The sequence below is a fragment of the Meriones unguiculatus genome, chromosome 7 (genome assembly GCF_030254825.1).
Source record: "Meriones unguiculatus strain TT.TT164.6M chromosome 7, Bangor_MerUng_6.1, whole genome shotgun sequence".
NCBI classification, from domain to species: domain Eukaryota; kingdom Metazoa; phylum Chordata; class Mammalia; order Rodentia; family Muridae; genus Meriones; species Meriones unguiculatus.
This window is the reverse complement of record NC_083355.1, coordinates 99595790-99667878: the sequence shown is the minus strand read 5'-3', so window position 1 is coordinate 99667878 and position 72089 is coordinate 99595790.

Here is a 72089-nt window from a genome sequence, read left to right as displayed (position 1 = left end):
CTTCCCTGACCAATCCACCATGCCATCCCTTCAACTTTCTATAAAAATAAATCTTCGATGCCATTTGTGTTGCCCCACATATGATTGAACTTATGGTGTGCTTGCATTACCTACACTCTCCAAGGAAACTGACCTTTACCTAGAAGTTAATAGCCAACAATCTCTCCATGCCTATGGATAGGGCTGTTGTCCAATACCACTATCTAGGTGCGATCTGATCTGGTTTAGCCTTGCACAGGTTTTGTACATGCTGTGACAAATGCTGCAAATTGATATGTGTGGCTTCCCTGCTGGGTCCAGAGGATGTTGCTTTCTAATCATTTACCACCTTGGCTCTTAGACTCTTTCATTCTCCTTTTCTGCAATGATTCCTAAGACTTAAGAGAATTATAATATATATTGAGGTGTGTGTGTGTGTGTGTGTGTGTGTGTGTGTGTTTGTGTGTATGTATAGTTGAACCCTGACAGAATACTGAATAAAAGTGGCAGGTGCACAACACTGTCAATGTGACAAATATAATAAATTTTAAATTATTCTAAGACAATTTAATTCTAAGATAAGTCATACATTTAAATTTTAAATTTCTAATTTAAAGTTTAAATAATTAAATTATATAGTGCTTATCAAATGCATTTATCATTTAAAAGGATTTTTTTGCTTTTTTAAATTTTTTAAATTGATTGCATTTTATTTACTTTGTATCCCAGCTGTAGCCCCCTCTCTCATTCCGTTCCAAACCCACCCTCCTTCGCTCATCTCCTCCCATTCCCCTCTCTAAGTCCACTGATAGGGGAGGACTTCCTCCCCTTTCATCTGACCCTAGCTTATCAGGTCTCATAAGGACTGGCTGCAATGTCCTCCTCTGTGGCCTGGCAAGGCTGCTCCTCCCTAGGGAGGAGGGGTGTCAAAGAGCCAGCCACTGAGTTCATGTCAGAGACACTCCCTGGAATACTACTCAGAAATTAAAAACAAGGAAGTTGTGGAATTTGCAGGCAAATGGTGGGATCTAGAAAAGATCATCCTGAGTGAGGTATCCCAGAAGCAGAAAGACACACACGGTATATACTCACTTATAAGTGGATACTAGACCCATAAGATGGGATAAACATACTAAAATCTATACACCTAAAGAAGCTAAACAAGGAGGAGCTAGGGTAAGATGATCAATCCTCATGTAGAAAGACAAATGGAATGGACATTGGATGTTGGAGAAAATAAGTAATAGGACAGGAGCCTACTGCAGAAGGCCTCTGAAAGACTCTACAAAGCAGTGTATCAAATCAGATGCTGAAACTCATAACCAAACCTTTGGCAGAGTGCAGGGAATCATATGAAAGAAGAGGGAGTTAGTAAGATCTGGAGAGGACAGGAACTCCACAAGGATCAAATATATATATATGGGTGTGTGTGTATCCTATATATGTATCCTTTTTATGGCTACACATCCTTCAGTTTGTTTGTTTATTTTTATGAGCCTTGGCCACTCTGGGTCTGTATTAATTACCATCTACTACAAACAAAAGCTTAAATGAAGGCAATAATCCTTTCCTAATTAAACTTGTGCTGATGTTTAATTTCTCTCCATCACTTCCCTTTTATTTTAGGATTCTTAAATTTCTCCTAGTTTACGCTATCTATACTGAAGTTAATTCCTACTGTCTATTATCTCCCCTACTTTCACACCTTTCTCAAATGAACATACTTTATTAGATTCACTTGTTTCCGTAATTACAGTGGGTATGAAAAGATAGTTGGAGAACATAAATCATCTTGCTTTTCTTGCGATCTTCATGATAGGTTTTAACATTTCTTGTCCTATGTGGAGACAAACTTATGTTATATTATTTTTCTCAAGTGAAATTAATCTAAATTCAAAACATTTGACTATTCATGGTTGAAAAAACTTTCAGCATCATGTAAATAATATGATAGATAATGATGGAACTCTGTGAACAGTGCATGTGGAAGAACTCAATTTACATTTAAACCAGAAGATATACACCAAAACAAACAAAATTAAAGCCTTCCAGGAATTGGAAAATGATAATGATGGACATGATTTCAAGCTGAATAAAATTTTTCTCAATTTATCCATAAGTGAGACATGAATGAGCTTGTTCTAAGTTGAGAGTGATGGTGCCTTTAGATTCCTTTGCAAAATAATCAATGTTTATCTTGTCTTCAGGAACTAGGGAGGGTTTAAAACAGAACTAAATTGTAGTGTGTGTGTGTGTGTGTGTGTGTGTGTGTGTGTGTTGGTGTGTACCTGTGTATCAGCGTATGTGTTTGTGTATATGTACATGTATATTACTTACTTTGACTAACATCATGAAATCTCAGCATGGAATGCTTATGTGACTGAGCACTTTTCGTTCACATTTAGAGGAACCAGTTGTAGAGATTGCAAATGACATCATCAGTCATTGAAACTGATGGAATGCTAAGATAACACTCTTCATCCCAATGTAAACAGTGATGGTTCCTTTGAGGGATGTCTTACATTGCAAGTCTGGGATTTAGTTTATAGGTCTGACAAGTGTGACCTTTAAAATAACGTATTTGCTATAAAAAAAGGAAAGAAAACTCTTTATAACTAAAATATATTGCCCACAAAATCAGTTTCAAGCAAGTAGTTTGATTACAATAAAAATAACACACCAAAATGAAACAGTTTACCTGTGATCAATTTAATGTGGTTGTAAAATGCTAATTATGAGAGAAAACACATTCAAGGTTGTAGTGCCGTCTATAAAACTTGGATAGAATCTAACGCTCAGTGATGTGTAGCACATATGTGCAAGCAGATGGCCAAAGTATTATTTTTAAAAACAGGACTTTTGCTGACAAAATACAGAATTGGAATGGTGTGACTGGAAAACTAAGAGGATGTTATTTATGAGGCAGTTAGCTTACACTCTAGCTGGATTTTAGCTAAATGGCAGCTAAAAAGGACTCAGTGCCTTAGAAAATAAAAAGATTGTAACTATAGAAGGGAATGAGAATTATTTCTGAAAATATTCTTATCTGAAATTTCCATCCCAGTTCATTGCTTTTCAGTTCATTCACTTTCTGGAAACTCTGAGAGGGTAGTGTCTTTATACAGATTTAGCATACATAAAATATTAACTTTGCCTTTTTGACACAAATTTGAAGGAAAGGAATATGTAACTGTACACTTGACCAAACACAAATATAGAATTGACCGTAATTCTCTGTGGAAATGAGATCATACAGCAAACATTAAATTTTCTGTATTTTATATTTAATATGCTTTGAATTGAAATAAATTACTCAATTTTCCCTCCATCATTTTCTCCCAATTTTTCTATAATTATTTTTGATGCTACTGTATGTTTACAAACTATTTTTACCTTTGTTATATAGTCCAAGCTTATTTTATTCAATTGATATTTAAGGGGATAGATATGTATAGGTCCCAAATTTAATATTAGGATGAAAAAAATCAGGAACTCTTTTGTACATATTTTATTCTTCTACTAAGTTTTACTAAATCAGTGGTAATGCCTAGGAATAAATCCTAAACAATCTGGAACAACAACCAAAAAAATTTAGGGCTGAGTACACTTTAATTACTCAAACAAAGTGACCATTTTAGGAAAATACGCAATAACAGTTCCATGAGAATGACCTCAAATAACACATTTTCTGCATATACTTGAAGATAGAACAATGATAACAATTCGAATATGAGGGTGTTTTTTTTTAGTTTTCTAAGGACTACATTCATAAATCAATACAAGATATTTCCAATATTTATAACTTTTGCTTATATTTTAAGAAATTTCTAAGGAAAGATGGCTCAGTGGTTAAGAGCACTGAGTGTTCTTGCAATGAGCCATGCTTCCCAGCACCTGTTTCTGGCAGCTAACAACATAACTGTGGCTCAATCTCTAGGGTAGCCAATGCTCTCTTTTTTACTTCTATGGGAACCCACACATGCAAGCCTATTCAGATATAAATATACATACAAATAAAATAAAAATAAATATTACTTAGAAGATATTTGTAACAATTTGTCTCAGTTTAATACACAGATATTATTGCTTAGTTTTTCTTTTGTTATATAGCATAATTAACTTTAAATATATATTCAGTAAGTATATATTCATTACAGAGTTAACAAATAAACCTAAACAATATATGTAAATATTAGAATACAACGAGCAATTCATGTATTAATTAATTTGAAAAATATTTGTTGATTGTTTTTGTACTTACTAAATTTTCAAGAATAAATAACCAGAATTGTACAATCTTGGAGACCTTGCATACCATTAGTTAATTCAGGAAGAAATGCTCTTGTATTTTTTTAAATTTATTCACTTTACATCCCTAGCATGGCCATCTCCCTCCTCACCTCCAGATCCCACACTCCCTCACTCTTCCCTCTTGGCCCCTCCCCTAGTCCTCTGAAAGGAAGAACCCTGGAGATCACCTAGGCCTGCTGCAATGAAACCATTAGGCAGCTCAGTCTCCATGGGGATTCCCTAGTAAGGGGAGCAGGGGCTGTCACTGACATGGACTATGTTGCCAGCTCTTTGATCAATTCCCCCTGGCGGGGAGGCCTTGCAGGCCACAGAAGAAAAAAAAAAAATATATATATATATATATATATACATTCTTTTTTTTATTAGTTTCTTTTTTATTTTATTTTTATATTAATCACAAGTTGTTTACAGTTGTTTACTTTGTATCCCAGCCATAGCCCCCTCCCTCATTCCCTCCCAATCCCACCCTCCTTCCCTTATCTCCTCCCTACCCCTTTCCAAGTCCACTGCTAGGGGAGGTCCTCCTCCCCTTCCATCTGACCCTAGCTTATCAGGTATCTCTAGGACTGGCTGCCATGTCCTCCTCTGTGGCCTAGCAAGCCTGTTCCTTTCTTAGGGCATGGGGTGGGGGGAGGTAAAGGAGCCAGTCGTTGAGTTCATGTCAGAAATAGTTCTTGTTCCTCTTACTAGGGAAACCCACTTGGTTTCTGAGCTACCATGGGCTACATCCAAGCAGGGGTTCTAGGTTATATTCATACATGGTCCTTGGTTGGAGAAACAGTCTCATAGAAGGCCTCCATGCTCTGATATATTTGGTCCTTGTGGAGCTCCTGGCCTCTCCAGGTCATACTAACTCCCCCCTTCTTTCATATGATTCTCTGCACTCTGCCCAAGGTTTGGTTATGAGTCTCAGCATCTGCTTTGATACACTGCTGGTAAAGTCTTTCAGAGGCCCTCTGTGGTAGGCTTCTGTCCTGTTACTTGTTTTCTCCTACTTCCAATGTCCATCCCATTTGTCTTTCTAAGTGAGGATTGATCATCTTACTCCGGGTCCTCTTTCTTGTTTATCTTCTTTAGGTGCATATATTTTAGTATGTTTATCCTATCTTATGGGTCGATATAGGTGAATATATACCTTGTGTGTCTTTCTGCTACTGGGATACTTCACTCACTAGGCTGGAGAGATGGCTCAGTGGTTAAAAGCACTGTTTGTTATTCTAGAGGTCCTGAGTTCAATTCCCAGCAACCACATGGTAGTTCACAATTATCAGTACTGAGATCTGATGCCCTCTTCTAGCATGCATGTATGCTTGCAGTCAGAGCACTCATATATATAAAATAAGTAAATAAATCTTTTTAAAAAGGGGATTTTAACATATGCATTCAAGGAAGATGATTACATGGGTTTCATTCATTTTGATTTATGTAAATTAGGAAAATTAAAAACTAGCTGTTTTCTAAACTTCTTTTTTTTTTCTGTCTGTCAATTCTTTTTTTTCTTTCTTTTTTTTTTGTTTTTTTTTTCAATGCAGTTTATTCAGGAACATTGAACAATCCTCGGACCCCGGGGAAAGCCAGCCCACAGCTTAAATAGCCTCTGGGTAGCCGACCCAGGCGTGCCACGGGGGCAATGCAGATTCTTAAGAACTTATTTTTGGCAGAAACTTCTGAGCTATAAAATCATCAGCATGAGAATAGTTTACCCTTTACTGGAAGCAGTGGCCCAAACATACTATCATTGGTTGATGAAAAACAAACAAACAAACAAACAAAAACAAACAGGGCTTAGTCATAGTTCAAATTCAGAATAGCTTGATACTTCAAGTAATAGTCCACAGTCATTAGAACACAGTCATTCCATGTGCAAAAACAGTCCCATTCTACCCTTTGCATATCACACTATAAAGCAATGAATTATTATTTTAAGCTCTTATGCACCAAGTGAATGGAAGCAATTAAATCAATGATATAAATGCATTTATAAAAGTTTTTCTAACCTGCAGGGTATCAGAGCAGATGCTGAGACTTATAGCCAAATTTTGGCCAGAGTGCAGGGAATCTTATGAAAGAAGAGGGAGATAGTAAGACCTGGAAAGGACAGGAGCTCCACAAGGTGAGCAACAGAAGCAAAAAATCTGGGCACAGGGGTCTTTTCTGAGACTCATACTCCAACCAAGGACTATGCATGGAGATAACCTAGAACCTCTGCACAGATGTAACCCATGTCAGTTCAGTGTCCAAGTGGGTTCCATAGTAATGGGAACAGGGGCTGTCTCTGACATAATCTGATTGGCCTGCTCTTTGATCACCTCCCTCTGAGGGGGGAGCAGCCTTGCTAGGCCACAGAGGAAGACAATGCAGGCACTCCTGATGAGACCTGATAAACTAGGATCAGAAGGAAGGAGAGGAGGACCTACCCCATCAGTGGACTTGGGAAGGGACATGGGTGGAGAAGGGGGAGGGAGAATGGAATTGGGAGGGGTGAGGAAGGAATCTACAGCAGGGATACAAAGTGAATAAAACATAATAAATAAAAATTAAAAAAAGAAAAAAGTTCTTCTAGAGTCTTATCGTAATTCCTTTTTAAAATTCTATTCTTCAAGAATGTGTGGCAATTGGAAATGATTTCAAGCACTTTTTAGATCATGTATGTATAAATAATGAAGGGAAAATAATACTCTTCTAGAAAAACAACATCTGGAATACTACGTAGGCTAACAAAATATTAATGTGGCTGGGAAAAAAACCTGTTCATCACATCTGAATGTAAACAAACAGAATATGTTCATATGTGTGTATGCAGCTATAATGAATTTTTCATATCTGTCCTATTACTTTAGCATGCAGCAACGCTAACAGTTTTTGTGGTTATAGAAAAGGTTTCCCTTTGAAAATGATAAAGCTGAGCAAAAACTGAATTCAGACAGATTTAACCATTTGTTCTCAGTAGAATTTTCCAAGAGTGCGAACATAGCGAAAAACTGACTGAAAATAAAATAAAATAAAATAAAATAAAATAAAATAAAACTTTAAACCTATATTCTGCTCAAATCATTTGTATAAGAAACAGTTTGAGGGCTGGAGACATGGCTCAGAGGTTAAGAGCACTGTTATTTTTGTTGTTGTTGTTTTTCTTTTTTTTTTTTTTTTCCAGAGGTCCTGAGTTCAATTCCCAGCAAACCCGTGGTGGCTCACAACCATCTATAATGAGATCTGGCGCCCTCTTCTGGACTATATGTAATAACAAACAAAGAAATGATTTGACAGCCCTCTCGTCTTGTGCATAATATGCTCTATCATTTTGGGAATTAACATTTGGGGAGGATGTTACAAAAATCTGAGTTTTTTATTAATGAATACATGCAGCATTCTTATACGTTTTTGACATTGGTTTTATGATGGAACCTTCATGTTGTCATCTCTTGCCAAAACTCTTTCTTTACTATTTACTACCAATATCACAGTTTTCCCAACAGTTTACAGAAAGCACTTCAGACTTCAGTTAGTGTTATAGATAAGAATGACATAGAGGCCCACAAATTACCTTGGGTATCATGAGCATTGCATGCAGGAAGAACACTCGTTAGCTGTGATTTTACTGTGGCAATAGTACAGAATATTTCAATGCATTTGAGACTACAAAACTTGGACAAGCTGACAGTGTAAGCTTTTAAGCACCTACAAATGATTTGCAAAATATCTTGTCAAAAAGACTATTTCTGCTACATGAGACTTGTAGACTTGAAATTGGCCACATTGAAATCCTCACAATAAAATTATTGTGGGTTTTTGGGATGTCTAGTTTTAGACTGACTTTTGCTGTTCAAATACTGGAGAAGGTGTAATGAATGTCTCTTGTGACTGTCTGATTAACCTCAATAAAAAGAATAAAGTTGAGATTAGGTAATTAGAATGGTTGACAGTGTTTCACAAATACCAACATTTTGCTTACAAATTGGTGAAGAGATAGCCACAAGTTAGCACAGCCAAGAAATATTAGAAATATGAGATAAAGCTGATGATGTTAAAGAGAGCATATGATTTATTTTCATAACAGTGACATCCTCAAAAACAAACCAAAAAAAAAAAAAAAGCAGGAGGAATGCATGCTAGGAGCCGATAGAATTATGGGTGCATATATTTCTCACGTTAGCATTATCTTCAACATAGTATAAAATGGGAGCATTTGTGGGCAGGCTTTTGTCAAAATCAGAGCATTTTTTAAGATAGAAATATTGACAGGAACATTTCAAGGTATGCTCAGTTTGTGACATAAATATGGTTCACTGGCATGTGTTTGTATGCACTGAGATTTCTCAAAGCATTTTTTAAACATTTGCTCAACCATGTTTGTAGCAGCTTTATTTGTAATAGCCAGAAGCTGGAAACAACCCAGATGCCCCTCAACTGAAGAATGGATGCAGAAATTGTGGTACATCTACACAATGGAATATTACTCAGCAATGAAAAATAAGGAAATCATGAAATTTGCAGGTAAATAGTGGGATCTGGAAAGGATCATCCTGAGTGAGTTGTCCCAGAAGCAAAAAGACACACATGGTATATACTCACTCATATAGACATACAATATAGGACAAACCCACTAAAACCTGTGCATCTAAAGAAACTAAGCAAGAGAGAGGACCCTAACTAAAATGTCCAATCCCTATCCGGAAAGGCAAAGAGGATGGACATCAGAAGAAGAAAACAGGAAACAAACTAGGAACCTATCACAGAGGGCCTCTGAAAGCCTCTGCCCTACAGACTATCAAAGCAGATGCTGAGCCTGATGGGCAACTGTTGGGCAGAGTGAATGGAATTTTGTGTAAGAACTGGGAAATAGTAAGAGCTGGAGAGGACAGGGTCTCCACAAGGAGAGCAACAGAACAAGAAAATTTGAACACAGAGAACTTCCCAGAGACTCATACTCCAACCAAGGACTATTCATAGAGATAACCCAGAACCCCTGCACAGATGTAGCCCATGGCAGTTCAGAGTCCAAGTGGGTTACATAGTAATGGGAAGAGGGACTGCCTATGACATAATCTGATTGGCCTGCTCTTTGATCACCTCACCCTGGGGGGGAGCAGCCTTACCAGGCCATAGTAGAGGACAATGCAGCCACTTTTGATGTGGACTGATAGACTAAGATCAGAAAGGAGAGGAGAACCTCCCCTATCAGTGGACTTGGGGAGTGGCATGAATGCAGAGGGAGGAGGGAGGGTGGGATTGGGAAAGGAGGAGGGAGGGGCTTATGGGGGGATGCAGAATGAATAAAGTGTAATTGATGAAAAATTAAAAAAAAACAAAAAAAAACTTTTTTAAACATTTTTAGCAAAGAATGCTATTGTAAAATATCTTTAAAATATATTATAAATGTACCCTAATAGGGAGATATTACAGTGCCAAAAATGGTCTTGATTCTAAGATTACACATATTTTTTTTTTAATTTTTGGCTATGTAAGGAGTTAATTATTTTGAGCTGTAATTCCAATTTCAAAAAACCAAATTTACTTAAATATTTAATGATATTTAAATAAATCATTTTAACATCATTGTAGAGCAAATACAATTCAAGTAATTTTTATCTTAATGAAGATTAATTTCTGACCTCCAAGTTCAATGATTAAGAACTATTTAAAACTTGAAAGTTTCTTAGAATACATTTTTAGTCAGGGATTTCCTAGAAGATTCTTTAGAATAAATAAACATAAAGGGAGAGATGCTTTCATTCAATGTGTTAATATCAAATGAAACATATTTAGAAGATGGCACTGGCAGGTTACTATCCGCAAGCTGTGTGTTTCCAGTAACATAAAAGAATTAGATGAACAAGCTTATGTGAAACCACACAACCTTGATATTTTTGCACTTGTGAAACTTTTTTTTTATTTTTTTATTTATTTATTTTTTTTTATAAGTTACATTTTATTAACTCTGTATCCCAGCCGTGTCCCGATCCCTCATTCCCTCCCAGTCCCTCCCTCCGTCCCTCCCTCCCTCCCTCATCTCCACCGTACCCCTTTCCAAGTCCCCTGATAGCGGGACCTCCTCCCCATTCATCTGATCCTGTTTTATCAGGTATCTTCAGGACTGGCTGCAAAGCCCTCCTCTGTGGCCTAACAGGACTGCTCCTCCCTTTGGGGGTGGGGAGACCAAAGAGCCAGTCATTGAGTTCCTGTTAGAAATAGTCCTTGTTCCCCTCACTTTGGGAAACCAATTGGTTACTGAGCTACCACAGGCTACATCTGAGTGGAGGTTCTAGGTTATATCCATACATGGTCCTTGGTTGAATGTCAGTCTCAGAAAAGACCCTGTACCCAGATATATTTGGTCCTTGTGGAGCTCCTATCCTTTCCCCATCAGACTAACTCCCCTTCTTTCTTATGATTCCCTGTACTCTGCCAAAGGTTTGGTCATGAGTCTTTGCTTTGAAAACACTGCTAGTTAGAGTCTTTCAGATGCGCTCAGTAGACTCCTGTCATACGTTCAATGCACATCCCATCTGTCTTTCTAAATGAGGATTGATCATCTTACCCCATGTCCGCTCAATTGATTATCTTTTTTAGGTGTATAGATTTCATTATGTTTATCATATCTTATAGGTCTATATAAGTGAGTATATCCCATGTTTGTCTTTCTCCTTCTGGGATATTTCACTCAGAATGATCTTTTCTAGATCCCACCATTTGCCTGCAAATTTCATGATTTCCTCCTTTTTGATTGCTGAGTAGTATTCCATTGTATAAAAATACCACAATTTCTGTACCCATTCCACCGTTGATGGACATCTGGGTTGTTTCCAGGTTCTGGCTATTACAAATAGAGCTGCTATAAACATGGTTGAGCAAGTGTCCTTTTTGTGTACTTGAACAAACTTTGGGTATATACCTAGCAGTGGTATAGCTGGGTCTGGAGGAAGCACTATTCCTATTTGTCTTAGAAAGTGCCAGATAGCTTTCCAGAGTGGTTGTACCAGTTTACATTCCCACCAGCAGTGGAGGAGGGTTCCCCTTTCTCCACAACCTCTCCAGCATGTGTTATCGCTTGAGTTTTTCATCTTGGCCATTCTGATGGGTGTAAGGTGATATCTCAGGGTCGTTTTGATTTGCATTTCCCTGATGGCTAATGAAGATGAGCATTTCTTTAAGTGTTTTTCTGCCATTTGATATTCCTCTGTCGAGAATTCTCTGTTTAGCTCTGTTCCCCATTTTTTAATTGGATTACTTGGATTGCTGCTTTTCAGCTTCTTTAGTTCTTTGTATATACTGGATATTAGACCCAGAAATAAATCCACACACCTATGAATACTCGATATTCGACAAAGAAGCCAATTCCATTCAATGGAAAAAAGACAGCATCTTCAACAAATGGTTCTGGACCAACTGGATGTCTACATGCAGAAAAATGAAAATAGATCCATATTTATCACCCTGCACAAAACTAAAGTCAAAATGGATCAAGGACCTCAACATAAAACCAGATACCCTAAATCAATTGGAAAAAAAAGTGGGGAACAGCCTAGAACTCATTGGCACAGGAGACAACTTCCTGAACAGAACACCAACAGCACAGGCTCTAAGAGCAACAATCAATAAATGGGACCTCATGAAACTGCAAAGTTTCTGTAAAGCAAAGGTTACCGTCATCAAAACAAAACGACTGCCTACAGATTGGGAAAGAATCTTCACTAACCCTTTATCTGACAGAGGACTAATATCCAGTATATACAAAGAACTTGTGAAACTTTTATTTATGTATTCTCAATACTATTTAATAAAAATGAAGAAATATATCTTTTCAGCTTTCTCAGGTAAAAGGATTTTTGTAAGTATTTACTAATATTGTAACAAATGTTTTGTCTTTGACAGCTTCATTGTTACAATTACTTATAAGTAAATTATTTTGAAACCATGGGAATGTTATTTCTGGATTTTCATTTTGGACCTTATCAATCATCTATGGAAAAATGAGTAGCTAAGGTGCTTTCTCATGGTCACCTAACCCAGGCACTGCGCTGGGTTGTTGAGGTATGTTTAATTATTTCACCTTTCAAAGCATAAGAACCTAAATATTATGCAACATCATCTTCCTGCTCTGAGAAAAAAAAAAAAAAAAGAACCAAAATCTGTTAGTTCCTTAGGTATTTCTGTGACAGTTAAGGGCCATATTCTAATGTTCAACCGTCAGTAAATTTTGTGCTCATGTTTACCACTTGCTTCATTTTTACATGACCGCTAATGTGGCCATCTCCCTGCTTACTACTGATTATTAAAACAAATATACATTGCTTTCTCTGGGGATCTTCTTCATTTTTACCTCTGAAACCACTGCTCACTTATGTGACAGTGGTGGACTATATCACAGTGGGTCCTAAGAGCACAGAGGATTTATAACACAGAGGTGTGGATTCTGAGTAAAAGGCAACAGTAACAATGGATGAGCAAAAAAGGCTCGTGTTAGAAACTCTTAAGGTTTATTTTCATTATTTAAAATTCTGTATCTCTCTGTATAGATGCATGAGTAGAGATGCCCTAAAAGACCAGAAACACTGGTCCCCCATGAAAGTGGAGTCCCAAATATTTCAGTTTGGTGCTTGAAATGCAGGTTGTACTCAGCTCTGATTGCCTATTGATGAACCATTTCTCCAGTTCTTCTTGTAGGAAACTTATTCTTCTCACAGTCTCACCTTCTTACCCTCTTCCTTCCTATTCCCTTCCCCTAGTGCACATAAAGGGGGAATTCTTTTCCTCTGCCATCTGTCAATAGCTTATCAAGTCGCATCAGGATTGCACGGAACCTCTTCCTCTGTGGCCTGGTAAGGCTGCATCTCCAGGAGCAAGTGATCAAAGAGCAAGCAACCAAGTTCATGAAAAAGGCAGCCCCTGCCGCTCTTACTTGGTGAACCACATGGAGACTGAACTGCCAATGGGCTACATCTGAGCAAGGAGTCTAGGTCCTCTGTGCATGGTCCTTGGTTGGACCATAAGTCTCTACAGGACCCCCTGCGTTCAGATATTTTAGCTTTGTTGGGCTCCTTGTGGGGCTCCTGTCCCATCCATATCCTCTTACCCACCTCCCCCCTTCTTCCATAAGACTCCGTTTGCTCTACCCAAAGTTTGCTTGAGTCTCAGCATCTGCTTTGATGCCCATTAGGGTGGAGCCTTTCAGAAGACCCTCAATAGTAGGCTCGCATCCCATTTCCTCTCTTCCACAGCTTCTAGAGTCTATCCTGTTTGCCATTCTGAAGGAGATTTAAGCATCCTCCCTTGGGTCCTCTTTAGTGTTTAGCTTTCTTAGGTCTGTAGATGTTAGTGTGGCTATCCTATATTATACTGCTAATATTAACTTATAAGTGAATGAAAAACATGACTGTCTTTCTTTATCTGGGTTACCTCACTCAGGATGATCTTTTTCAGTTCCATCAATTTACCTGCAAATGTCATGAGCTGTGCTTTCTCAATGTGCCTAACATGTGGCTTGCACTCTACATATCAAGATAAATGGGAAGATTCCAACCTCAGTTCTTTTTAGCTGTCATTATTGAAAGCTGTCTTTCTTCCCACTTCACTTTCCCATGTTTTTAGTGCATTTTGTGTTCTCTATCTCACTCTTTTGCTTATGTAAACAAATGCTTCAGTGTATAAAATGGCCTTAAAATCAAGTGTTTGACCAATAAATATGTTTTATTTTATTTTTATGTTCTTGTGTATGGGTATGTACAAATATAATTTTTACTCATCTCATTCCATTAAGCATCATTTAAAAGAAAAATTTTCATTAATACTAGATAAATATAAAAATTATTGCATTCTTAATATTATATGCTTTATTTATATGCTTTAATATTTTTAGAATTATCCATCTTAATAAAAGCCTTAATAACAACTCAATAGTATGAGAATAAGGCAAGATAACTTTGGCAGATGAATTAGAGATTATCATATATATTTTTTCTTCTCTAATACATATATTATACATATATATTACCTGTTACAGACTTTGATCAATTTCAAATTGTGTGTGTGTGTGTGTGTGTGTGTGTGTGTGTGGTGTATGTGCATGTAATATAAATCCTTACTAACCAGATTCTACATTATTGCTACACTGTTAAGCTACCAGCTTCCATTTCATCCCACATCATGCTACAGAAATTTATTTTCTCACAGACACTGATATCTTCATATGTACATTGAAAATACCACTGTGAGCCCTGTCTAACCCACTCCCCTGAGGTTAAAAAGTAATAATTATTCTAATTATTAAAATAATTCATTTAAGTTTATATATTACAATAAATGTAACATGGAAATGCAGTAGAAATAATTTATTTCAGTCATTAACAATGATATTAAGTGCTTCTTTGATTCACTTTAATAAAAGTGCACATTCTGCATGACAAGATCCCATATACCTTCTCAGCTTTCAACATGATTTTGTTAGGAATCTCTTAGCTTATTTCTCAAATATATTTCTTTTAAGAAGTTTAATCTTCTTAGTTTTGCTAAAGGTTTATCTTGTTGATTTTCTCAAAGAACCAGCTCTTGGTTTCATTGATGCTTTGAATAGTTTTATTTGTTTCTAATTGATTGATTTCAGCCCTGAGCTTGGTTATTTCCAGCCGTCTGTTCCTGTTGGGTGTATTTGCTTCTTTTTTCTCTAGGGCTTTCAGTTGGGCCATTAAGTTGCTTGTATGAGATGTCACAAATTTCTTCTTGAAGGCACTTAATGCTATGAATTTTCCTCTGAGCACTGCTTTCATTGTGTCCCATAAATTAGGGTAAATTGTACCTTCATTGAATTCTAGGAAGTCTTTAATTTCTTTCTTTATTTCTTCCTTAACCTAGCTATCATTGAGCAGCAAGTTGTTCAGTTTCCATGTGATTGTAGGATTAAATCAGTTAGAAGAAAAAAGGGGGACAGCCTAGAACTCATTGGCACAGGAGACAACTTCCTGAACAGAACACCAACAGCACAGGCTCTAAGAGCAACAATCAATAAATGGGACCTCATGAAACTGAAGAGCTTCTGTAAAGCAAAGGACACCATCATCAAAACAAAACAAATGCCTATAGATTGGGAAAGAATTTTCACCAACCCTTTATATGACAGAGGGCTAAAATCCAGTATATATAAAGAACTAAAAGAAGCTGAAAAGCAACAAACCAAGTAATCCAATTAAAAAATGGGGAACAGAGCTAAACAGAGAATTCTTGATAGAGGAATATCAAATGGCAGAGAAACACTTAAAAAAAAGCTCAGCCTCATTAGCCATTAGGGAAATGCAAATCAAAACAACCCTGAGATTTCACCTTACACCCATTAGAATGGCCAAGATGAAAAACTCAAGTGACAACACATGCTGGAGAGGTTGTGGAGAAAGGGGAACCCTCCTCCATTGCAGGTGGGAATGTAAACTGGTACAACCACTTTGGAAGTCAATCTGGCACTTTCTCAGACAATTAGGAATAATGCTTCCTCAAGACCCAGCTATACCACTGCTAGGTATATACCCAAAGTTTGCTCAAGTACACAACAAGGACATTTGCTCAACCATGTTTGTAGCAGCTTTATTTATAATAGCCAGAACCTGGAAACAACCCAGATGTCCATCAATGGAGGAATGGATACAGAAATTGTGGTATTTTTACACAATGGAATACTACTCAGCAATCAAAAATAAGGAAATCATGAAATTTGAAAGCAAATGGTGGGATCTAGAAAAGATCATTCTGAGTGAAGTATCCCAGAAGGAAAAAGACAAACATGGTATATACTCACTTATATAGACCTACAAGATATGATAAACATAATGAAATCTATACACTAAAGAAGATAAACAAGAAAGCTGACACGGGGTAAGATGATCAATCCTCATTTAGAAAGACAAATGGGATGTGCATTGGACGTATGACAGGAGTCAACTGCAGAATGCATCTGAAAGACTTTACCTAGCAGTGTTTCAAAGCAGATACTAAGACTCATAATCAGACCTTCGGCAGAGTGCAGGAAATCATATGAAAGAATGGGAGTTAGTATGACATGGAAAGGATAGGAGCTCCACAAAGACCAAATATATTTGGGCACAGGGGTCTTTTCTGAGACAGATACTCTACCAAGGACCATTTATGGATATAACCTAGAACCTACACTCAGATGTAGCCTGTGATAGCTCAGAAGCCAATTGGTTCCCCATAGTAAGGGTAACAGGGAGTATTTCTGACAGGAACACAATGGCAGGCTCTTTGACCTTCCCACTCCCTAACGAAGGAGAAGTCCTGCTAGGCCACAGAGGAGGACTTTGCAGCCAGTCCTGAAGCTACCTGATAAAACAAGATCAGATGAAAGGGGAGGAGGTCCTCCCCAATCAGTGGACTTGGAAAGGGGCAGGGAGGAGGTGAGGGAGGGAGGGTGGGATTGGGAGGGAATAAGGGATTGGGATACAGAGTTAATAAAATGAAACTCAATAATTAAAAAAATTAAATTAAATTAAAAAAATAAGTTTAATCTTAATTTCAAAAGTGTTTCCATGACAAACCATAACCATTTGATTCTACTTTGTCAATTGTAAATCCTGACACATGCCTACTTACAACATTAGCAGCAGTGACCTCTTGTCAGGAAATACACAGCAATTACAGAGCAGACATGTTTAAACACAGGAGTGGTTCTCCAACTAATTCAGTTTTATGACTCCTGTAAAGTTAAATGAGGAAGGAAAACAAACACATAAACGTCAGAAAAGTAAATTACAGTTGTTCCATTTATTTCCACTAAAATACAATTTATTCTACTAGAAGTACAGCCATATCATTAAAAAAAAAAAAGATTTGCAAAATCCTCAGATTTCGGTATTGCTCATCAGTTGTGAATCATTTTTCTTCACTTTGTTCTATACTTTCCTCAACAATGACTCATATACAACGTCTACTTTAAAAAAAATGGCAACTTTAAGTCACTGCATTTGCCTTCGTGTTTAAATGCAGAAGAAACCTAATTCTGATAGAAATATTTAGTGATTTTAAGAACTGTCCCATTGTCAGAAAAACTCACACGTCTGGGACAAAATCATTGTGCTGAAATAGTCTGACTATATATAACTGTTACTCAATTTTAATCTAATTAAATTATTTAATTATCTTATTCGATTTGACACACTCCAGATACTCTGGATATTCTAACTTGGAGTATGCATGATAAATAAGATTCAAGAAAAGAAAAAAATGCAATAATTACTATATTAATTTCATCTTTATTACTTTTAATTACAGTAGAATTTATCTATATATAAAAAGCTAATGATGCAAACTTAGCACACACAGAGATCTATGGTCCACAAACACATACAAAATAAATAAAGGTCTGGAAAATGCTAAGCCAGAAAATTAATTAACCATTCCATTTAAACTAAATCTCTGGGGAATACTAAAAAGGAAGGGAGAAGTGAAAATAGTAGATTGTGGTGAATAACCAATTACTTCTCCATTTGAGAAGTATCTGTGTAATTTCCAGTTAGTGTTGAAAGTCAACTCCCTTCTGTTTCAATCCATATAATTTTCCTTTCTCTCTAAGCTAGTTTAGTAAGCAGGACTGCTGGAATGGGAAAAGTCACTCCCCAACGACCAGCATTGATTTTTCACCTCCCAGTGGCTCATGATAGAAGCTTTCCATACTTGGCTGGAGAAAATGCTATGAAGTGTCCACTGGCCATTATCACATCCAAACATACTAGCTACTTTAACATTGTATTCTATTTGGAAATGCCAGTTGCTACTCTCCTGCTAGGGTCTGGGAGACAAAGAGCCCAAAAGCAGCTGCATAATCCAGGGAACAAAGTATTATGGATGCTGTATGCCAGGAAATAAAATCAATTACATTTTACAACTCCAAAGTTATACCAAAAAAAAAATAGTTTTTAAAAATGGAGGAGAGCAGTGATTTCAGAGCAAAGAATATCAGAGCTCTAGGTTACTAGAAAAAGTTGAAGTCTCCAAGCAAGAACTATTTAGGCATTTTTATTTTATGTTTTCCTTTCTTTATAACTTTCTTCCTTTCCTCCCTCCCTCCCTACCTCCCCCCCTTCCTCTCTCCATACTTCTCTCCCTCCTTTCCTTCCTTTCAACCTTCCTTCCTTTCCTTTGCTTTTATAAGACAGGGTCTCATGATAGAGCCATGGTTGTCTTGGAACTCACTATATGGTTTAGGCTGGCATTGAATCACAGAGTTCTGCCTGTCTCTGCCCCTCAGGTGCTGGGATTGAAGTTGTGTTCCACTATGCCCCATTTTCTAGATATTACTTTATAAAAAGGAACAATTAGAAACTCTTTTCACTTCAGCACGTTCATGCTCTCACTGTATGTAGCAGTTCTGAAAGCCCCTACAACAAAGATGGTTTCACAATTTCTTCAATTATACTAAGCTCTTCAAATCTTTGTATTGTGAGCATGCAATGGGAGCTGGCAGAACGAATAAATAGGTGAAGCAATGATTATGACTGTTTCTATCATGTTGTGTCATAACCTTTGTTATTCCGTATCATGTAAAACAGTGTCTTTTTAAAGTCTGTGACGTGTCCTGAAACTCCTTCTTACAAGCTGCTTAAGACTCCATTTTGAGCACTGAGGATATCTATGAACTTTGGTTGCCATGTGAACAGCTTCCTTTGTCCAACACTCCCCAGGGAACACAGACGGGTAAATGGTATTTTTTTTTTCTGGAATTAGAAAAGATACTTCCAGAATAAAAGATACCTTACAAGCTTATTATTGTGAATCAATACTAAAGTGACATATGGATATATTAAAATTCTATCAAGTAAGCCATTCCTAAGAGCATTGCTGATCCAGCAAACCAAAAGAGGTTGTCGCTTCCTTACCTAGAAACATGAAGATTTGAGCATTTCACTTTGTGATGCTTGAAGCCTCATGTCAACCTTCTTCTAAGTATTTATGCTTCAATAAGTATGCTTATGTTTCAATGAACTAACAGACAGAGACCTCCCAGTTGTTCTAGGAATTTTGACCTTTCCTGTGTATGGTTCATGAAGCCTGCTTGAACTACCCTCTCACAATCCTCCAGTTTGAACATCAGGACCTGTTGTCCATCCAACTACCTGTTAGTTCTTCTAGAACTGCTCTTTCACCTCAGAAGTTGGACTTAACTCTTCAACTCTCCTCCAAATTGTCACTTGGCCCCACCAACAGAAAGAACAGCACCAACTCTAGCCAGGGTTTCTATGGAGAGTGGGGACATCAGGTCATCAGGTCTATAAGTGACAATGAAAGCACTGTGCACTTTACGTTTATTGTTATTCAGTAAATCCTGACGTTGTAGAAAGGCTTAAGTGCATACTTCTTTGTTCTTATCCTCCATAATTTACTCTATGAATTTAGCCCTTTTCTTAAGGAAACAAACTTTCCTCATAACTCTTTTTGCTTTAAAGTTTTTGTATTTCTTTTGGTCTTAAATCCTCAAAAACAATTGTCAATGAACAGGGTTGGGTTTTTTTGGGGGGTGTCTGGTGTTGATTTATCAGTGTGCTGAGGTATGTGCTTATCGAACTGACTGGCGAAAGCCATCACTGTTTTGTATCGAGTACCTACACTTCAGTACCAACCATAGGGCAGCTCCAGAAGCACAAGTATTCTGGCCAAGTTTTACAGTATCAGGTATTGTGTCTTATGGATACAAAGACAACACATAGGAGGTAGAGGAAGAACTTTAAGTTTCAGCGTCAGTAAACGTAGTGAGATATTGTGTCAAGACATAAACATAATTAAAATAAAAATCAGCGTATTATATTGTTGAGGCAGAGGAATTAATGAGGGATGAAGAAAGGAAGGAGGAAAGCAAGAGCGGGAAAAAGGGAGGTAGGGGAAAACTGTTAAGAATGCTTTATTTAAAAGCTATAAATATGGAAGAAAATCTTGTTAGCCAAGTAAGGATAGATTGGATCATCACAGACTAGCCACAGCTGCCTGGAACTGGCTGTGGTTATTAACCCAGGTACAGAAGTACTCCAAAGTGTCATTTTTATGTAAAACATGCCCTTGAGTAAAAAGAGAGCAGAAGAAAGCTTGTACCATGCCAATAAGGCAATCATCACATAACCATTCCTGCCCTCTCTGCATCCACACCAGTTGTCCTATTATTTTTATTTTTATTTTTTTTATTCAGCTCATGGTTTGGTAAGCATACTTTTTTCCAATAAACGGTCTCTACTTCTTCCACTGTCCAGCTCCTTGTTTTGGGACACAACACTCAGGAAGCCTTCTGGGGTTCTCCACTGTAACATAATATCTCCTGGTATCACACTTATTAAAAAAAAATGTTCTCCCCCAATAACAAGTTTTATTCTACTTTGCGGACATTTGAGTTGAAACTATTATTACACAGCCTCTGGGCCATGTGATGACCAAAGTTTTGCTGTTGTGGCCTTTTTGTTGCTTCTTGTACCTTTTAGCCCTAATTCATGAAATAGCCTGGTACCAGAGATCAATAAGAGACAATCAGAAGCAAATTAACTTGCACCAAGAATTTCCTTCATTCCAGCTCTACTCATTTTCTGTAATATAACTCCAGGTTATTTCTTCCTGGTTCATAAAATCATCCCAAACCTTGAGAAAAGGATTTCTGATGGCCACATGCTTGATCTTCTTTGTTTTGAAATAAAGCACAAAAATTAAAAAGTAGCATAGGAAGCCTTGGATGACTCTTTATAAGTATACAAACAAATAAGCTTTATGTATATAAATACCTATACAGATGCACAGACATTACACAAGTGGTTTGGGTTGTTTTAATTTTACAAGCAACAAGCCAAATAGTATAAGACAGAATAGATTTGATCTTCTGTTTCATTGTTTAGGCTACCAATTCACTACGAAAAATGAATGTAATATTAATAATCACATTGAGTAATATTCTCATCTCAGTTGTTGGTGCTACATCTTAATAGAAAATAAAATTAGTTTAAGACTCAAATATACAACAACATCCTCCATATGGATACCACGTTTTTATATGAAAATTAAATGTTAAAAAATAAAAGCATTTTAAAACTCACAAAATAAAAAAAAAAAAAAAAGGCCTTGTCTACATACCTCTGTTTCAGTGTTCTTTTCATCATATATCTTTACTGGAGAAGTTTGTACTGACATACACAAAGATAAATAATTCTGCATTCCTTATGCTGATTAGTTATTATTCATTCACTCTGTCCATTAGCCATTGCAGTAAATGGGATGTTAATTCCAAAGTCAGCGCAATCCTAGATCAATTAAATCCTTTCTTGAAGCCAGAAGGCACTGTAAACTTTTGACACATTTTTCATTTTGCTTTCACTATAATTCAAATCCTAAGTCAATATTCTCCCATAACAACTGATTATGGAGAAAACAGCAACAGTTCAAGCTGGGCACGTCAGAGATTAAAAAAAAAAATTATCTTTATTTTGTGTCAGGTCCTGGATTGAGTCTCCAGCACCAAAACCAAACCAAACCACACAAACGAACAGCAGAAACAAAGATCACCTGATTACATCCTTGTGCCTGTACCCTCCTCCACCGATTCTGATCATCACATGAAAAACATCTGCAACTCTTGATATCATGTATAAAATCTACTTACTCTTCTTTAAGCCCAGACCTTGAAGGCTTCAGCTGCCAGCGTCCATCTGTTAACCTAGGACTAGTATGTTTTCAGCCTCTGAGACTTACTGCTGAAAAGCTCACCCTTTCCTTGCTATTTCTGAACTCTGACTAGCTGGTTCAACTCAGATGTTCTGCCTCAAATTCTTCTCCAAGCTGACTGATTCAAATTACCTTCTGAATTTCTCTGCTTGGAAAAACTGCCTCTGAACTCCATAAATTGAACTGCCCTGACTGCATGGACTACTGTATGAACTAAATGGAACTGCAGTAACTCAACTGCATTGCACTGAACTGCAATGAACTGCACTCCCTTCTCTCTCCTTGTGTTGTTCTTAAGTAGCCTCTTAAGTAGCCTCTCTGAGAGCTGGGCATATCTTATATCTGACGAATTCTGTCAAATCGTTCTCTAATTCGTCACTTTGTCTGCCCATCAATTCAACTTCATTTTTTGAGACTAAAGGTGTGTATTAAAGGCATGTCTGCATTTAGGCCAAAGGGGCTAAGGTTGTGTATTCCAACCAGAGGGGTTAAAGATGTGGGCTAAGGGATGTATGTATTCCAGTCAGATCACACAGACATAGGTCTTTGGATGTGATTCCTTGCCAGAGTAGCAATGTTGTTGGATTAAAATTCCTCTACACACACACACACACACACACACAAACACACATATAAATCTTTAAAAGAGACCATAATAGATTGTGTCATAAAGATTACGACATTTTCATTATCAGAATTCTACCTAAAAACACTACCTCATTTATTTATTTAGCATTTACTTTTAAACTACTAGTTTTACTAATGTTTGCACTTTTATTTTGGTGGACTATTATGCTATTTTTAGGATATTCTCACAAGCTCTTTGATCTTCTCTTGAGTATACTCTAGAGAACTTATAATTAATTTAACCAATAGAAGGAAGAAAAAGAATAAAATAGCCATTCAAAGCTAAGTGAAAAGCAGATACAGCATCAGCCCTTGGATATGTTTTGGTGTTTTCAACACCAATGTATCAATTATAGCCATACAGAAGACACCATGATGCCATGTTTTTCAACAGCCATCATTCACAAGACAACAATATACAAATAAGTAGAGGATGCAAGTTCACAAAGTAGATGCAGGTGCTATTGCTACTGTCAACTTAAAATGGTAGAGAAGAATGAGACAGGCAGCTGCTATTGAGTACCTGAAGTATGTAATCACTAGATTCAAGGTAGGATTATTATGTTCTAAATTTGGAAAAAAATAATGATACAGCAGCCGTAGATGACAGCAATGTATACATACTTAGAGTTTGCCCTTCACACATTTAAAACTTTGACCCCCAAATAGTTTGTACTTACCACACTAAGGCTGAAAATCAAAAGTATCATAATGAAGTAATTGGGCATACAATTGGAGAGAGGTCCCTACATTTTAGGGGGAAAGTAATGAAGTCATTACTCAATGAACCCATTAGAAGTACAATTACTTGCAGGCTAATTTCTGCCTGTATGGCTAATTGCAGACAGAAGAATTTGAATGAAAAATGGAATGCCTAGGAGAAACTCCTCAGGAATACATTTCTCTAATACTCTTTTCAGGTTTCTGCTGACCTATGGCCATTAGATATCACAAGACATTATTCAATATGACATATTCTTGATATTCTGAATTAATTTTGTATTTTTGATGGTTCATTTAACTATAATCTTTAATGTGTCTCAATCTTATTTTTTTTCCTCAACAACTTTACTAGTAACATGCCCTTAACTTCCTGCATGTGTCCATTATGAAAGCTCATTATGTCATAAACTATAAACCGGTGTATTTATAGACAAGCTAAAAATAGCCATCAACTATATCTATTAGAGTATGCATTAAATATAGATTATAGGTAATGGAAAATTTTAATTAGTATAACTTCAAAAAGATGTTATTATTATTACCACAAATCAAAACCACAAAATTTTAAAAATATCTCTATGTTTACTAAATTATTGCACGTTACATACACAGGTATTAATATTGGGAAAATGGGGGATCCAAGATGGTGGTGACTAGCACACACAGTTTCTGAGAGGCAGAGGAGGTGAAGTACCAGAGTTGGTGATTGAAGGGACAATTAAAGCCAGGGAAATGACAGTGAGGCTTTCTGAACAAGAATGAACATCACATGAGTTGAGACCTTTAGTCTAAGGTCACCCACAAACTTCTTCAGGGAAAGAGAGAAATGATCATTTGATCTCCCTGCACTCCCCTTTTTCGGGTCTCCCTCCTCCTTAGCACAGCCCACAGCTCACTGAGATTCTCAGCTCAGAACTCACTGCCTGGAGAATGCATGCCAACTTCACACGGTCTCCCAGCCACTGACTGTAAGGCCAGCTCAAACCCTCAGTGGCAGATAGAGGGCTATATAGCCACCAAAGTCCAGCAGACCTGCCAAACAAACTCGGCACACCAGGCACCTGGCCACTCAGGTCTGGAGAACACAGTGGCGGGACCCCAGGACTTCTCAGAAGGCATCTTGACCAGTGTCCCAGTCTAGAGCTGCAGCTGGACTTCTTAACCTGGCAGCTAGAGCAGCACTGACCTGGCAGAGCTCATCAGTCCTCCTGCATATGACTATTTGGATCCAGACCAGAGAGTGGAGAGCCCTGATGCCCCAATTATTGTCATGTGACCTGCTTGAGAGTGAGTGTGACCCTAGGTGCCTGCAGAGCCCCATATCCAGGTTCCTTCTAAACTAGCAGGCAGACATCAGACCCATCCCACCCACACACGCATTGTGGGAAAGGAGGGACTATTGAGAAATTTGGGGGCCCCTGTTCTGCAGGTCCAACAGTGGAGCTCAGACAGAGCTGAATACCAGTAGCTTATAGGCTACAGAGGTATTCAGGGAATTTGCATAAGGAAATTGCACTGTAATTATCACCAGTGCCTGCTACAGCACATGCACAAGTAACCACTTAGATGCCTGAAAGGCAGAGCCCCTCCTACACACTCAAGGGTTCAACACTCTCTATCACTCTGTTCCTCAAAGGCACACTTTCACGCACACTTACACACACACACACACACACACACACACACACACACACAAGCTCGCCCCCTTTTGTCTTTCTGTGCCCATGAACTTCCCTCCCACAGGTACAGCTGAAACACCAATGCACACGCTGAAACCACAGGACCACTCTCAGCTTCCTGAAGAATTCTGCAGACACCAGAGAAAGATGGTACCAGTCTGAACTGCAGCTTCCAGGAAAAAACAGGGAAGGTTATGGATAAGCAAATTGCCAGGGGTAGGCAAAAGAGAACATCTGACATAAATCAGGACATCATGGCTTCATCAGCAACCCCTAAAACTGATGGATACTCCAATTCATCAGAAACACAGGAAAATGACTTTAAACATATGCTTATCCAATTATTTGAGGCACATAAAGAGGAAACAAACAAATCTCTCATAGCAATAGTCATACAAATACAGACAGTTAAAGAGGAAAATGAAAAATCTCTCAAAAATTTGGTCAACCAAGGGAAGGCAAAGAAAGAGGAAATGAACAAAATTCTGAAAGAAACACAGGCAAATAAGGCCAAACAAATAAAGGCACAAGTAGAGATACACTTAGTGGCATATAGACAGGAAATGAACAAAAAAATAGAGAATATCATAGAACGACAGGAATCCATATTCAAACAGATGAAGGAAATGGTGCAAGGCATGAAAACAGAATTAGAATCAATAAAGAAAACACAAACTGAGAAAAAAAAAAAACTGAGAAAAACCTGGAGCTGGAGAACTTAGAGAAAAGGTGAAGAACAACAAAAGTAAGCATCGCCAACAGAATATAAGAGATGGAAGAGAAAATCTCTGGTGCTGAAGATATACTCTCAGAAATTGATACTTATCTCAAAGAAAAAGTAAAATAGGAAAAGTCAAAAACAAAAAACATCCAAGAAATCAAAGACACCATGAAAAGACAAAATCTAAGAATAATAGTAATTGATGAAAAGGAAGATTCCAGGCTCCAAGGTCCAGAAAATACCTTCAAAAAAATCATAGAAGAAAAATTTCCCAACTTAAAGAAAGAGATGGCCATAAACATACAAGAGGCCTACAGAACACCAAATAGACTAGAGCAGAAAAGAAACTCCTCTTGCCACATCATAGTCAAAACACTTAATCTACAGAACAAAGAAAAGATACTAAAAGAAGCAAGGGGAAAAGGCCAAGTAACATATAAAGGTAGACCAATCAGAATCACTCCGGACTTCTCATCAGAAAATATGAAAGCCAGAATGGCCTGGGCAGGTGTCATGAAGACTTTAAGAGAACACAGATGCCAACCCTGACTACTATACTCTGCAAAGCTTTCAATCAACATAGATAGAGAAAACAAATATTCCATGAAAAAGTTAAATTTAAGCAATATCTAAACAGTAAACCAGTCCTACAGAAGATACTAGAAGGAAAACTCCAATCCAACAAACACAACTACACCCAAGAAAACAGAGCATAGAGATAATTTCCCAACAAAAATTAAAAGAAAACAAGCAATGAATCACAATAAGACCACCAACTCCTCAATAAAATGAACTAATATTCATTGGTCACTGTTAACCATCAACATCAATGGACTCAACTCTCCAATAAAAAGACACAGAATAATAGATTGGGTGCAGAAACAGCATCCGAAATTCTGCTGCATTCAAAGAAATGCACCGCTGCAACAAAGATAAACACTACCTCAGAGTAAATGGCTGGAAAAATGTTTTCCAAGCGAATGGACCCAGAAAACAAGCTGGGGTAGCTATCCTAATTTCTAATAAAATAGACTTTCAACCAAAATTAATCAAAAAATATGAGGAGGGGCACTACATTTTCATCAAAGGAAAAATCTAGCAAGAAGACATCACAATTCTGAACATCTATGCCCCAAATACAAGAGCACCTACATTAGTAAATGAAACATTATTAAAATGTAAATCACACATTGATCCCAACACCTTAATAGTGGGAAACTTCAACACCCTACTCTCACCAAGGGACAGATCATCTAGACTAAGCCAAATAAGAAAGTAAAGGCAATTACATTGGCCCTAACTCAAATGGACCTAATAGATGTCTACATAACTTTTCACCTAAACTCAAAGGAGTTTATCTTCTTTTCAGCATCTCATGGAACCTACTCCAAAATAGACCATATAGGTGGTTACAAAGCAAGCCTCAACAGATATAAGAAGATTGAAATAATCCCTTGTATACTATCTGACCACCATGGACTAAAGCTGGACCTCAACAACAATGGAATTACAAAAAAGCCTACAAACACATGGAAATTGAATACCTTGCTGCTCAATGACAGCTGGTTTAAGGAAGAAATAAAGAAGGAAATTAAAGACTTCCTAGAATTCAATGAAAATGAAGGTACAACATACCCTAAATTATGGGACACAATGAAAGAAGTGCTCAGAGGAAAGTTCATAGTACTAAGTGCCTCCAAGAAGAAATTTGTAACATCTCATACAAGCAATTTAATGATCCAACAGAAAGCCCTAGGGGGAAAAAAAGAGCAAATACACCCCAAGAGCTGGTTCTTTGAGAAAATCAACAAGATAGACAAACCCTTAGCCAAAGTAACTAAAAGGCAGAGATAAACTATCCAAATCAGCAAAATCAGAAATGAAAAGGGGGACATATCTACAGACACTGAGGAAATCCAAACAATCATTAGATTTTACTACAAAAGCCTATATGCCACAAAATTCAAAAATCTAAACAATGGACAATTTTCTTGATAGATTTCATCCATCAAAATTAAGTCAAGATTAGGTAGAAAGACTGAATAGTCCTATATCCACCAAGGAAATAGAAGCAGTCATCAACAGTCTCCCTTCCAAAAAAATCCCTGGGCCAGATGGATTCAGTGCAGAATTCAACCAGACCTTCAAAGAAGTGCTAACTCCAATTCTCTTCAAACTATTCCATGAAATAGAAACAAAAGGAACATTACCAAACTCATTCTATGAAGCCACAGTCAACTTGATACCTACTACACAAAGACCCAACAAAAAAGGAGAACTTCAGACTTATCTTTCTTATGAACATTGATGCAAAAATACTCAATAAAATACTTGCAAACCGAATCCAAGAACACATCAAAGATATCATCCATCATAACCAAGTATGCTTCATCCCAGGCATGCAAGGGTGGTTCAACATACAGAAATCCATCAATGTAAACCACCATATAAACAAGCTGAAGGAGAAAAAACACATAATTATCTCCTTAGATGCTGAAAATGCATTTGACAAAATCCAACACCCATTCATGTTTAAAGTATTGGGGAGATCAGGGATACAAAGCACATACCAAAACCATAGTAAAGGCAATATACAGCAAGCCTATAGCCAACATCAAACTCAATGGAGAGAAACTTAAATCAATCCCACTGAAATCGGGGACAAGGCAAGGCTGCCCACTCTCTTCATATCTCTTCAACATATTACTTAAAGTCCTAGCTAAAGCAATAAGACAACTAAAGGAAATCAAAGGGATACAAATTGGAAAGGAAGAGTCAAAGTATCACTATTTGCAGATGATCTGATAGTATATGTGAGTGACCCCAAAAATTCAACCAGAGAACTCCTTCAGCTGATAAACACCTTCAGCAAAGTGGCGGGATACAAAATCAATTAAATAATACCAGAAGCCGTCGTGTATACCAAATACAAAAAGGCCAAGAAAGAAATCAGGGAAACAACAACTTTTACAATAGCCACTAATAAAATAAAGTACCGTGGGGTGACTCTAACCAAGCAAATGAAAGATTTGTTTGAAATATCCCAGAAGGAAAAAGAAAAAAATGGTATATACTTGCTTATATAGACCTATAAGATATGATAAACATAATGAAATCTATACACCTAAAAAAGATAATCAAGAGAGCGGACATGGGGTAAGATGATCAATCCTCATTTAGAAAAACAGATGGGAGGTGCATTGAATAGATGTCAGGAGTCTACTGCAGAAGGCATCTGAAAGACTCTACCTAGCAGTGTTTCAAAGCAGACACTAAGACTCATAACCAAACCTTTGGCAGAGTACAGGGAATCATATGAAGAAGGAAAGTTAGTATGATGGGGAAAGGATAGGAGCTCCACAAGGACCAAATATATCTGGGCACAGGGTCTTTTCTGAGACTGACATTCAACCAAGGACCATGTATGGATATAACCTAGAACCTTTGCTCGGATGTAGCCCGTGGTAGCTCAATAACCAATTGGTTTCCCATAGTAAGGGGAACAAGGACTATATCTAACAGGAGCTCAATGCCTGGCTCTTTGACCTCCCCACCCCCCAAGGGAGGAGCAGTCCTGTTAGGCCACAGAGGAGGACTTTGCAGCCAGTCCTGAAGATAATTGATAAAAAAGGGTCAGATGAATGGGGAGGAGGTCCCCCCCATCAGTGGACTTGGAAAGGGGCAGGGTGGAGATGAGGGAGGGAGGGTAGGATTGGGAGGGAATGAGGGAGTGGGATACAGCTGGGATACAGAGTTAATAAAATGTAACTAATAAGAAAAAAATAAAATTAAAAAAAAAAAACACAAAACTTCAAGTCTCTGAAGAAAGAAATTGAAGAAGATATCAGACGATGAAAAGAACTCCCATGCTCATGGATTGGTAGGATTAACATAGTGAAGATGGCCATCCTGCCAAAAGCAATCTACAGATTCAATGCAATTCCCATCAAAACACCAACTCATTTTTTTACAGACCTTGAAAGGAAAATTCTCAGCTTCATATGGAGAAACAAAAAACCCAGAATATCCTAAATGATCCTATACAACAACAGATCATCTAGAGGTGTCTCCATCCCTGACCTCAAGCTGTACTACAGAGCAATAGTAATAAAAACTGCATGGTATTGGCATAGAAACACAAAGAAGGATCAATGGAACCAAACAGAAGACCCAGAAATAAACCTATACATCTATGGATACTTGATTTTTGACAAAGAAGCCAAAACCATTCAATGGAAAAAAAGAGAGCATCTTCAACAAATGGTGCTGGTCCAACTGGATGTCTATAGCAGAAAAATGAAAATAGATCCATGTTTATCACCCTGAACAAAATTAGATTCCAAGTGGATCAAAGACCTCAACATAAACCCAGATACTCTAAATCGGTTAGAAGAAAAAGTGGGGAACAGCCTAGAACTCATTGGCACAGGAGACAACTTCCTGAACAGAACACCGACAGCACAAGCTCTAAGAGCAACAATAAATAAATGGGGCCTCATGAAACTGAAAAGCTTCTGTAAGGCAAAAGACACTGTCATCAGAACAAAGCAACAGCCTACAGACTGGGAAAGGATCTTCACCAACCCTAAAGTTGACTTTTGCTCAACCATGTTTGTAGCAGCTTTTTTCTTAGTAGCCAGATCCTGGAAACAACCCAGATGTTCATCAACAGAAGAATGGATACAGAAATTGTGGTACTTTTACACAATAAGATACTACTCAGCAATCAAAAACAAGGAAATCATGAATTTTGCAGGGAAATGATGGGATCTAGAAAAGATCATTCTGAGTGAAGTATGGCAGAAGGAGAAAGACACATACAGTATATGCTCACTTATATAGACCTATAAGATATGCTAAACATACTGAAATTTGTACAACTAAAGAAGATAAACAAGAAAGAGGACCGGGGGTAAGAGGATCAGTCTTCACTTAGAAAGAAAAAAGGGATGGACTTTGGATGTAGGAGAAAACAAGTAACAGGACAGTAGCCTACCACAGAGGGCCTCTGAAAGACTCTACCTAGCAGTGCACCAAAGCAGATACCTTCGGCAGGGAATCATATGAAAGAAGGGGAAGTTAATACATATATGACATTTGGATTTTGTATCTGTGTGTGTGTTTGTGTGTGTGTGTGTGAGAGAGAGAGGGAGAGAGAGAGAGAAGGAGAGAGAGAGAGAGAGAGAGAGAGAGAGAGAGAGAGAGAGAGAGAGAGAGAGAGATGTAGGCCTATGCCTTCCACTTTCTTTGAGGCAATGTCCCTTTAAGTATTCTGTGACTATTCAGCTTGGGCTGAATTCCTGTAACTGTCTTGTCTTCCATCTCACCTCCACACAAGGGCACCTACGTTACTGAATCCAGGTTTTTCTGAGTCATGGGAAGCCAAACTCAGTTTTTCATACTTGTGTTTACATGTTTATCATCCTAACTCTTTTTATGACATTAAAACTTTAGAGTCAATTTGGTATCTTCATCTATGCAGAAAACATTTGAGTATTGTGTTTCATACCTGCTTCTGCAGTTGTACTTGTACTGCATGCTGTCATTACCTTGCGCTATTTTCCAGTGACATAACGAAACCACTTTAAAAATGTGACATAATAAGCCTTTTAATTGGTTTTGTCAGTGATTTTGTTCTATCTGAAAGGAAGTCCTTCAATATAGTCTTTTCAATAGCATAGTCCCTAAGTCTTCCTTGAATGTTATATTGCAAAGACCATCCTTTAGCTTGTGTCAGTAGTCTCTAAAGACTACTGAAAAACATGTTATATTTAATATCCACTAAATGTTATTCTACGGTATTAATATTGCTTCATCTAGCAATTTATGTACTTCTTAAAAGTAAAAAACCCTAAACTCTCCTTAATATTTTCATGTTATCATTATTCCACAGAATAAGCTCATCTTCCATTACCTTCCTAATCATCACTTGCCTTTCTACATGCTATTGCAGTGTTCATAATCAACATAATTTGAAGTGTTGTACATAGGATTCATTTCTGGGTTTCTGTTACTCTGGAAGATATAGCCCTACAATATATCTTTCCAGCCTCCATTTTGCAGAATCTGGTGTAAAATGTATTGGATTCATGGATTTTATTTAAAAGGGAGCTCAAATCTTTGCTGCTGTTTTGAGGGAAACATCTAGATGGCAAAAATTTATCGTACTGATAGTGTGGTTCTAATTTCAACAGATCAAGGGATGCTTATTCCCAATGTCATTTGTCTATTAGAGGTGGAAAAAAAAAGATAGGAAGAAGAGAGGAGCAGAAGGTTACTGCTGCCATTCATGTTGAAATGAAAGGTGAGTATTTTTTTTTTCTCTCAAGTGTTTCAGTGGTCTTGGAAATGTCACTTAATTTCCCAGCTTTAAGGGAAATGTCTAGTAGATCCACACAGTTCTTACAAATTCACTTATTCTTTAAATTTCTCTGTAAGCTAATATCTTTAATTCATTCACAGAAAGTAACCACAATTGTGACACAACATTACTACTCCAACCAAGTAATCTTATAATATATGACTCCTGAGATAACCCAGGGTCACATTCAAGGGACAAATCTTCCACATGCAAATAAGCTCACTTCCTCTCAGTTGCTGTATCCAAGTGTCATCCCTTTCACCTTGACTGGTATGTTACTACAACTCTCTTAAAAATATGCAGACCTTCCCATTAACCCCATTCTCCTTTTGTCCTGACCTAATTTTCTGATTCATTTACTTCATTTCTCTCTGCCTTGAGGAAACTGAATGTCAAGGCTTCATTTTGCTCTCCCAACTAAAATCGTTCTTCTATTGGAGACTTGAAGTTATTGTCACACAGGTCTTTGACTTACTTTGGTTAGATTTACACTAAGAGAGTTTGTATCATTTGAGGCTATTGTGAAAGGTGTAGTTTCCCTAATTTCTTTCTCAGCCTGTTTGTCATTTGTATACAGGAGGACTACTGATGTTTTTTTTTTTTTTTTAATTATCTTGTATCCAGCTGCTTTGCTAAAGTTGTGAATCAGCTGTTGTTCTCTAGATAAATAAATTTTGGGGGTTACTTAGGTAGAGTAGCATATAATCTGTGAAAAGGGTTACACTGATTCTTCCCCTCTTGATCTCCTTTAGCTGTCTTATTGCTCTGGCTAGAACTTCAAGTACTAACCAGATGATGTTCCAGGTTGGTCTAATGCTAAACTGGCCCTGAAGTTCTGGTTACTTCCTGCTGGATTCACCTATCCTTGTTTGTGTAAACCTGCCTAAGACAGACCTGGCTGGTTGATTAAAAAGACTATACTTGGGATGGAAAGAAGGAGGTAGATGTGGTTAGGGCTCAAAGGCCTTTGAGAAAAATCACAGGAGACAGAAGGATGGTAAGAGAGGAAGAAGTAGGAGCCACAATGGGTTAACTGGGAGAAGAAACCAGGTGGCCTGGGAGGAAGGACTCCAATAATGGTGTGAAAAGAGCCCAGATGAATTATATAAGCAAGTACCATGGGATCATGGATGAAAGGCAAACCAGCTGAGGAGGATTAAGGTGGATGGCATTGGATGGGTGCTGGGAGATGAATAGTGAGGCTATTGAGACAGCATGGGTAAAATATTTGTCTGGCCCAGGATAAATAAAGCAAATATAAAAATCTAACAGGTGTCCTGTGTTTAATTACTTGTGATAGAGCGTTAGATAATTCTGCTGTGACAACAACCATCCATTTAGTATTTACTACAAGACACGTCTCCTAGTAAAGGGAGAGAAACACCACCACTCCCACAACAGCTTCTACTGGAAATTTACCCTGGCTTACAAGATGTGCAGAGAAAAAGTTAGAGCAGAAAAAGCAGAGACTGAGGGAAGGTAGAACCAATGTCTGCCCCGACCCAAGATCTAACCCTTGGGAGAGAACCAATCCCCTGATATTATTAAGAATAACCTGCTATGCTTGCAGACAGAAGTCAAGCAGAGTTGTCCCCTGAGAGGCTCCACCAGCAGCACCTAGAAACAGATGCTGAGACTCACAGCCAAACATTGGGCTAGGTGTAGGAAGCCTTATGGAAAAGTGGAGGGAAGAAGAAAAAGAGTTGGAGGTGACAGGAGCTTCACAAGAAGACCAAAAGTGGTATCTAACCAGGACCCAGAGTGGCCTTCTGACTGAAACACCAACCAAGGACCTTGCATGGACTGGACCTAGCCTCCTACAATAATGTAATTGATAGTCAGTTCAGGCCTCATGTGGGTTCCCTAGTAAGGGGAGTGGGGACACTCTTTAACAATAACTCTCTTGCCAGTTTTTTAATTACTCCCTCCTGGAAGGACTGCCTGCCTAGGCTGCAAAAGGAGAGGACAGGCTCAGCCCTGATCAGACTTGCTGAGTTGGGGTGGATGGGAAAGGGGACTCCACTTTTTCTGAGGAATATGATTGAGAGGAGGATAGGGAAGGAGAAAGTACTGCAATCTCAAAAATATAAAAGGAAAGTTTATTTTAAAAAAATCTTTGAGTTCTTTCTTTCTCTCATGTCCTTTATTACAATTTATCAGTTATGTTGGTTAACTTTTCCTTCAAGAAATAAACACATCTATATCTAAAAACTACTTTTAGTATGATTATACAAAAAATCCCATAATTCTTTGCTAAAAGACTGCAGTAGCTTCTCTCTTCCTTATTTATGAAAGTGTCAGTTTAGACACTGCTGCTGAGCATAACTTTCATAAGATGCCAATGGTTTCAACTGTTGATATTTTAAGTTAAATTTTACTACTGACATATTTCTTTCTTAAAATTAATTTATTATTATTTTTTATATTTACTTTGTATACTAGCTGTAGCCCCCTTCCTCATTCCCTCCGAAGCCTACCCTCCCTCCCTTATCTCCTTCCTGCCCCTCTCTAAATCTGCTCATAGACACATTTCTATGAAAGAGAAGACAATTGGAATACAGCATCTCATTTCTCGCATCTCTCCTTTCTTCATATTTGCTTGACAGATGTCCTTCAGGGAAATACAGGTATCAAATACAACTGAATAATATATGTTTGTCTATTTTCAGAACAAATTTACTAGCATACTTTTGGAAATCATTAATTATGCATTCTATTATGCTTTTAAGGGCATTCTGATTCATTCCCAGATTTCTATATAAATGATCTGCTACCTGCTAATTCTCTTACAAGGTGGTGAAATATACTGGGAAGTAATTAATGACCATATATGAAGAAACGTTGTGTTTGCAAAACAAGATACTCATTACTTGGATTAAAAAGAGTGAAATGTAATACTAAAACAGAAAAGTGCTGATATCCTGAGAAATGGGGTAATATAAAGTAGCTTGCAAAAATTGAATGCAAGTTGAGATTTCTTGTTTCCAATAAAAATGACATAATTTGGGGGAATATCTATCATGCTAGATTACATACTATAATTTTCCAATTCTTATTCATAATTTTTACTGGGTGCAAAAACAAAAAATCAATTTAAAATGATTTAAACTATTTGTTATTTTACCATTACACTCTAGGAAATGTACTACTTTATAATTACTAATTAAAGCAACAAAATAAAATATTTGCTTGTCACTTACTTGCAATTACTTAAAGTTGATGAACATGTCTTGGGATTTATAGAACTTCAAAATAGCTGTCACAGAGTAGAATTGGGAAATTAATTTTAGTTACTAATGCAAACTTCAACTATACTTCAGCCCAAGAGCTTTGAGACACATAAATATGATAAATATATTCACAGATTGTAGCAAATGCATCAAATAAAAGCATACATAAGCGAGGTTTCTAGAAATGTCTTCTTTATAATTCAGTAGCAGTCAGCTTTGTTGAATTTGAAAATATTCATTTTCATGTTAAGAGATGACCTCAGGCCAAATCAGCCTAATGGTGTTAAACAAAGGGATCATTGCCATTCCTGAGGTTTAATAAAAGGATTTTCCATGGCAAAAGAAATCATGAAGTTCAATGTTCTTCAGTATCACTAAAGTGCCTTCTTGTTTGTAACATTTTTTTTAGTTCTTCATCTCCCACCAACTGTGTAACTTTATGCAATCAGCATACACAACAGTGTTTCTCTTTTTGAGGACTATTGGAAAAAATTAGACTTTGACATAGCAAATGACCATTTCTAAATAACAAGAATCCCTAAGGCCTGCCGATGCACATGTTTGCTCCTTTTGTTCGTCTACTTATTTATTCTGAAACAAGATCTCACTTTGACCTGCTCATTGGCCTAAAGCAAGAGTGATATATTGGAATGATCTTAAACTCACAGAGATTCATCTGCCTCTGACACTAGAATACAAGGAGTAAACTCACTTGTCACCAAACGCAGCAACCTCCATTCTTGATAAATAAACAGAGGGTTAAAAACTGTTTACAACACTGTTGTTAGAACAAAATGACAGCCTACAGATTGGGAAAGGATCTTCACCAATTCAACATCTGAAAGAGGGCTGATATCTGGAATATATAAATAACTAAAGAAGTTAAAAGGCAATAATCCAAGTAACCCAATTAAAGACTGGGGTATGGAGCTAAACAGAGAATTCTCTGTAGAAGAATATAGAATGGCAGAGAAACACATAAGGAGATATTCAACATCCCTAGCCATCAGAGAGATGCAAATCAAAACGACCCCGAGATTTCACCTTTCACCGATCAGAATGGCTAAGATCAAAAACGCAAGAGATAACACATGCTGGAGAGGCGGTGGAGAAAGGGGAATTCTCCTCCAATGCTGGCGGGAATGTCAACTGGTACAACCACTATGGAAATCAATCTGGCGCTTTCTCAGACAATTAGGAAGAGTGCTACCTCAAGATCCACTATACCACTCTTAGGCATATATCCAAAAGATGTTCCAGTACACAATAAGGACATTTGCTTTAACCATGTTTGTAGCAGTCTTATTCGTAATAGCCAGAACCTGGAAACAACCCAGATGTCCATCAATGGAGGAATAGATACAGAAATTGTGGTACTTTTACACAATGGAATACTACTCAGCAATTAAAAACAAGGAAATCATGAAATTTGCAGGCAAATGGTGGGATCTAGAAAAAAATCATCCTGAGTAAGGTATCCCAAAAGCTGAAAGACACACATGGTATATACTCACGTATATAGACCTATAAGATAGAATAAACATACTAAAATATGTACACCTAAAGAAGATAAACAAGAAAGAGGTCCAGGGGTAAGATGATCAATACTCATCTAGAAAGACAAAGAGGATAGACATTGGAAATAGGAGAAAACAAGTAACAGGACAGTAGCCTACCAAAGAAGGCACCTGACTCTACCTAGCAGTGTATCAAAGCAGATGCTGATACCCATGACCAAGCCTTCGGCAGAGTGTATGGAATCATAGGAGGGAAGGAGGAATTAGTATATCCTAGAGGGGACAGGGAGCCCTACAAGTCCAAATATATCTGAGCACAGGGGTCTTCTATGAGACTGTTTATCCAACCAAGGACCATGCATGAAAATAACCTATGACCCCTCCTCAGACATAGCCCATGGTAGCTCAGTATCCAAGTGGGTTTCCCTAGTAAGGGGAACAGGAATTGTTTCTGACATGAACTCATGAGCTTCCCCTTCCTCCTTAGGGAGAAGCAGCCTTGCTAGGCCACAGATAAGGACATTGCAACAATCCTCAAGATACCTGACAAGCTAGGGCCATTTGGAAGGAGAGGAGGACACCCCCTCTCAGTGGACTCGGAAGGGGACAGGGAGGAGATGAGGGAGAGAAGGGAGTATTGGGAGGGAAAGAGGGAGTGGGCTACAGCTAGAATACAAGTGAATGTATAAATTTATTTAAAAATAAAAAATATTAAATTATTTATTTACTGACAGTAAAATTAATATTTTCAAGTTTCTTTGCAATTAGACCAAAATTAAAATCAATCTAATCTAAATTATGTTTTACGTAGCCATTTTCATTCATGCAGTGGGGATACAAAGAGAATGAGTATGTCATAAAAATATATAAATACAATTAATTTTAAAAAAAGGAATGTTTTTTGCTCTTTCACAAGACATAGGCCCAGTTACCAACAACCACTTCAAGCTCTCACGGCTTCTTGTCATAATGTCACAAGGTTATCTCGTGTCTTTTGGCCTCTGTGTGCTCCAATAGAAAAACAGATACACAGATATGCAGAAAAAAAGAAAAAAGCAGTGCTATAATAAACATATTAGTTACCTTCGCTAGTAATTCCATATTTCATACACATATTAAAGCAACAAAGTAATATCTGACTCATGGACTCATGTTAAATTTTGTAATTGAATGAATTATTATATTATAAATATATATATTATTTACCCATTGTATCACATAAATACATGTAATTATCAAACATTTTTAAAATTAAATAATTGTTTGCCTGTATTTATTAACAACAAATTGCAAAAAATTTGGTGATCCCAATTCATAGGAAGTAGTAATTCAAACAAAAATTTCATTCCTAAAAAATAAACTTACCAGACTGCAGGGAATCTTGTGAAAGAAGGGGAGATAGACACGGATTGGACAGGAGCTCCACAACGAGAGCAACAGAACCGAAAAATCTGGGCCCAGGTGATTTTTCTGAGACTGATACTCCAACCAAGGACCCTTCATGGATATATCCTAGAATCCCTGCTCAGATGTAGCCCATGGCAGCTCAGTCTCCAAGTGGGTTCTCTAGTAAGGGTAATAAGGAATGTCTCTAACACTAACTCAGGGTCTGGCTCTTTGATCACCTGCCCCTGAGGGGGAAGCAGACTTGCCAGGCCACAGAGGAAGACAATGAAGCCAATCCTGATGAAACCTGATAGGCTAGGGTCAGATGGAAGGGGTGGAGGACCTCCCCTATCAGTGGACTTGGAGAAGGGCATGGGAGGAGATGGAGGGTAGGATTAGGAGGGAAATGAAGGAGAGTGCTACAGCTGGGATACAAAGTGAATAAACTGTAATTAATATAAAACATAATAAAAAAAACAGAAATTACCCTTGGGTAGGCTTGTTAGGCAATGCTACATGGTGGTGTTGCAAACACATGGTGTTTTAGAAGAGAGGAATTATTTCCCACACATCTCAGTTATGTTTGATCACTGAATTTATAAAATAACATAAAACCAAGTAGTCCGAGATAAAAATTCACAGATTTGTTGGATTTTATTATTTTATGTGCAGGACATCTCAATAACAGTTCTCAAAATTACTAACTAGCTTTACATTTACCTGTGGCTATATAGCTTTTTTGTATCATAGCCAAGCTTAACACGGAAAGGAGACAGAACTTAACCACTTTGCAGGAGAGTCTTTGTAAGAGTTGGGGCCTCTGAAAGAAAGTGTGACTTGTTCAGGTAATGGATCCTTCTCTGTTCATCTGGGAAAAGCCTGCTCTCTAGGGATAGAGAATCTCCCCTAAAGGTGTGCGGTTGATGGAATTCGAGTCCTTTTGGAGTGTCTCTTTTTAGACAGAAGAATGGAGTACAGAGAGAGCTTGTCTCTCCATTTGCAGTTCTTCAAGTACCTTTGGGGGAAAATAATCAATAGAGTAGTGCCATAGTTTTCAGCAGTATCCTCCAAGTGGCTTCACTGTCATGCACATCTCTCTTCAGGGGCTTTTAAGTTCCAGTCATTAGAACGTCTAGTTTTCTCTTATATCATCAGTGTTAACTCGTTTTTCTTTGTCCCCTTATTAGCACAATGCACAGCCAAGTAATAAAATATATGAAGAAGAGAAAGAAAGAAAAAATAATAAAATAGAAAGTCAAGAAAAGAGTACTTACCATTAGTTTTCAAATATTTTATAAAAAGATACATCAATTTTATTGGTGTATTACAATACACAGCTGAAATAATGTTTGTAATTTATATAATTTATGAGTCTGTCTTATTTCATAAACTCACCAGTCTTTGTTCTCATAAATAAAGAATCTCAGTAATTAGAAGTGTCAGAAAACCATGGAAATGAAATTATGTTTTACTCTAAAACTATTGGATAATGGCAGAAGAAATGAAGAATCAAGACAAAATATTCCAATGCGATTTGAGGAAATTATTGTGAAAATATTTATAACTACACGATCATTAAGTGACAGGAACTATCCTGCTAATTTTTCAAAAAGATAATTAATAAAGAAATATTCTTTGTTTGATAAATTGAGTAATAATTTTCCCAGCAGTTTTGAAAGGGCTGATTTCCATCATTCTGCACTGATTTAGTTAAAGAACTTCAAACCTAGGCTGTTCCACAATCTACAATTGTGCCCACCCTCCCATTAATTAAATTGTTAACCTGGTAACAATGTCTTCACTCCAACACTATTATCTTTTTTAAAGAGAAAAGACTAGTAATTACATGGGAGATTATTTCTCTTTGACATACACCCTCCCCCCTTTTTTGTCTTTAAAGAAAACAATCACAAGTCTTTGTGGCACTAAAAGGAAAGAGACAGTCTGAAATTGATGCCAAAAATACTTACAATTGTCATGTTTTGAGTTTATCAAAAGCTCTAGAATTAGGTAGGAAAATAAAAATGTGAGAGGATTTTTAGCAAAGTTATTTCTGTGTATCAATGAAAGAAAGTGCTGTAGCCACAGATCCAATTATTAGTTTCAAGAAAATTAGCAGATTTTAAATATAACTGGTTCTGGTAGCTGCGGTATCATTGTTACTTTACTAACATTCAAGAGCATTGTCAGGATCAGTGTTTGCTTCCTTTGTGGTCTGGGGACTGGGTAGAAAACATTCTAATGCATTTTATAGAAAATATTAGCTTTAATGCCAAAAAGAAACAAGACATTCAACTACTGCTTACTGCAATCCTAATCAAAACCTGGGCCAAATATTTTGCATGATTTTTTTTTCAATAGGCCTAAAAAAGTAACTATATTTATAAGTATCAAACTGTAATACTGAAGCATCTCTAGATCTAATGGTCAGTTGATCAGTTATAATTCTAAAATTTACATTTAATTTAGAAGACAAATATATTTAATAATGGTGGTATTGTATTAACACACATCGATTCAAGTAATTTTTTTTCAACAGTTTGGTGAGATTTGGCTTTGTTTTGGCCTTTTAAATGAATCCTGCCTTGATAAAAAAAAATCACTTTTTTAAGCATCCTTTGACTCATTTTGAACTTGGATTATCACTTTGCATCAGGAAGATAGTTAAGATTAGTGCCATCATTAATCTGATGTGCTACAGATTAATACAGATTAATCTGTACTACAGATTGATAATGACTTATAACTGTAAGTATACAGTGTTCCATTTTAGGAATTAAGCACAATTATCTGAAAGTACAAACGTCTATGAAAATATTAAAACAGTATCATGAAAGCCAGACCTAAGAAGTTATCAGACAATTAGACTGAAGAAACTCTTCTATTTTACCAACATAATTAGGTAGACAATTAACAATAATAGTGGGCCCCACCAATCTGAAATCTGTCCACCCATTTTAGGCATCAAATAGACAGAGAATGGCTTACTATTCCTGGTGCTTTAGTTAGGCTTTTCTTTTCTATTGATGTAACCTATTGAAAGTGTAATTTGTCTACACTCCTCTTTGCATCTCTAGACCTGCTGTTCACCCAGTTTCCTATATCTGTCTTCTCAAAATTTCTTGCAATTCCATTCCTCTGTAAAACTTTGTAGTTCCTAGGCCAATATATAGATAGACAGACAGACAGACAAATAGATAGATAGATAGATAGATAGATAGATAGATAGATAGATAGATAGATAGATAGATCAACAGATAGGTGATGGATAGAAAGATAGATAATACACTGTGTGATGTATGATCACAGACTCAGTATTAGTAATTAAAATAATAAAGCCATGTTTGGTGTGATGGTGCACACCCTTAATCGCGGCACTGGATGCAAAGGCAGGAGGATCATATGAGTTTGAGAGTTCAGCCTGGTCAACAAAGAGAGTCTAGAACAGGTAGTGCTTTTGCACAGAGAAATCTTGTCTTGAAAAAAAAAAAAAAAAAAAAAAAAAAACAGGCAAAAAGAAAGAAAGAAAACAAAAAACAAAAAAAATAGAAAAAGACAGAAAAAAAATCCTTGACATTGACAAAGCTATCTATGATAGATGGGGGTAACTAGCAAATTGCTGCCAGTGAAACCACTATATCAATTGAATTTATTGTTATAAAATATAAAAATTTGGAAAGACACAAATGTATTTTTTTGCTAATTATTATTTTTTATTTTTATATTAGTTACAGTTTATTTGACTTTGTATCCCAGCCGTAGCCCCCTTCCTCATTCCCTCTCAATCCCACCCTCCCTTCCTCTTCTCCTCCCTGCCCTTCTCTAAATCCACTGACAGGGGAGGTGCTCTTCCCCTTCCATCTGATCTTTGCTTATCAAGTCTTTTCAGGACTGGATGCAATGTCCTCTTCTGTGGCCTATCAAGGCTGCTCCCCCCTCGGGGGGGGGGTAGGTAAAAAAGCCAGCCATTGAGTTCATGTTATAGATAGTCCCTGTTCCCCTTACTAGGGAACCTACTTGGATACTGAGCTGCCATTTGTTACATCTGAGCAGGGGTTCTAGGTTATATCCATGCATGGTTCTTGGTTGGAGAAACAGTCTCAGAAAAGACCCCTGTGTTCAGATTTTTTGGTTCTGTTGCTCTCCTTGTGGAGCACCTGTCCCTTCCAGGTCTTTCTATCCTCCCCCCCACCCGAAGGAGGAGCAGCGAGGAGCTCAGCAAAAGAAACAGATTTCAGAACTAACTTTCACATTTGATCCCAAGTGATTAATTCAGACTAGTGCCTCAACTACACGATGACATCATCCTTTATTTCTATAATACTCCCACTCTTCCTAGACATTTACCCTCCACCTTCCTGTAATATCTGTGAAAATATTAACTAAATTTAATTTTTCTTTGTATGTTTCTAATATTGTTTATTTCCTTTTTGCTAATAGTAAAATGCTGTTCCTCATGATCAATGCTTATTGCATTCATTTGTTGACTTCTGAAATGAATTAGAAAATTGTACAGAGAATTATCAATAGAGGAATGGCAGAGAAACTCTTAGAGAAACGGTCAATGTCCTTAGCCATCAGGGAGACATAAATGTATTTTTGAGACAACCCATACATGACAAGGCAAAAGATCTAGATATTTTTAAGTTGAATAGAACATCTTTGTAAAGGTCCTATAGACTTATTTTTTTTCATACATTGGTTTGCCATTCAATAGCACACACAACACTTATAGATAGCACATTTTTCAGTTCATAAAACTTCAAATTATGCCACTTAATTTGTTTATTGGAGTCCATTTTATCTTTTCTGCTTTCAAAGTTCACCCTGATTTTCGTGCATTTGTTACATCGATTCATTTAATTTTCATTTAGACATTTATTTTCAACAATACATTTAAAAGCCTACAACAAAGTAGAAGGGTAGCATTAAGCTGTACAAACATATTATCCTTATTATTTATGCCTAAAATTATGAAATCACTTTTGGCGTATAGCTCGAACCAAATTTTGAGTCACTATGTAGAGTTCCTGAACTATCGGTAGGAATCTATCTTTTTGGCCCTTGTAGCTTTGGTAGGATGCACTCATAGACTGGATCATGATGCAATGTGACATTCTCTATTTTGCCTCTAGCTTTGGCCATCAAATAACTCTTCTATGTCAAAACTCCTAGTTATTACCCCATAAAATTACATTCATTTACCTTTGTGTTTATGATCTATTCTTATCATAAATGGAATTAGGTCTATTCTAATGTTTTTTTTTGGGTTTTTTTTTTTTTTTTTTTTTTTTTGACTGTTCTCAGATTTATTTATTGAGACAAAAGTTTCTTCTTTTTTTTTTTTTTTTTTTTTTTTTTTTTTTTTCAATGCAGTTTATTCAGGAACATTGAACAATCCTCGGACCCCGGGGAAAGCCAGCCCACAGCTTAAATAGCCTCTGGGTAGCCAACCCAGGCGTGCCACGGGGGCAATGCAGATAGGTCCACATACATGGAAGCAAGCCAGATCCTCTTTTAACTTACCTTAATCACTTCTTCAGAGTCCATTCTTCTATATAGAATAACACTCACAAGCTCCTCGTATTATTATACTAACATTTTTTTAGAATGTTTAATCCATTTAGCTCATATCCATAGAATAGATGTTTATCCTGTCCTTCTCTATCTTCAGAAAAACACTACAAAAGTATATCATGCCACACCTTTAGGGTTCTTATTGCTGGGCAAATTGCTTAGATGAGAGTCTGGGACTGCTAGTTGAATATTGTGTCTACTCATTCAATTTTATTTGTCAATGGTAACATTTTGCTGAATTTTTGAAGCACCAATACTGTCAGATGATATTCTTTTTTAACTTGAAGTTAACCTTCTAAAACAGTGTTACAGAAGGCTTTTAATGAGGTTTGAGATTGTTGCATTGGACAGTCAATATAACTTCTCACTTTAGAAATTTTGATAAATGATACACAGATAATGGTAAACTGAATTATTTCCCTGGAAGGATAATGACTTATACACATCTGTTTTGAGAACAAAATTGAATTTGATCTGATCTAAAATGATTGCTTTTCTATTTCCTGGAAGTAATTTTTATAAGTAAACATTTAACTAAAAAAAATCACTAGAAAGTTATAAGGTTCACAAATGTACAGTTTTCTAATTCATTTCAGAAGTCAACAAATGAATGCAATAAACATTGATCATGAGGAATTTTACTGTTAGCAAGAAGGAAATAAAGAAATAAACAATATTAGAAACATACAAAGAAAAATTAAATTTATGTAATATTTTCAGAGATGATATAGGAAGGTGGAGGGTGAGCATCTAGGAAGAGTGGGGGTATTATAAAATAAAGAAGGATGTCCCAGTGTGGTTGAGACACTAGTCTGAATTAATCACTTGGGATCAAATGTGGAAGTTAGTTCTGAAATGTGCTTCTTTTGCTGAGCTACTGTGCATCTAATTTGTGGGTCTGAAGTCTCTGGTGAATGTCGGGTTTAGTACGAAAAGAACCACCGAGCATGGAGGTATTGTAGACCCACAGAGTGTCACTCTTCCTGCCAATCCATTATCTGTAACAAAATCTGAAGAACAAGTGATTACATATTCACCTGAGCTTGTTGCATGTGCAGTGTACAACAGAGATTAAAAAAAGAAAGAAAGAAAAAAAACAAAAACAAAAACAAATGGCAAATCCATTCTAAGAAGTGTTTCTCCCATTTTAATCCTGTTAACACAATGCAGTCCAACAGAGTAGTCCTCAGAGAGTAGGCTGACTAAAAAATATTTAGCACTGACCGTTGACTCTTATATTTTCTGAAATCATTGCAGTTATAAATTGTCAAGAAGGAAAGACAAACTTAGAGGGTAAGAATACTGTTAACACTTCATAAGTTTCCTCTCTCTGATATAATTCCAAGCAAGCGTCTTAAAAGTTTTGATGTCTGAATGTCTTCATATTGCCAACTCAACTCAATTTCAAAAACTTCATTTTTGAGTCCAGTTCCCAGGAAAATAATTCATAGCTTTGCTGTTTTTAAAGACAGTAGTATTTTGTTAACATGATCACATCTTTTTAGTTGCCCCAGATAGATAGTATGTGTCATATAATTCACTTTATGTCAAATATTTCTACTGTTTTCTTTGAAAATAAAAGCTTTTCTTTTTAATAATTTGCTTTATGGGAAAGAAAGCATAACATAAAGCAGAAAGAATTGAAGAAATAATGTTTTCTCTAATATCTGATATAGGTCTAGGCCAATTTGGTTAGTTCACTGATTTGTGTCTGTGTGTATGTGTGTGTGTTTATAAGATTCTGAATCAATATTTTTGTATTTTCAAAAAGAAATACAATTTCTTCTGTGAGACACAATCTAAAAAGCTATATTGTAATATGGATAGATTTTCTTCCCAAAGTGAGGGGAACAGGGACTATTTCTAACAGGAACTCAATGACTGGCTCTTTGGTCTCCCCACCCCCGAAGGGAGGAGCAGTCCTGTTAGGCCACAGAGGAGGGCTTTGCAGCCAGTCCTGAAGATACCTGATAAAACAAGATCAGATGAATGGGGAGGAGGTCCCCCCTATCAGTGGACTTGGAAAGGGGCACGGTGGAGATGAGGGAGGGAGGGAGGGACTGGGAGGGAATGAGGGATCGGGACACGGCTGGGATACAGAGTTAATAAAATGTAACTGATAAAAAAAAATTAAAAAAAAAAAGAAACTCAAAAAAAAAAAAGGAAGAAGTGGAAAATTGTAAGTCCTGGAGAGGACAGTCCACAAGGAGAGCAAAAGAACCAAAATATGGATAGATTTTAAACATTTCCTACTACTGGTGTCTTAGGATGATTTTGATCATAGCAGGTCTAATTAGATGACATATTTAAGTAAGTTTTAGGTTTTTTTTTTCTTTTTTGTCTATTTAGTTTCCGTTTTTTACTAAATACTGTCCTTGGTTTAATGGTGATGTTCATTAACTTCATTTATCTTGTTTTAAATGATAGGATTTGATTGGTTTGCTTCTACAAAGGGATCTCTGTGTTTATTACTACATTTTTATATGCTACCCTGTTGCTATTCATTGACTATTATTAATTGTATTTTCTGGGACATATGAATGCATATTTGACATACTGATCATTTTTCACAGATATATACCCAATAAAAACATTGCTGGAACTTATGACAACTATGGTTTTAATTGTGGACATTTATTACCACATTGCTTTCAATAATATTTACCAAAGTATACATTCCTTTTAACAGTGTGTAAAGATTCTGTATTTTTCACATTCTAGCAATCATTCTTTTTCTTTAAATATTTCTCTTTTTTTATGTATTTTTCATAATAAGTTGTGGCAATGTACTTTTTCTTTCATATTCACATATTCCTTAGTATATCTTCAAATTTGTTTTTAATGTTGTGTATTTGTAGTTTACTGTATTTTCTGCGTAATTACCTCTTTCCATATGTATGAAATTCAAATATTTTCCTTATCTGTGCCTTTGATCATCTTTGCATGTACTGTGCAAAAGCTTTATATCATACAATCCCAGCTATCTATTGGCATGGTCTTCCATGATGTCGGCGTTACGTTCAAAACATATTTTGGTATTTTCTTAGAGGTTAAATACAGAATAAGTGACAAGGAGGGTAATACAACTCATTAGGAAAGGGAAATACAATGAATAGTTAATGGTTAGATGGAGATAGGTAAGATGGTAGGATCAAGTGGGGAATGACAGAGAGTGGTGAGGAGACGGAGGAAGCAATATTTATAAATACATCTCTCTAAATTAGAGGAATGTAAAGCGTTAATAAGAGTATATTATGAAATGTCTGTCTTAATTTAAGATAACCAACTGTTTTTCAAAGACCTGAAATATTTCCTCTATTTTCCATATCATTCATCACTGTTTCTATTGTCACTTTTATAATTATCTTGATCCCTAGTGGGTTATATTTATGTCCTATAGCCCTCTGATATCTTTGGCTCTAAGTAGTCTTGGAGAGCAAATACTTATTATGTGCAATAGGAAGAGAACTTCAAGTGTAAATCTCATATTTGATTTTTCTATCTACTGGAATCTTTCTAATGTGTACATCAACCTCTTGCATTGTATATAATCAGAGAGCAGTTCATATATATATATTTGTATATATATTATAGTGTTCTCCATTTACTTAATATACAAGCACAACAGTTAATTGTTCATGTTGATTGCTTTTTTCAAGGCTTTATATTCCATTCTTCACGTATGTGCAACCTCTTTTCTCATGATCAATAGAACTGACTATGTGGACAAATGTGTATGCAGATGAATTTATAGACTTACTTTGATAGCATGCTCTTCTTTTAACTACCATATTGTTATACTTCATTTTAAGTGTTAAATTGTTTATGATGCATTATTGGTGATTACTGTTTTGCCTATTTAATAGTCATTAAATTTTACTTTATATCAACATACAATAGATCTCATTTTTCACTACCTCCATCTTCTTTCATCATGAAGAATTCTCAACTACTCTCATACCACCTTCCTATCATGAAACTTTTACCTCTGTAGCACAAAATAGTTTTCTTTCGTTATTTCTTATTATGAATTAAATTACAGTAATATTCAGGCCTCTATTAGATTGCATCTTTCTTGTGCTATGTATTTCATTTGGTAAATTCTAAATTTGATTTCAAAGCTCGGGTAACTACTATCACAGGTTGTTATCTACAAATCACTCTTGCACAGAATTTTCTTTCACATGTGCAACAATATGTTCAATTGTTTCTGGATGATTTCAGATGGATATCACAAAATAATACAAACTCAGTATCTGTATTAATAAACTTACAGTTCGTCAATGACATTGTTATCAAACTAAGACACCTGAGTACAAACTTTTCTCTTTCTCCATCATTCATATTCAGTGGATAACCAAGACCTGCCATTTAGAATGTAATTAGATTTATTACAACTGCTCTGCTCATTTTTACACTCAATTATGTCTTGATTATACTTTTTCAATACAATTTTTATCTTCTGAAAACATGCTTTTGTGTATTATTAATTAGTAAAATAAATTGGGAGACATAGACAATGGGATTTTATTCAGATATAAAAAAATGACATCTCGAGAAAATGAATGGAATTGTAAAATACTATATCAAGTAGGGTAACTCGGGCTCAAACTGCAAGCACCACATATTTTCTCTCATATGTGAATCCTAGATCCTGATTTTATTATCCCAATATGTGCAGTTATATAGGACTGAGTTTGCCTGTATACAGCTTAGGAATCAGTATGTGGCACAGGGGGAGGGAAGATGCTTTAAATGAAGGAAAGTCTAAAATAGAATGTCTGAGATACAAAAGTTGAAGGAGGAACACCAGATCTGGAATGTTTAAATAGGGAGTTTAGAAACTGTTGGGATTGGAGAAAAAGGACTTGGGTGAAGGTCATGCAAATCTGAGGATATATGACCAAGCATAAGGGATCCTGGAAAAAAAAAAAGTAAGCTAGGATAAATAAAATTAAAAGAAAAAAAAGGACTTTAAAGATGAACCTTTAGTGACTAAATAAAACTGTCCCCAAAAGGTGAGTTAATTAATACCTCCAGTCACATAAATTAGATCTTCTGAGGCTCACCGGACAGTAGATACTATAACTTACTGATACTGTAGAGGAGCTGATTTTATCAGTGAAGATACTAAATGTTTTAATATGGAACATAGAGGAAACAAGCTGGCCTTAGGCTGGAAGCATACTCTGCATGTCTGAAGGTATTATGAGCATGGTGGAGCAGTGTTGTTAACATGTGGATCTTGTGGGTAACACCACTAACAAGCAAGCCATGCCTACAGTTGTAAAAAATATGTGAGTCCATGCAGAGCATGGAGATATCAGATGGTACTGACCTGGGATCTTTCTCTGTACTGGCAAGATTTTATGATACTATAAGGTGTTATTCACACACTCAGAGGAACCTTATGTAAGAAGTAGGAAATAATAAGATCTGGAGAGAACAGGAACTCCACAAAGAGAGCAACAGAACCAGAAAATTGAAACATGGGGGTCTTCCCAGAGACTCATACTCCAACCAAGTACCATGCTTGGATATAACCTAGAACCCCTCCACAGCTGTAGCTCATGGCAGTTTAGTGTCCAAGTGGGTTCCATAGTAATGGGAACAGGGACTGCCTCTGACACAATCTGATTGGCCTGTTCTTTGCTCACCTCCCCCTGAGGGGAGAGCAGCCTTACCAGGCCACAGAAGATGACAATGCAGCCACTCCTGATGAGATCTGATAGACTAAGATTAGAAGGAAGAAGAGGAGGACCTCCCCTATCAGTGGACTTGGGGAGGGGCATATGTTAAGAAGGGGGAGGGAAGGTGGAACGGGGAGGGAAGGAGGGAGGGGCTTATGGGAGGATACAAAGTGAATAAAGTGTAATTAATAAAAAAATAAATAAATAAAAGAAAAAGAAAACTATAGCACTTTTTTTGGGGAATTTCAAGCTTTTTAAGACCACTATTTGTAACACATTATATAGATCATGAGAAATCAACAAAATATGGAATTGGAGGGATGGCTCAGCATTTGTGAATACTTGATGCTCTTTCAGAATACAAGGATTAGCTTTATAATACCCATGTAGGGCAATTCATTTTTACCTGAAATTCTAACTGTAGGATATCTGATAATCTTGGCTGGACTCCAGAGGCATCTACATATACTTGTGATTAATTCCACATATAAATATATACATAAAATTTGAGAAATAAAAAATACACTTGAAATATAATAACCAGCAAACTTATACCTAACCCAACACTAGACTGTTACCATGCAAGTAATAAGACTGAAAGACTTAAACACTGACATTTTTTTTACCAATAAACTATATTAAATTTTTATTAACTATAATGAACAAGTAATAAAATTTAAAAAGCACTTGCATATCTAAAATCATTAAGATATTCAAAATTAGGTGGGAACTAGAAAATATCATCTTGAGTGAGGTAACCCAGTAAAAGAAAGACACGCATGGCATATACTCACTTATAAGTGGATATTAGCCACATTATGTAGGATAAGCATATTAAAATCAAATCTATACTCCTAAAGAAGCTAAACAAGGAAGACCCTAGGGAAGATGCTTAATCCTCATTCAGAAGGGCAAACGTGATAGACTTCAGAAGCAGGAGAAGCCAGGGAATAGGACAGGAGCCTACAACAGACAGCCTCTGAAAGACTCTTATTTATCAAGGTTTGAAGCAGAGGATGAGACTCATAGCCAAACTTTGGGCAGAGTGCAGGGAATTTTATGAAAGAAGAGGGAGATAGGAAGTCCTAGAGGGGACAGGAACTGTAAAAGAGACCAACTGAGTCACAAAAACAGAGCCCTGGGGTCCCTGAAGACAATGATACCCCAACCAAAGACAATGCATGGCAATAACCTAAAATCCTTGCTCAGATATAGCCCATAGAATCAGTCTCCAAGTGGGTACCTTAGTAAGTGGAGCAGGTACTGTCTCTGGCATGAACTCAGTAGCAGGATCTCAGATCACCTCCTTCTGGGGAGGTGCAGCCCTGCCAGGCCATAGAGGAAGACAATGCAGCCAGTCCTTATGAGACCTGATAGGCTAGGGTCCAATGGAAGGGGAAGAGGACCTCTCCTATCTGTGGACTAGGGGAGGGGCATAGGGGGAGAAGAGAGAAGCCCAGATACAAATTGAATAAATTGTAATAAATGATAATAATAAAAAAGGGTAAAATGATATCCAAACTTAATGTTCAAACATAATTGATTGGGTAAGTATAAAACTGGCCATTGTTCTATAAACCAATTAAAAAAATAACAAATTTTGTAATTAGTCTTTCAGTTATATTACTAGCATTATTTTGGATCAAATACAAATTAGTGAAATGTAATTTACCTTTTTTACTTCATACCTTGTCATCACTAAGTGATAAAATATATTTAAAGCAAAGTAAATCCTATATTACAACATTTGTGTTTTTCCACTCAAGTTTGAAATTCATACTGTAATCATCAGTTTATTTTCATACATCATGTTCTTTATAACTTAGTACACTAAATCAATTAATTATTCTTCTGAAAAAAATTATGGAACATTATTTGCAAATTAAAAAAAATCTAAGACCTCTGTGTTATAAAATTATCGAGACACTAATTGGAGGTTGAACAAAATAAGATTTACCATAGACATATGTCCATCCAAAATCACGGCACTTCGGTCATATCCTAGTTTTATAAATGCTTAGGTAAAAATGTTGAGAAATTATTGCTGGAAGAATGAGACATTGTGTGTCATGGTAGTGGGTCTAGCAAGACGGCTCAGTAGTTTAGAGCAAACTACTCTTCCAGATCACTCAAATTCCATTTTCTACCCACAATGAATGACAGTTTAGGACACACATGGCTCTAGCTCTAGGACATCTGATGCCATCTTTATTCATCTACACACACAGACACACAGGCACACCAAACACACATACACACTTAAACATTCTTTAAAAGAATTCATTTCTTTCCACAACTTGGTCCTTATATGAAATTCTCTCTTAGTTTAGCATCTTAACACTGACTTTAAATAAATGAACTTTGAACACTTAAATCAAGAGAGACCTAAATCAGATGTGAGCCTTTGTGTGCTTTAAGAGAACAGGTACACATCACTGGATGGGAAAAGGAAAGAACTTCTAGGTTTTTAAAGGGGTAACACCAGGAATATTGTGTTTCTGTTACTATAGATAACACCTGAATTTCCTCCTAACTTCCTTTTATTATTCCCTGAGTACCATTAGTTTTTACTGAAATGGAACATCTTAAAACAGTGTAAATCATAACTTAGTTGTAAGAATATTCAATATCAATGTTCATAAGAGAGGTAGGTCTATATGAAAGAAGGGGGAGTTAGCATGATCTGGAGAGGACAGGAGTTCCACGAGGACAAAATATATCTGGGCACTGTAGTCTTTTGTGAAACTGTATCTCCAACCAAGGACCATGTATGGATATAACCTAGAACCCCTCCTCGGATGTAGCCCATGGTAGCTCAGTATCCAACTGGGTACCCTAGTAAGGGGAACAGGGACTCTTTCTTACATGAACTCAGTGGCTGGCTCTTTGACTTCCCCTCCCCCCGAAAGAGGAGCAGCCTTGCTAGGCCACAGAGGAGAACATGACAGCCAGGCCTGAAGCTACCTGATAAGATAGGGTTAGATGGAAGGGGAGAAGGACCTCCCCTATTAGTGGACTTGGAAAGGGGCAGGGAGGAGATGAGAGAAGGGAGGGTGGGATTGGGAGGGAATGAGGGAGGGCGCTACAGCTGGGATACAAAGTAAATGACCTGTAATTAATATAAAAAAATAAAAATTATTAAGAAAAAGAATATCCAATATCCTACTTTCACCTCAATTTCATATTAAGTTTATTTAAGAAAAGCATTCGATACTCTTGACTGACAGCTGATAAATCCCCAAAGCAGCTATATAGATTAGCAATTATTCTTGCATGTAAGTATCTTAAATTGGAGTTGGGATAATTTTATGAACATTGTTTCATACATGTCAATGAATTTTTCATTTCTTCAGTCTCCTTAATTGCTTGTGTATTACCTAGTCAATTCTTCTCATTATGTGACATGGTAATAAAGATTTTTCTTTTGCCGTGTTATTCACATACTGTTCTTTCCCTTTATACTCATTTTTTTTTCAGTTTTACCTCCTATATTGCTTAAAGAATATTTTGCAGTTAATAATGTATCCACTATAATCATAAGCATTGCCAATACTTTCCGCCACAAATATGTTTTTAGATCCACTTGTTACTTTTCCCTTTCAAAATATTATGATTTTTTCAGTGTCTCCATTGTTCACATGGGTGCCGTTAGGAAAAAGAAAAAAAAAAAAAAGATAAGTGTTGCAGCAAACACAGGTTTTGCATCTAACACGTTAGAAAAGTTTGAATAAGAATACTGAATTCTAAATGCTTTTAAAAATAGGTCTTCATTTGCTTTGCTTGAATAAGATGATAATATAATGCATTTATCTAGAGTAAAAATTGGTGAAAAACTCAAAGTGTGGGTGTGGGTAGTAGTACCAACAGAAAAAGGCTTGCATACAAAACGGTAAAAAATAAAAAGTACTTTATTCTTTCAGTCATGTTTTTTTTTCCTTTTACCTTTTATTACCTTGAGTTGTGATATTCTTCCAAATGAGCCTTTCAAGTGAAAACTCATGTATGCTGTATTAGAAAAGAGTGTAAATTTTATTTTAAAATAGACGTGTTTTATTCAAGCACTGCTTTTGAATAATGGTGAAATGTATTTAATTTTGTTTGTTTTGTTTTTTCTTTGAGATGGGGTCTGTCTACATATTCCTGCCTGTCCTGGAACTCATCATGTAGAGCTTACTAGTTATTATCTCACTGGAATGTACCTGCCTTTGACCCCCAAATACTGGGATTAAAGACAAGCACCACCACCTTGGCAAACATTTTTGATCTTTTGACAAACACAATGTTGGTTGAAATAACAATGTTAATAGCTGATGTTTATTTGGCATCTAGTTATAAAAATATTGAGTGATTTAAATTATGTTTATTTAATACCATAGTAGCTCTAAGATAAGGTCTAATATTAAGTCATCTTATTTACTTTATAGCTAAGGTTTGTGGAAATCTCAGTAGTTTTATTAAAAGTAACCATAATGTAAAATACCTTCTACTTTGAGGAAGGAATATTGACAAGTCAAAAATAATTTTTTTGTGATGGTAAATCCCTATCTGACTGTTAATTTAAAAGCCTATTTGGTCTGAGTAAATGATGTGAAAGTCAAGGCATTTCTTAGAAGCTTCCTGAATGTCTATTTCAGTCAATTAAAGCACCTTTGTATGAAGATTACCCTAGGTGAATATATATGCAAAAAATCTTCAGCAGGATTCTAGAATTCAATAAATAAAATAAAAAATTTAGAAAATTGATATTCCTTGTTTTAAAAAATTCTCATAGTAAAGTGGGTAAAGAAAGAAAGACAACATGTATGGTACTCCAGAAGTTATCATACAAACTAGTAATAATTTACAAGTTTTTCTTTAATTTTATAAGTAACACAAAGAGGCTTACTCTCACAACCTCTGTTCAGTATCATACAGAACCAAAACACAGCACTTAAGCTAGAGACAACAGGGTCACATCAGGAAATACATTAAAAACATATACAAATAAAATAAAGTTTCAGCAACAGGAGGTCTCATGGAGACAGCAGTTAAAATTTATTTGACAGTTAATGAAAGTAACATTTTTTTTTAATTTTGAAAAATTGGGGAGTGTAGACTTAGAAAGTGTAAGCTTAGTCATTGAGAGTGCTTGCTCTTTTGGCAGAGGACTGGACTGTGGTTCCTAAGATTGACACTAGGCAGCTCACAATCACCTATAACCTCGTGAGGTATAACTCTCTTCTGTTCCCTGTGGAAGTCATACACACAAACCCATTAATACAGTGATAGACAAAAATCACAAAAGAAGAAAAAAATGTTAACTATGTAAAATGTATCATATCCACATCATATCATGACCATGAAGATCCCATACTTCAAAATATCAAGTTTTGCATCATAAATATGTACAACTTCAACTCTTTGTTATAATTTAATAAAATGATGAGAGCAATAATGGCATAATAATCATGTTATATGATAAAATTAATTCCTAAAGTACATAAAGTTACACAGCATGAGTATATATTACATGTCTGTGCAAATATTGTTTGAAGAAAATTAAATTAAAATTAATAGAATATATATATATATATGTAAGTAGTTCCTAATTTAGTTCATAAGGTTTTTGCACAAAATTCTAAACAAATTATTTTCATTAAGTCAGTCTTAATCACTTATCTTTTCATACATTAAAATGATAGTTTCTAGACTGTCAGATAAATTATATGGCCCAAGGATGTTAAGATTTAGTGTCATAATACTTGATGTGCCGTTTTAGGAAGTTTATATCTCTGAGATAGTCTTATTTTACACACATAAACACACACACAAACACACTCAAGAAGTAGTGACCTGTGTGCTTTTATGTATTACTTATTAAAAATATTGGTAATATAGCTGAATATATACATATATATGAAAAATCTACTGAAAATGTAGTTTGTTCATAACATTTATTAAGGTTTAACTATGGAAAATTTAATTTAAGATTAATCTGATAGAATTTCATAAAGTTCAATGAAACTACAACCTATTAAATACAATTACTCCTTGTGACAGCTGTGTCGTTCTATAGCTACTTATAGAAGATTAGTCTTCTTGATTAGATATACTTCTCTATATCTTACTTACGTATCTTATCTATAATCTTAACCTCACTTTTTCTAATATGTAATAATTGGAAAGTTTCAAGCCTTACTATACATTTTTATTGACCAAACTAAAAGGCATTCCTAAAATACAAATTGTTTCTGTTTTCATTCTACTGCTCTGTCTGATACTCTTTTTTTAAATGTGGAGAAAATAATGGCATTCTGAGGGGGTTGAGCATGATTGACAATATACCCAACTACAAAGTCTCCAGGTCAGCTATTAATTATGAGACACAAACTTGGTGTTTATATCTATTATGAATCTTAATAATAGAAAGTTTTGTCTTTAATGTTTTTCCTCTGTTCCAACAAATTTTACAAATATAAATTTAGAATCATGGCACATTGATATTAACCTAAATAATATTTCCCAATTTGCAACTGTAATTTTTACACTTTTATGAAAGTAGTTATTAGAAAAGACACAGTTTTATTACACATGACTACATAATTTTCTTAATTTCCCTTTCATAAATTTAGAACACACATTCTCCTCAAACTTCATAATCAATAGACTTCAACTGATAAAGAGAAATTTAAAAAACAGAATCTTATGATTCAGTTTTCTCAGTCTGATAATTACAGGCATCATAACACACTTCTGTACTAGTTTTGTAAATAGAAACACATTTGTGCATTTTTCCTTTATTTCTCTGAAATAAGGCTGGGAAATGAAATACAGGAGGGCAATAACCAATGGCTCCTTCAATTGCTGTAAGATTGTTGATATTGTAATTATTAATAATGTAATCATTGCATTTCTGTAGATGTAAATTTTTCTTCTTTATATGCATTTAAAATGATGTTATTATAAATTTATTTATGTCATATACATCAACATAAAGATGTAAATATATGTTTTCCTCCCAGAATAGTAAATAGTGAGTCATCTCAGAAAATACGTGATGCTGTCTCTCCAAATCACATGGAAGATTTTTACCGGTTTTACAGTTGATGCTACTACTTTTTGGGTCTGTGAAGCATTGCACCAAAATACAGCTAAATTAACTGTCAGAAAGTATCACTGTTTGAAATCTTGTTAAAACATAACTTTTCCTAATGGCTAGTGAGGTTGAGCATTTCTTTAAGTGCTTCTCTGCCATTCGGTATTCCTCTCCAGAGAATTCTCTGTTTAGCTCTGTTCCCCATTTTTTAAGTGGATTACTTGGTTTGCTGCTTTTCAGCTTCTTTAGTTCTTTATATATACTGGATATGAGTCCTCTGTCAGATAAAGGGTTGGTGAAGATTCTTTCCCAATCTGTAGGTGGTCGCTTTGTTTTGATGATGGTGTCCTTTGCTTTGCAGAAGCTTTTCAGTTTCATGAGGTCCCATTTATTGACTGTTGCTCTTAGAGCCTGTGCTGTTGGTGTTCTGTTCAGGAAGTTTTCCCCTGTACCAATGAGTTCTAGGGTATTTCCCACTTTTTTTTCAAGCCGATTTAATAAACATAACATAAATGCACATACATATATTCAGAGTCCAATTGGGTTACATAGTAATGTGAAGAGGGACTGCCTCTGACATAATCTGATTGGCCTGCTCTTTGATCACCTCCCTCTGGCGGGGAGCAGCCTTACCAGGCCATAGTAGAAGACAATGCAGCCACTTTTGATGTGAACTGACAGACTAAGATCAGAAAGGATAGGAGAACCTCCCCTATTAGTGGACTTGGGGAGTGGCATGCAAGCAGAGGGAGGAGGGAGGGTGGGATTGGGAGGGGAGGAGAGAGGGGCTTATGGGGGGATGCAGAATGAATAAAGTGTAATTGAAAAAAAAGAAATAAAAAAGTAAAAAAAAAGCATAACTTTTCCTAGAAACCATGAAATTTGCATATTTTTAAGTCAAAGTTGCTTGTTTTGTATTATTTTTAGTGTTTGTCAGACAAAATTAGAAGGAACATTCTGTCTTAAAGATGCTAGTCTCTTGGAACAAAAATATAACAGTTTTGCAGACTTGAAAATTTTTCATTTTAGTATTATATATATATATATAAACAAAAAGTGTATTTGTTAAAGGTTATGATGTGGTTTTTTTATAGTGCTTCCTTTATTTGCTAGCCTAAGTTTTAAAAAGTCCTTTATAATTATGACAAACAAAGATGAAATTATATTTTTATGATTTTATCAGAAATATATTTTGATTTTTTTAAAGAAATATATTTTCTTCTACTAGTTTGTAACTTGAATTTTGTAAGTGGGGCACCAAGAGTCTTTGACCATAAGCGGCTGCATTTTTGTAAACATAATAATGACTAATTATTTTGAATCTCTGGCTATAGACTGAAATGAAATGAAATCATAGACAATGGACAAGAGATATTGGGAAAAAATAAAATCTGTATGAAAAAAGTCTTTTTTCAAAGACAACTCATTTTATAAACTCAAGGATATGTAGTATAGGATTCTGATTGGATTCTTATGTGAAATTTATCATAAGTCAATTTTATATGTATCATGAGATTCACTTTTATTGATTGTATTGTCACGCATGGTACGTTGTTTGTAAATACTTTATACACAAAAGAAAGAAAATCATAAAAGCAAAATGACTTCCTGAACCTGGCCTTTATTTTGAATGGTCATGTTTTCTGCCACTAGTTTTATTACATCTAGTAGACAGTTTACACAGCAAATTGAATACCTTCCACCTCTAAAATCTCCGAAAATATGTCTAGAAGTCAAGCCTGAAATCGAACTCTAGCTTAAGAAAGTCAGGTTTGGCTATCCTTATCTTGGGTGTGAATTTCAGATTTGAAACCAGCATGGAACCTTAAAACCTGTCTCAGAAATGTTTCATTGTCCTAAATTTCACACACACACACACACACACACACACACCTACATATACACACACAAACCTACACACACACAAAAACCTACATACACATACACAAACCTACATACACACAGACACACAAACCTACATACACACACAAACATACACATACAGATACACACACAAGCATACATATACAGATACACACACTCGCTACTACTAGTTATTATAAGCTGACAAGGTAATTATAATTTCCCCATTAGAGATAGGGAACAAATTCCTTGATAATAACTCAGTTGTACCATTGTCACCTTCAAAGATTCATTTTACTCTGTTAAAAAAAAATCTATTGAATGCAAATTAAACACAGAAAAAAATCAAGTGGTAAAAGTTACAGGCATATTTTATTCACTAGAGATAAAGATACATTGTATCTCTGAATAAATCTCTTTGCTCAACTTGTCAGGATGTCTCACAGTCTGTTAAAGGCTTTGCTTACTACAAATTAGCAGTTGATATTTTAAAACAGAAAATGTGAATTCATCTGTATTTTGCTAAGATATCATGGTTTTAGGAACCATTCCTACACAGAGTAATTTTAGGAAAGTAAAAAAGTAACCAGCTCAGAAAAAGAAAGCATGGTTTTAATTTTTTAATTACATTTTTTTCTTGGAGATAGATAAAAGGGGGCACTAAGGAAAGAAGCCTTTAAGAGAAAACAAGTAAGCAAAAGGTCCTATCTGAGGCTGAACAGCATAGCATATCTAAGGAAAAAAAAAAAAACATGGAAATTATACAAATTTGGTGGGCAAAAGTCCTGATTTTTGTGAGATGTTGTAAGAGGATAGACTATAATTTATTCATTTTATATCCTGATTGTAGCCTCCTCCCTTGTCTCCTCCCAGTTCTCCCCTTCCTCCCTCTTCCCTTCCACTAGTCCAAAGAGAGGGCTAGCATTCCTTCCCAACCATCTGACCCTCGCCTTCTTAGTCTTAGCAGGAATGCCTGCCCCAGTATTCTCTTCCTCTTCACCTGGCAAGGCAGCTTTCTAGGGGGAAGCGATCAGAGAGTGAACAACGGAGCCCATATAGGAGACAGGTCCTGCTCCCTTAATTAGGAAACTCACATGGGGATTGAGCTGCCTATATGGTACATCTGAGCAGGGGGCTAGGTCTTCTCTATGCATGGTCTCTGGTTGGAGCATCAGTCTCTACATCCACCCCCCGCGCCCAGGTTTGTTGGTTTTGTTGGTTTCCTTGTGGAGCTCCTGTATCTTTTAAGTCCTTCTATATCCCCCTTCTTCCTAGGACTCCCAAACTTTGTGCTCTGCCCAAAGTTTGGCTGTTAGTCTTGACATCTGCTTCCATCCCCTGCTGGGTGGAGTCTTTCAGGGGATTTCAATGGTAGGCTCTCATCCTGTTCTCTCTCATTAACTACTTCTGGTGACTATTCTATTTGCCCCTCTGAATGAGAATTAAACATCCTTCCTAGGGTCTTTCTTATTATTTAGCTTCTTTAGATCTGGGCATATACCTAAAAGATATTTGCTCAACCATGTTCATGGCAGCTTTATTTGTAATAGCCAGAATCTGGAAACAACAGATAGATGTCTTTCAACAGAAGAACAGATAAAGAAATTGTGGTAGTATCCTGCTCTTAAAAACAAGAAAATGAAATTTGCAGGCAAAACTAAAGTTGATCATCCTGAGTGAGGTAACGCAGAACAAGAATGACATGCATGGCATATATACTCACTGTACACAAATACTATCCATATAATACAGGATAACCATACTAAAATCCACAGGCTTTAGTTTTTAATTGAACTGGGAGCACCTAAACACTACTTGCCACTTATGTGTGTTGAGGGGAACAATACCACTTGGCTAATTTACTCTTTTTTTTTTTTTTTTTTCTTGATCATCCTTGCTTTTTGTTCAGATATTTCACTTGTACAAAGGTCTCCAGATTTCTTAGTTGGATGCTTTTATTTTCCTGGAAAGATAAAAGCAAAACCCTGCCCCAACCCTAACTCTGGGAGGTTCCTTTTTTGGAAGATTTTGTCTTTCCTAGGGCAAAATGTTCAACTGAAATTTTAATACTTCTTTTGAAATTTTTGAAATTAAATATACCTTAGTATGTTTGGAAAGACTTATCTTTATTCCCATTTCTCTTTATGTCTAAATTTACAGTATAATTGTGTCTATTTTTAGATCACAACTACTTTCTCTTTGAATTTCAGCCTGGCATTTGCAAAAGGCTTTTAAATTTAAATCACAGTAATTCATAAGTGCCTGCCTCTGCCTCCCAAGTACTGTGATCAAAGGCTTGTGCCTCCCAAATGCTGGGATTAAAGGTGTGAACCACCACCTGGCTATGGATTGCTTGTAATAATTAATCACTTAGGGTTGTCCTGGTTTAATTTGGTTCTTCATTTCCCCTTAGTTTTTAGTGGTGGGGTAAACTTTCAAATTTCTCAAATGTGTAATCGATCATTCTTGCAGATTTATGCTGAATTTTCCCCTGTCAAATATTGGTATTCTAGTCTTAATTAAACAGGATGCCAATTTGTCAATTATTTCATTATTTTCAGACATTTTGCCTGATTTGACAAAACATGAGCTAAATAAAGTTTGACGTGTTCACTGTTTTGCTAGGTTTTGCCATTCCCCTTCATGCCTCCCATGACCAGATATCTGTGCTATTTATCTGCCAGCTAGTGGTTTTCCATTTTGATGACCATATAGCTATACCAATACCATTGCAAAAACACCATGAATTGGAGAAGATAGCGACTTTCCTTTTGCTTGTCTAGGCTGTTTGTCTTAAAGCCAGTTGCGGTGCACTGATTTTGTGGTTCCTTCCTTAGTACTGACCATTCTATTCCCTAGTCTATAGGCATCTGCTTTCCATTAGTTTTGGTTTCATCAGTGGTTGATGAACTGTAAGTAAACCATGCATCAGACAAATATTGTTGGTCCCCACAGTGCAATGGGTGCCTCTTTGGTCAGAAGGGTTTGCAGATTATGGATGGAGCACATAGGAAATTGAGCTATTTTTCAGTGAGGGTAGGCACAGACCCCCTTTGATACCCTAATCTGGTCACAAAGGAATTACAGTGACTTCAATTTGAAAGTCTTTTGCAAATGACAGGCTGAAATTAAAAAAAAAAGTCCTTTGTGACCTAAAAATAAATACACTTAAAGTGTGAATGTACACATAAAGAGTAAGGAAAATGTATTTATCCACAAATAGTAAATTTAATTTCAAAATTTCAAAAGAATTTTTAAAATTTCAATTGAAAGACAATACTTTTAAAAATTTTTTAATTACTCTTTGTTCACTTTGTGTCCCCCCTGTAGCTTCCTCCCTCCTCCCCTACCAATCCCTCCCTTCCTCCCCCTTCTCCATGCATGCTTCTCCCCAAATCCACTGATAGAGGAGGTCTTCTTTTCCTTCTTTCTGATCCTAGTCTATTAGGTCTCATCAGGAGTGGCTGGACTGTCTTCCTCTGTGTCCTGGTAAGGCTGCTCCCCCTTCAGGGGGAGGTGATCAAAGAGCAGGCCAATCAGTTCATATCAAGAGGCAGTCCCTGTTCCCATTACAATGAAACCCATTTGGACACTGAACTGCCATGGGCTACATCTGTGCAGGGGTTCTAGGTCATCTCCATAATGCTTTTAAAGTTGCTAAAGCACAGTTTGCCCTTGGAAAGATATAACCTGCCAAAAAAGGAACCTCCCAGAGTTAGGGTTGGGGCAGGGTTTTGCTTTTGTCTCTCCAGGAGAATAACAGCATCCAACTAAGATATCTGGAGTCCTTCGGACAAGTGATAATAACTGAGTAAAGAGGATGGATGGATGATCAAGAAAAAAAATGTCCCAAGAAAGAGGAAATTGATCAAGTGGCATTATCCCACTCCAGCTTGTCTCTGCTCCTTTCTACAGACTTAAGTGGCAAACAGTCTATGTGCTCCTAATTCAATCAAAAAGTAAAGCCTGCTTTGGGGTTCGCTCTTCCAAACCCAGGTATGATTTTAATGAAATATCTAAAATCAGGCTTTCACCCCAGCATCTGACTCCTGAGTCTTTATTGGTAAAATAAAACAATTAATATTTTGATAAAAACAACAGGATTCCTCTCAGATATCCTACTTTCGCCCTGCATCATGGAGATTCTGTAGTTTTGAATCTGTACGATTGGCTCCTTCATGTACTCCAGGTGTTCATCAATGGGGTAGATGTGGGGGTGGACCAATTCAAAGCCCTGGATCCAAGCTGGTCTTCCCTGCCTTGGCTGGTCCATCCAATGCTACAGGCAGCAAGGGACAGAGCCTTGCCTCCTGCTCTCACACCACTGCAACCAAGGCCACATCTTCCTTTCTGCCTAGACAAGCTGCAGAGCCCACTCTTCAGAGAGTTGCAGCTGGTGAGGGGCAAGAACAGCACTCTTGTTCTCAGAACCCCAGGTCCAGGTCTCTCACCTGCCATAGGCAGAAAAGGGCAAGAGTAAGGAGGGTATTTCTCCTACTCCATGCCTCTGCACAGGAGACAAACCCCTCTGAGATAGATAGATAGATAGATAGATAGATAGATAGATAGATAGATAGATAGATGATAGATAGATAGATAGATAGATAGATATAGATAGATAGATACGGCTATATCTAATCTTATTTTTTTTTTTACTTTTTCCTCATTCTTTGCGAATTTCACATCATGCATCCAATTCTACTCCTCTCCACCTCCCTTCACACTTGTGCTCCAACATAGCAACCTCCCCCCAACAGGGGGAAAAAGAATTTATTTTATTTTATATTTTATTTTATTTTTTATTTTATTTTATTTGTGGAAGCTGTAGTGTGTCCCACAGTATACCCCTTTGTCCACACTTCTTTGCTTGCAAATATTCATTGCAATGACTTGTTGGTCTGTTGTGGGTGCCTCTGGCTTCTACTACTCTATTAATCTGGAAGCACACTGGGACTCCTGAGTCTTCATTGGTAAAATAAAACAAGATTTTGATAAAAGCAACAGGACTCCTCTCAGATATCCTATTTTTGCCCTCTGTCATGGAGACCCTGTAGTTTTGCATCTGTAGGACTGGACCCTTTTTGTACTCCAGCAGATCATAAATGAGGTAGATATTTGGGTGGACAAATCCGAAGCCCTGAATCTGGGCCTGAGATGTTTCTGAGCCAGTCAGCCCAGTGGCTCTCACACCTAAGGCTGGCCCAGCAGCAAATGCTGAAGCCAGGACCAACTCTAGCCTGCTGCCCAGGCCAGGTCCAGGAGCCAATCTCCCGAATGCTGCAGCCAGTGAAGAGCATGGCTAATTCTTCCACTCTCATGACCCTAGTGCCAGCCTACCATAGATGGAGAGAAATGAGGGAAAGATGGAGAGTATCCCTCCCTTGGCAGAGTCACCACAAGGGAGGTCCAGTTCTCCCTTGCTCACACACTCACTGCTGGCTCACCACCACCCCCAGATCCAGGACTACTTCTACTATGCTGCCCAGGCAGATGCAGGGCCTGCTATTCCTACTACTGCAGTAGGTGAGGAGCAAGGTTAGCTCTCCTGCTCTGATGATACCAGGGTCAGCTTTTCTCCCTGCAGTAGGTGGCAAGAGGTGATGGAGGACATCTTTCTCTTGCCAGGTGAGGTGCAGAGCCCACTTTCTGGAGCGCTACAGCTGATGAGAGGCATGGAAGAGCTCTCCTGCTCTCATGACCCCAAGTCATGACCGGGTCTCCCACATGCTGCAGGTAGCAAGACAAGGGGTTGGGGAGGAGTGTCTCCATCTTGCAGCACAGATGAGTGGTAAGGCCAGTTCTCCCACACTCATAACTCTGGGCCCACCCACCTGTGACTCCTACAATGTGCAGGTCTCCTGCCCTTAGTCCTGATGATGGCTGAGAGTGGGGTCAACTCTCCTGCCCTGGCAAGATGTTATGAGACATTATGGTGGAAAGAGTGGCACAACTGTTATGAGGGTAATCCACCACTTTCTGATTAGATTTACAGGCAACTCCAGAGGAGTACCTGGTACTGCAAGTGTGTCTAAGAACTCATTGTTGAGTTTTTACAGGCCAACCTACTATAATTTTGCTAATGGAATATAGTATAAAATGTCTGTGAAAATGTGTTTTCATATCAATGGATTAGTGCAGAGCTCAGAGCTAATTACAGAAGATTTTTGTTTTGTTTTGTTTTGTTCCTATTGTTGTTTTCCCCAAGTAAAAGGCAGTTAATTCAAAAACTCAGAACTAATCAAAGTTCAGGAAATAGTTATTTTGCTTTAAGATAGAAAAATTAGAGCAAGGCAGAGTAAGGATAGATCTGAGAGAAATGAGAAGAAGGGGTAAGGGGTAAAAGGTCAAAATATACTAAATAAAATCCTTCAAGAATTTTTTAAAAGATATTTCCTGGCTTTATATGCCCCTTTATTCAGTTGTAAAGCATGCTGAAAAATCTTGGTGTTCTATAAATTATTGAAGGTAAAGCAACTGACACTTGAGAAACTACTCACATAGCAGTTCACTTCTAATATAAACTCATGGCCAAGAAGAAGAATAAAAAGATGTGCACCCTGCTGGTCCAGAGAAATTGCGTTCAGAAACACAGCAAAAAAGTAGAGGTGTGCAAGACATACTTTATAGTAACAAGAGATTGAGTGACTACCAATTCATATGGAAGGCTATGACTAACCTGTTATGTACTCATGTAATCTGGGAGAAGTGCTGTATTTAAGACAAGTTGGGTTGGTTGGCAGCTCTCAATTTCAGAATAGGCTATTTTGCTTCAGAGTTGTTCCTGATATTTAGATGTCCTGGAGGGGATAGATACCTTGTGCTTTGAGCCCTCTTAGCCTTGATGCCATAACAAAAGCATTTTAAATTAAAACATTTAAAATAATATTAGTGTTCACACTAGTATTAATTGCACAAAGTAATGAGCTTCATTATGCATGTAGAAGATTTTGAATATCCCCAAACAATTTTCCTAAGTGTTATATCAGTGTTAAAAGGTATTTGTTGTTTTAAACTTTGTAATTACTTGTGCACATTTCAGAGATAGTCTCCATTAGAGATTTTGGTCCAGTAAGGACACGGAAAACATTAACATGTTGGTAGCACTCGAATTTCATAAAATATATATTTAAGTCCTCCTTCATAATAAGGAAGGTTAAAAATTATCCATCATTGGACTTGGGGAGGGGCATAGGAAAAGAAAAGTTAGGGAGGGTGGAATTGGGAAGGGATGGGGGGGAGACTACACCTGGGATACAAGGTAAATAAACTGTAATTAATAAAAATAAAATAAATTAAAAAAACTAAACACAGTTCCATTCTACAACTCCATTTTACAGAGAGGGATTAGGTTCATGTATCCTTATGTTGGCTCATATTCCATCATTCACAAAGGAGAATGATTTATGTACTTATATTTATGGAAGACATATTTTCTTAATCAGTATCCTTTTCTGCTATGTTTTTCTGAAGGGTCCCATCACTATAATACAAAAGAAGATAAAACCAGGAAAGGATCACAGGTAAGAGGGAATATTCCATGGTAAAATAGGAGGCTAGAGAGGGTTGAGGACACAGGCTTGATCTATTATAACATATCACTCTCAAAACTAGATTATTTCAATGAGACTAGCATTAATTCATTCTAAAATAACACCTCAACCTAGCTGTCTTGGACTAGGCTCCCCTTAACAAAGTTGCACTATACCTTATCTAAACTTCAACACATGAAACCTTCAGGGACAAATCACATACAAGCCAAACATGTAAGTATTTGCTGACCCTTAACATAACAGGGATGTGTAATAGACAGTTATGTCATATTCAAGAGTGTAACGTTCCTTTTCCTGACGTTGCCACTGTGTCAATATCTTATTTTTTTTCTTCTGCTGAAAATTTTCTTGTCCTGAGGAGGGGTGACTCTGCCTAGCCTCATTAACCATGCTTTCCAAAGTAGCATTCATTTTTGTTTAGCCGTGTAAAATTCACATAATAGAGTACACTGATTACTTATGTTCATGAGCTGAAGATATGGCAGCAAGAAAAGTTTTCTTTGTTTTACAACCCCATTCTTATGGGACAGTATCACTTATTTTATAAAATAAACCTTCATTCTGATATTTTCACATAGGTACATAATGCAGGCTCATCGCTCCCACTCTTAACCCTTTTCCATATCCTATCTCTCTTCCCATTATAAATATCTTTCTCATATTCATATCTAATGGATTCGTTTTTTTTTTTTTTTTTTTGATTCATTGAGTATAACTAGAGCCATATGTTGGTCCATGGCTGTGTGGTTATCTGTTGGAGCCTCCTGCCCTCAGCAATTTGTACACAGCAAATCGAAAGACTCCCTTTCTTCCAGAATATATAAATAGTTATCATTCCTAATTTTGATTGTCAACCTGATCTACCTGGGAAGAGGGTCTCCAACTTGTAGACCTGCCTTTTGTAGACTGTTCTGTGGACATGTCTGAGGGACATTTCCTTGATTTCAAACAGATGTAGAATAGCCCAGAGTACATAGGGAGAACCATCCATCACAAATGGGTCCTGACTATAAGAAAACAAAAATGTCCATGATTAGTAAACCAGTAAACAGAATTTCTCCATACCTGCATATACTCTTTTTCAGTTTCCCTATGATTGCCTGCCGTGATTTCCTTCAGTGATTGATTATGATCTGAAAGTATAAACCAGATAAAGACTTACCTTCCTAAGTTGCTTTTTAGACATGTTATTTTTAACACAGCAATAAGAATTAAAAGAAGAACTTTCATGTATCTCCATGTGGTTTCCCTAGTGAGGGGGAAGGAGTAGTCTCTGACATGAACTCTGTTGCCTGCTCCTTGATCACTTCTCTCTGGTGAGCAACCTAGCCAGCCCACAGAGGAAGAGGATCCAGGTAGTCCTCATGGGACCTAATAGGCAAGGGTCAGACAGTGAGGGGGGAGGACTTCTATTAGTGGAGTAGGGGAGAGGGGTGGGAAGGGGAAGAAGCAGGGAGGATGGAACCAGAAGGAATTGAGGGAGAAGGCTACAACTGGGATACAAAATAAATAAATTGTATAATCATCATCATCATCATCATCATAATCATAATAATTTTTAAAAATCTGGTATTTCATTAAAATAGGATAGTAGTAGTTTAGTAGGAAGTCGTGCAATTGTATGAGCTCCTCCCCTATCCATGACTTGCTGCTCACTGAATTGATCTTGTGCAGGTAGCTGCTGTGAATATGCAATTGTATGGATACAATGGCTGCATGGAGTCCAGAGGCTGGCATTTCCCAACTGTTTGCCCTATGTTTTAGCATTTATACATTTTCTATTTCTTCTTCCCAAGCCATCATGAAAGTGATATCAATATCTGGATTAAAAGATGTCTGGATAAAGCCTTTGGACTTCAATTTTGCTCAACATGTTAGGCAACCATGATTTTTTTGCATTTAACAAGGTTCACAGTTAACAGCAGATTCTATTGTTAAGGGGGGAAAAAAGCTTTTTCTCTATTTATATAAACACACACATTTACAAGGCACTTTGGTGCTATGTCGATTTAACTAACCAACAATAGTATATTGAATTTCTTCTCTGGGGACTGTGATAACTCCAGCCATGTCTAGCTCACCAGTCCTATAATATCTTGCTATCTAAAGTTCAGTAGTGGGCATCCCAAATCCAATCAATGGGCAGCTGATTACACCCCCACATTCCTGCCATTGTTAAATTGTATTCACATCTTATCAAGTAGGGCACTAGGTCAGTTTTGTTTGTTTTGAAGCTCACAGCTGTGTAAAACTATTGATGACTTTGTTTGTCTGAGGTGAGACAATGATTTTCTTTCCTTTCCTTGATAGTGAGAGTGGAAAGAAAATCACAAATTCCATGCAGATCTCAACATTATTCTAGGATTTGATACATAAACCTCTTATCAAAGGAAAATTTCGTATCTGCTTCTATCAACCAAATGTGTAGATATACACTTGCTTCTGTGCCTGTATTCTCAATCAAATTCCTGCTTGTTTTCTGATCTAGAAAATCACAGTCATTGAAACCCTTAATTGGCATTCAATATATATTGTGACAGATTCTTTTATTTTAGTAACTCAAAAATAACTCTACATAGAAATACATATTTAAATATGGGGAACTTTTCATAAAGTCATTAGTTATATTTCTTTCACAATTTATTAAAAAGGTTTTGAGATTGTTCTCAAATTCATTATGTGTTTTATGGTGAACTTAAATTTGTGATTGACCTTCCTTCCCATCTTGAGGATGAGAATTATAAAAGCATGCCTTCATGCTGACTCATGTAATGCTCAGGAAAAAAACGTCAGCTTTTGCGCTTTCACGACAAGCAATCCGTGAACTGACTCACAGTCTCGTCCTGATTAATAAAATATTTTACTGTCAGTCTCTTATTGATGGAAGTATGAAGAAAATGTCTTCGATACACACTCTCAGTAGATGAATAAAACATAAACATCCAAGGAATTTTACAGTATTTTTTATAGTTTTAAAAAATGGTTTTATGGATAAAGGAAATGATCCTTAACAAATGGATATTTTAAAAGCAAATTCCATGATCTAGAGTCTATCTCAAAAGGATGCCAGTTCTTGAGACTAAGCTGTTTTGAATTCTAGGAAATATTAAATCATCCACAATGTATTATTCATTTTTTATCCTTCTTAGCCTCTCTAGCAATTGTAAATTAGCATTGAGGTAAATCTACTTCCGAACATTAACATTCACACCTTAGATAATATACATACCTTTTCTTTCATTTGTCAGTGAACACATTGCTCTATTATGTGCAGTAGGATAATACTATGTGATAAAATTCTTAGAAATCTCTGTAGCTTATGAAAGCTAATTAGGTGTTTTCATTTATAAAACAGATATGTCTTAAACATAATTAGGGATAAAGATATTTCCATCTCAAAGCTTTGTCATATTTGCTTCTAGGCAGTGAGGAAGGGCTGCAGAGAATAATGTTTAGAAAAAATTTATCGAGAAATCTTGGAACACAAAATCACTCATATTTATATAATAATTTATTATAACTGGGCCAGTCTGGTTAATAGAGTCACATACATATGTCCAAAAGGAAAGTGAAGAAGGCTGAAACTTGCTACAACTCTTTTTGTCATCTTCTAGTTCATCCATAATCATTAAAGCTTTTGCATCTTGAATCTCTCACAGCTATAGAAAACTATTGTTGATATGATAAAAGGGAGAGTTAATATGACTGGGAGAGGACAGAAGCTCCACAAGGACAAAATATATCAGGGCATGGGGGTCCTCTATGAGACTGTTTCTCCAACCAAGGACCATGTATGGATATAACCTAGAATCCCTGCTCGAATGTAGGCAATGGTAGCTAAGTAACCACGTGGGTTTCCCTAGTAAGGGAAACAGGGACTATTTCTGTCATGAACTCAACGACTGGCTCCATTACCCGCCGCCCCCCCCCCTCTGAGGGAGGAACAATCTTGCTAGGTCACAAAGGAGGACATGGCAGCCAGTCCTGAAGATATCTGATAAGCTAGGGTCAGATGGAAGGGGAGGAGGAGCTCCCTTAAAAGTATACTTGGAAAGGGGCAGGGAGGAGATGAGGGAGGGAGGGTGGGGTTGGGAGGAATTGAGGGAGGGGGCTGTGGCTGAGATTAATATAAAAAATAAAAATTAATATGAAAAGGAAAACTATTATTCAAATGACATCACTCCAGTCTTTAGCTACTATATGGATTGTCTCCTTCCTTAATATCTAACCATCTTCCCCAAGTGAGCCACATTCTGTTATGAAGTTACATATTCCTCTTAGAAATCCTGCATTTAAGTGTTTAATATTTTCACCGACCATATATCTTCTGTTTTGCGTGAACTTCCTCCTGTGAACATTCAATTCTTCGTTAACAGCATAAAAGAAATTTATTCTGCTGAACATCAAGACCATGTGTTCTCATCTTTGATGTTCTAAGAGTTCAAAAAGAATCACTTAATTTATACCAGTTCAGAATTGAGTATCCTGTGGAGTTTTTGTAAGGTTGGAGCCTATTATAGAAGGTATTTTGCTCTATTGAAAGTATAAATCAATTCAAATAGAAAGCTTCAAATTCTTATCTGAAAATCAATTTACGTTATTATGTAAAGACACAGGATGCCAAGAAAATGTTGGAAGAAGTTTTAATATATAACTACACATGACAACTTGGTGACAACTTGAGGGCACAAGGATAAGCCATGAAATGAGTTATCAGCATGAGCTTAAGAAAGATTAAGGTGAATGTGTAAAAAAAATGTCAAAGGTTTTCTTCATAGTAGATACATTATTTTCTACAAAAACTCTATACTGAATATGAACCATCATATTGGTGATTATTCTATAATAAGCTATTCTTGAAAAATCCATGAACTCTATTTAGTTTTATTTGATATACCCTTTAAACTAATATTAATATCTTGTGATTACATTGTACTAAACATAAATGAAGCTTTCCAATATTATGATATCCCAAATACTCATACTATATGCTCTTATTGTATTTTGTAAATGTCCAACATTGGAGTTTTTGCTTGTCTAAGAGAATATTTGTACCATTCAAATATATATTTGCTCTCTGATAATTTTGAAAAATAATATCTGACTAGAAAATCTTTACTTAGTTTCTCATGTGTAATGATGATAAGGGATTACTTTCATCTACTGGTTGCTTTATTCTTTTTTTTTTTTTTTTTCAATGCAGTTTATTCAGGAACCTTGAACAATCCTAGGACCCTGGGTAAAGCCAGCCCACTTTAAATAGCCTCTGGGTAGCCAACCTCAGCATGCCACGTGGGCAATGCAGATAGGTCCACATACATGGAAGCAAGCCATTCCTCAGCCTTAGCCAAATGTGGAATTGTTTGTGACAGAGAGCACTCACCATCGGGAAGGTGGAAGGCGGAAACCAGCTCCATCTTTCAGGCACGGCATTACGCAGCTCTCTACAGTTCCCCCTTTTTGTTTTGGACGCATCAGGCAAGAGTAGAGGTCTGATCTCTGATATTAGAAATAAATTGGGACTTTGTACTGATGTTCATTTAGGTGTCATCCACCCAAAGAGCATCAGACCCGTCTGATACCTTTTTCTCAGAGGTGGGACCTGGGGCATTAACCGGCATGCAATCAGACATGCTCTTCTCTGGGTCCAAAGCGGCTGACCATGAGTGCAGTGCTTAGCCTTGCATCCTGAGCGTAACATTTTGGCTTTTTATGGTAGCCAACCATGCTTGGGGAGACTATCCTGCTTCAATGGCTGTAAAGGCCTGAATGGTCATGGCTGCATTACGCTGTTGTGAGACTCTAATCTTGCATATATACCATAGGCAAACCAAGGTGACCAACACCAGAAGGCCTGCTAACGCTCCCATGCCCACCCATTCCTTCAGATGATTCATGGCTGCAGCAATCCATGATGATAAACAATTGTCTAGCTATATTTTAGGTAATTGGACTGGAGAATTCGATACTACGATGGAGCAGCTTTATTCTTTACTTTGCAATTTTCACAGAATAGTTTCTTGGTTTTGTCAAGACAATGTTTCTCTGTGTAAACCTGGGGGTCCTGGAACTCACTCTGTAGACCAGGCTGACCTCCAGAAATTCACCT